This window comes from Pongo abelii, chromosome 10 (assembly GCF_028885655.2).
Source record: "Pongo abelii isolate AG06213 chromosome 10, NHGRI_mPonAbe1-v2.0_pri, whole genome shotgun sequence".
NCBI lineage: Eukaryota > Metazoa > Chordata > Mammalia > Primates > Hominidae > Pongo > Pongo abelii.
Window position 1 is genome coordinate 74,194,716 of NC_071995.2, and position 72,089 is coordinate 74,266,804.

The 72,089-nt window shown below is 38.6% G+C and overlaps 1 protein-coding gene and 1 pseudogene across 9 annotated transcripts; one reads left to right on the forward strand and one right to left on the reverse strand.

Annotated features, from left to right (window-relative positions):
* Window positions 1-9,272: 9,272 nt before the first annotated feature.
* On the reverse strand, window positions 9,273-46,625 carry NAP1L1 (nucleosome assembly protein 1 like 1). 9 transcript variants are annotated; one of them, XM_024256283.3, is made up of 16 exons: window positions 46,451-46,625; window positions 36,120-36,156; window positions 30,817-30,902; window positions 29,259-29,361; window positions 22,033-22,174; window positions 21,688-21,768; window positions 17,939-18,067; window positions 16,921-16,992; window positions 15,659-15,798; window positions 15,094-15,239; window positions 14,980-14,999; window positions 12,392-12,514; window positions 11,615-11,644; window positions 11,059-11,109; window positions 10,279-10,322; window positions 9,273-9,581 (listed from the first exon to the last, which is right to left on the reverse strand). In XM_024256283.3, exons 2-15 carry the CDS (start codon window positions 36,134-36,136, stop codon window positions 10,287-10,289), a joined length of 1,176 nt encoding a protein of 391 aa, XP_024112051.1. In that variant the 5' UTR covers window positions 36,137-36,156; window positions 46,451-46,625; the 3' UTR covers window positions 9,273-9,581; window positions 10,279-10,286.
* On the forward strand, window positions 19,412-20,060 carry LOC100935742 (density-regulated protein-like; annotated as a pseudogene).
* Window positions 46,626-72,089: the final 25,464 nt, after the last annotated feature.

Here is a 72,089-nt window from a genome sequence, read left to right on the forward strand (position 1 = left end):
GTTGTCACAAAACTGCAATCACTCAAAAGTGTTGATATTCTGGCTCTGGGTCTTTGGGGTGACAAGATACCCCAGTAACAGTGGAAGCAATCCTCTGTCTCCGCTTAAGAGCCCAAGAACACCTACCACCTTTCCTAAGTATGCTTCTACTCTGAAACCCGGTAAATGCAACCTGTTGTTTGCAACTCAGATATCTAACTGACAGTCACTTGGGCAAATACTTCCATTTAAGAAACTAAATTCCAAGGATATTTCCCTCTTTTGCTGTCATTTTTCCATTGCCACAAAACACACAGCCTGAGGACATAGGCTGTTCAATTTGATCACTATTGATCTCTGTAAGAAAAAAAAAATCCAGTAATGGGCAAATACCTTTCTTAGGTGATAGAGGACATATAGCAGTGAGCATAGACAATTCCTCCCAAAAACATAAAGTGGTAGTGGTGTTACTTTGGAAGAGGAACTCAGGCTTCAGAGAGGCTAAGTTTCATTACAGGCAAGGTAATCTAAGAGTAAAAGGGATAAAAGAATTCTGTGGGGTAGCCAGACTCAGAAAGGTGGAATAACACTTTTACAAAAAGATAAAACCCAGGAAATGTTTATGGCAAGCTTGTATGTTGCCACTAAACCTACCAGAAAAAGCAAATCCCATTAGACCCGCCCCCATCACAATACCTACCTAAGTAAATCACTGTTGAGTAACAATGAGCACCCCTTAAACAGGTCAGAAACCAGAAAGTTTTTGTTTCTAATGAGATTTCATTTACACTTTTAAGTCATTGTCTCAACCTCATTTGTGCATGCATGGTTCTGAGAAAGGTTATCATGCAAAATGAAATAAAAAGCCTTGGGCAAAGCAGGACTCCAATCATAATTAATCCTTTTGGGCCGTATTTAAAGAAAATTACTTCCTTAGCCCTGTTATTTCTGAAATGCAGTTATTTCCTTTATGTTCCAGGATATCCTTGATCAAATAATCCTTTCCTAAATCAACTTATTTCGACATATGTGGCCAATGTGGCTGTCATCCTAACCTCCCTTGGCATTCACACCCAGCTCTACTTTATTTACTACCCTACTTTTAGCACTGTGAGCATAAACCATAGGTTCTTCTTTTTACAGGAGAGGTTGGATGCCAGTAGCCTTTAGCCTCCTTCAGCCCATCCTGTACCTTGAACTTGGACATGATGTATAAAGCCCCAGCAGCCACTTGATAATAAACCAACCTGCCAAAGACAAAAAGTAGAATGAAAGTCTGCCTGAGAACCATGAAGCTCCCGTTATCAGTCCCAGAGTCTATGTCTAAGCCTAAGAGAAAAACCTATATAAGCCACATTGTATTGGGGCTGTGTTATACAACATTATAATAAATACAAACTCTTCAGGGCAGGGGAGAGAAAAAGGAAAGATTATCTGAATATTGTTTAAAATGAAATCTAGATTAACTCTGGTCTCTAAAATATTTCATCTCTGAAAGCTCTAGCCTAAAAAACATGCTTATTTAACCACTAGTTGTGTGACAGAAATATCTATAAGGCAGTGCAAAGTGTAGGGCCATCCAAATGCTGGCTCCAACACAAATCAACTGTGTCATTGTTAAAGTTACTTAACTTCTATCCTTACACATAAAAAGGGAATATTCTCAATCAAGTATGATTAAGGCATTATTTTTATTATCTTAATGTCAAACGAACACTTAGTTCTCCCCAAATTGCTGATTAATACTGTAAACTGAAATCCCACTAGTTTAAAACTATACATGGAATAGCAATGAAGTTTTTCTCGAAACCTCTGTCTAGTTACATTATACCCAACTTTTGAAAACACGTGTACTTAATGGTCACCTTATACATACCACTTGAGGTTCCTTTACCAATCAAGCTTGACATTTTTGTCTGAGGGAGTTCACTACGTATTTATCTGGAAATCAATTGTCCAGCTATAATTCAAGTAAAAGATTCCAAAATGATGGGGAAAAGCATACGTTTTTCTCCCTTAACAGGCATACAATATGTAATTTAAGCTTTGATGTCTTTGGTCATTTTGGAAAATGACTACAACAAACTAAGCCCAGTCAGAAAAATTTTGCTTGTTTTAAGCCATTAAGTTTTGGAGGTTGTTTTGTTATGCAGTACTAGGTAACTGCAACTATTGATATGCCTTCCCTTGACTTTAAAAAACAACTAAGTTGACTCTTGAATATCAAATTTGAACTAAGAGGGTCCACTTACAGGTTTACTTCTGTCTCTACCACCCCTGCGACAGCAAGACCCCCCTCCTCCTCAGCTACTCATGAAGGCAATGAGGATTGAGACTGTTAGAATCCAGTTCCACCTGAGAGTAAATACACAAACACACACACACACACACGACAGTTTCATTCTGTTGCCCAGGTTGGAGTGCAGTGGCACTATCTTGGCTCACTGCAACCTCCATCTCCCGAGTTCAGTCAATTCTTGTGGGCTCACTGCAACCTCCACCTCCAGAGTTCAATCAATTCTTGTGCCTCAGCCTCCCCAGTAGCTCGGACTACAGGCACACACCACCACCACGTACAGCTCAGTTTTGTATTTTTAGTAGAGGCAGGGTTTCACCATATTAGCCAGGCTGGTCTCGAACTCCTAACCTCAAGTCACTGGCCCACCTCAGCCTCTCAAAGTGTTGGGATTACAGGCATGAGCCACCACACCTGGCCATAATATATTTCCGATTCCTTAACATTTTCTCTAGCTTACTTTTTACAGTATATAATACACATAACATACAAAGTGTGTGTTAAATGACTTATTGGTAAAGTTTCCACAGTAGGCTATCTGTCAAGTTTTGGGGGAATCAGCTTATACATAGATTTGACTGAAGGAAGCTGGGGCCCCTAGCCCCTGTATTATTAAAGGGCTAACTGTATACACAATCCAGCTGTTTCATTGGTTTTCTCAATCTACAGGAATATGACAACTACAAAAGACCTTAGAGACTGAACTACTGAGAATCAATCATTCGACTTGCTACACAGTCCCACACAGGATTATGGTTAGTACACTGAATGGGTCTAGATAAATCCTAACTGACCTATACATCCAAAACTTTACTGTACACTTACCAAGTTCCAAGCCCAGTGCTGGAAATTAGGAAACTCATTAATGAGCAAGTGTTTCTAGAGTATTTTGAACTGGTTCAAAACCAGTTCAGATTTATAGAACCAAAGAGTAGGTACTGATGAAAAGGAGATCCTATGTTGAACTAGTAAAACACATGCACAAAAGCCCAATGGCAGAAGTAAAAGAAAAGGCAGCCAAGCAGAGCTGAAATAGTGCAAATGCAGGTTAAATACATTGGGCTGTTCATCTCCAAGTTGCTGTGAAGTGGCTAAGTCCACTCACCAAGCCAAATGAATAGCAAAGACAACAGGTCCAGCCTCTAGTTTTGAAATCCGTAGTTAAGTGCGGCAGCTCCCACTTGTAATCACAGCACCTCAGGAAGTTGAGGTGAGACAACCACTTGAGCCCAGGAGTTAGACACTAGTCCGGGCAACATAGTGAGAATCATCTCAAAAATAATAAAAATAAAACTTTGTTGACTGGCCTAATCCAAGTCTAAAATCACATCTGATCTCAAGACAGACACCCATGTCACATCCACACCAGTGTCCAGGGCTCCAGGTAAATGTTGGAGATACAAGGGATAGCCTGAATGACGACAATTTGGGTATTCTGAAGCATGAGAAATCCAAATATATAGCGATACTTCATTTCATTTTACCCTAGATCATTTCTGGGTTCTGCCAAAGGCCAAATAAAGTAAATCAGCATATGAAAACACACGTATTAAAACAAAACAAGAAAGGAATGAGATGAGATTTTCAAACCTAGCTGACTTTAGGTTAAGGTCAATTTTTTTTTGTTTTTTACATGTAAAATTTTCAAAACGAGGCATGTGTTTAATTTTATTATCCAGTCTTAGTCTCGGTGTTCTTATGTACACTGAGTAATGCATCCCTTACCTAGGAGGACTTTTGCCTTTGAACCAAGAAAACCCCAACTAGTTCAGAAATAAAGTTCTAAAACCAATTTAAAAAGTAATCCCAATCACAAATTTTAGGTTTTCTTATGTTTAGGAAGTGCTCATAGGCTCTAAGTACTTTTGTTTCCTTATTAATGTTCACCACGATCTTTTGCAATACAGATGAAAACACTGGTGCTGAACCAACAGGTGGTAGACAGACTCTAAAGCCTGTGTTTAGACATTACTACCCAAAGACACTACTTGTATTCTCACACATATCCATTAAAATTTGATAGCAGAGACATTTGTTTAGGGGCTGAAAGGTTTTAGTCTAAAATTAGATCTCCATTTTTATTCATGGATTCTTATTCCTATAGAGCAACCTCATCTATTTTCCTAGTTGGATCAACTGATTCCACTTATTTGAAGATAATTACAAATATGGACGGTAGTAGCAGTAGGAAAAATAACATTCTTTGATTCAACTTCAAAGTATCCACTGTGGGTTCAGTTTTTATGATACATGTACAAGTACAAGTTTTCTTTCACCTGAAAGGCCCTAGAAATACCCTGTAAAGAGCATATCCAGCAACTGGACTTAAGTTTCTAAGTAATACTCCCTATTCTAAGCAGCCAGCAATCCTTGGAGAAATGGCCCATTCCAGGGCTGAAATAGAAAACGCCTATAAGACTAGAAAACTTTTTGAGCCAAAAAGTATGTTGATCAGAGTAAATAATATACTGGAATTCTTTCGACTATTTTCAGAGTTGAAGGAAAGCTGTAATATTGATAAGTTACCCCAAAACACCAATCTGGAGTTTGACTAAGGGGATTCACTGCAGATAAAACTTTATTCAGCAACTTTTTAAAATAAAGCTTTTGTTCTTGGCTAAGTATATTATCTTAACAGCTCTCTAACAGCACCTTGTTCACCGCGGCTGCCACGTCATTTAACCTACTTTTTCAGTTGCATATATATGACCCTGAGGCCTTTACTGGCCCCTGGGGCCCACCTACCTCAAATGTTCTGACCTTCAAATGGCTGACTTGGTCTATCAATCATGTCTTCCTTTAAAAATTATCTTTCAGTCAGGTGCAGTGGCTAACGTCTGTAATCACAGCACTTTGGGAGACCAAGATGGGTGGATCACCTGAGTCCAGGAGTTCGAGACCAGCCTGGCCAACATGGTGAAACACCTCTCCTCAACAAAGGTAAAAATTAGCTGGGCGTGGTGGCACATGCCTGTGATCCCAGCTACTCGAGAGGCTGATTGCAGCAGTGCACTCCAACCTGGGCAAATGGAGTAAGACCCTGTCAAAAAAAAAAAAAAAAATTCTACCATGGAATGGTCATCCTCATCCTCACTTGAAATACTCTTGTAACAGGTGGTTCCAGTGTTTTAAACCCATTAAAAGGACTTCCACAGCTAAACTTTCTATGGACTGGCCACTTGTATTTCTACCTGTATTTCCAGTTATTTCAATTCCTTGAATGTAGCCTGAATTGTTCTGTTCTGGGACCTTCGCCTGTATTTTCCTTCTGTTCCTCCACCTGAACTGCTCACCGCTCAGAGGCTCTTCCTCTCACTTCACAAATTCCTACACATTCTCGAAATCTCAGCTAAAAGCTCTCATACAAATTTTGAGCCTTCTGGTAGAAATTATTTTACAATCTCATGAAATTTACCAGAGCCGCAATTGCCTAATACATTATGAATGATAAAATTATGAATAAGTCCTTCAACTCTGGATATGAGATCTGTCGACTTCTGGCACTCACATGTTTAATCACACATTCCTAGTTCCTTCTTTTTGGCTTTAAGTTTAAAACATGTAAGAAACTGGCTGGGTGTGGTGGCTCATGCTTTTAATCCCAGCACTTTTGAGAGGCCAGCACTCTTGAGAGGCCGAGGTGGGAGGATCACTGGAGGTCAGGAGGTCGAGACCAGCCTGGCCAACATGGTGAAAACCCATCTCTACTAAAAGTACAAAAATCAGCCAGGCTCAGTGGCACACACCTGTAATCCCGACTACTTGGAATGCTGAGGCACGAGAATCGCTTGAACCTGGGAGGTGGCAGCTGCAGTGAGCCGAGATCATGCCGCTGCACTCCAGCCTGCGCAACAGAGGAAGACTCTATCTCAAAAATAAAAATAAATGAATAAAACATGTAAGAAACTAAAAAGCAATGCTTTTATTTTATGTAATATTTTATCCTGGGTTTCAAAATAATAAAACTCAATTTGTTCTAGGATCCACAAAACTTAAAATGCCCAATTTCCCATAGGAAAATTAAACAACCAGACTGACTTATTTCCCGCCAGTAATCTATTATTTCTAAATACCCCATTTCTTCTTTTATTCAGACTCTTGGCTTGAGGATGACATGGTTGGGCCTCAATAAGCCCACTGTAAGTCAAAAATATCATAAGTAGAAGATGTGTTTAATACCCCAATAAACTCATAAAGTTGAAGTCTTAAGTCAAACCATTATAAGTCAGGGACTGTCTGTACTAAGATTTTAGTGAATAACTTAATTTTTGTAAACTGGAAACCCTGACAATATGATGTCAAAAGGAAGAAACGCAAGATACAAAGCATACTGTATTTTTGAAAATATAATACATCAATCAAAATTTCTTATGAATACTTATCCTTGAGTAAAATAATTTCATATACCAACAAGGATGTTTCCATTTCTGTAAAGTCATGTAAGTGATCCTCAATCAGTCCAAGAACTTGGCTTTTTATCCAGGTTATATTTTAATATCTGGAGTTTTAATCCAGCATACAAAAATCACCAGTATACATCTATTAAGTTAACTGCAGTATTATTTCACCATCACCATTTACATGTACTTTTCAGGTATCAGAGACTTAGTGCTTTAAAAGTAGCAAATTACCTAAATTATGAACACATATTTCCAAAAACAAAATCAAGCTCATAATTACCAAGTACATATGTACAGTGCAGATTTAAAAAAACTGAATTAGCATATATTTCTCTTTTCTAAAGCTCCTATGAAGAACTTACGCTTTTCTGCACTATCTATTCTGTACATTTAAAATAACATTTGTTTTGATTTAAAGTCAAAAATATAAAGGCTTATATTTTTGTAAGACTAACCCATAAAAATGGACTCCAATTTTAAACCAATCCCTGAAACCAAAGCATTCAAATATTTGAATATTAGTTCAATATTTCTACATAGCACGATAAGATTTTCAGTTACTCCAAGTTTTGTCTTTATTTTTAATAATGGGAATGGCCTACAATTACAATAAACAATTAATTCAGTTATCTTAGGGGCCTTACCATATCATTAACCTATTCATACAACAAAAATATTTTTATGAAAGTTAATATATCCTTTCCTGTTTAAGTGTGCTAAAACAGAAAGAGGTAGAATCCCATTTTTCTTAAGTACCACTCTATAAGCCAGTTCCACACAATTAAGGTATTTTTGCAATTTAAAATAGTGATGCTAATACTGCTTCAGTAAGCTAGATTTACTAAGTTAAGAATCCTAAGAAATTATATATGTGGCTTTCAGACATCCATGTTAAACTATCAACTAATCAATTTGTGGAATTTGTGGAACACTTACCATACTTGAGTGACCATAAAGCAAACAACACTAAAATTTTTTCTCATCAGTTTTCTTTATAAGTGATTATATGATATTTTGCCATTTCTAACAGGAAAAAATGAGACTTACTTGGCAGTCTGCATGGGCTGCTGGAAATAAAGACAAATCTTAAAGTGTCTCAAAAATGTTTGTAGATAACTCAGAATAATAACTCAGAATATAATCTATAGGGAACTATGGAATTCCATTTTAGTCTTCAAATAATAAACTCCACTTAGCAGGGATTGTGAGGTTGCTCTTAAAATTATATATTTACAGAACATAGTGGCCTCAGCACAAAATAGCTCACTGTAGACATCACTACTCTCCACTCTTCAAAAAAAAGAGTATATACATTCATTAAAAAAAAAAAAACACCCAAAATATCACCAGTACATTTTATAAAATTAAATCCAAATTTTATTAAGGATTTCAGGTTACATACTTCAAATTTCTAGAATGGAATGGAATCATTTTGGAACTGGAAAAATGGCATAAACACTGACATCCCTTAAAACTTCAATTTTATAAAGAAAATTCTTCTGCAAACCACATCCCCTTTATGTAACAAGACTAGGTATCATCTACACCTTCACTTTGGCAATAGCTATCTCCTAAAGAATGAAAAAGATGATTTTGCTACTTCAGTTCATTAAAAATGGGATTCTATCTTTAAAGTTCAGAAAAAGCTGCATTTCGATGAACTATGGTTAAAAAAAAAGCACATAGTGTCTAATCAAAGCAAAGAAAATCATTTTGAAAATAAAGAGAAAAAAGCTATTATAGTTGGTTAAGGATTTCCAGTAGTAAGTTAAAATCTCAGGAGAGGAATGGATAGCACTACAAACAATGTGTTCACATTCCAAGACCTTAACACTAACTTCTCAAAAAGGAAGTTTTCATTACCTCTAAAAATCAATTCAATGTAATTTTATTAAGAGCAGGAAATCTAGACCTTCCTCTAATGACAATCCAATAATCCACCCTCACTGTCGTCAAAAAAAAAAGTTCAACCCCAAAATTAACAGTAATTAGCCTGAGGTATTGTAAATGTGGCTCTACAGTCTGAAATTTAATGGCATCTTTTGTCAAAAATAGTCTTATTTCCACTTTAAGTCTCATGACTACAATACTATAGTGCTATCCCTGTAGTATTTACAATACAGTCATCAAAAATATCTGAAAACAAATCTTGGACCTTGTGAAATAGTGCATCCATCCACTTCTATAAAAATAGGAGCCACACAAAGATCTAAAAAGAGTGCTGACTGCCCAGATCCAGAACAGAGGTACTTAACACCTTTGTTTTCCAGTTTAGTTATCAAAGCGTGGTGTGAACAAAATGCTGAGTGTCACACTGGCATTACAAATAGGCCCAAAATTTTGAGCTTTTAACAAGATTGAGAAACATTATATGAGATTTAACTCAATATGCCTTAACACATCCATGAGGTAGTTAGGTAAACAGTACTACCCATTTTAATACACAGTAAACAGAAGCACGGGTAAGTGACATACTCATACTTTAAGGAATAAGAATTAGAAGAAACCATAGAAGCTTGGGGCCTTCTCTCTAGCTCTAACCCAAAGAAAATGAACTTTAATTTTTTTTTTTTTTAAAAGAAAACAGCATCAATCACTTAAGATTTTCTTCCTCTTTTTTTTTTTTTTTTTACACTTGCTTATTAGTATAGCATCTTGTTCCAAAGCTGGTACCCTTTTCTTCAACAATGTGGTAAAAACTGAGTATAACCCTTAAAAGGTAGGCCTCTGCTTCTACCTGAATTGGTACAAAATTAAGACATTATCTTGTAAGAACTAAAATTGTATTTGAAATTTTTATTTTAGGCTGCAAAAACAAAAAACAAGCAAACAAACAACAAATAACTTGAAAATAGGCTTGTCAAATGATGTAAATTCATCCTTTCCAGGGAAGCAGAAGGTAGACCCTACCACAAAGAAAAGATGCTCAGTTAATGGAGGTTAAATTTAAAAGTACAGTTAAATTCAGGCTAACTTCTGAAAATCCCGTTTTATTCACCTCACTGTGGTACCAGTAACTATACTGAGTCAGGTTACTTTACAGTTAACTATGTCACCTAAAACACAATAATCCATTAACACTCTAATACAGTTATTGGGTGTGGTCATACTGGAAATTCTTAACCATATAGTTGTCTTGCCAATTTTTTTTTTAAACAATAAATTGTCTTAGTATAAGTCACTGCATTTCTGTAACAAAGTAATGAAAGGCACAGCTAATCCAAGCGGACTTAACCCTATTCAACAACCAGCTGAAAAAATACTTTGGTTCTTCAAGGAAAAAATTACGAAAAAAAAGGTATTTCCTTTAACAGTTGTTAATTTTCATAGCTGTACTCCAAGAGCTACATAAAAATATTCCAGAAGAACCAAATTATGTAGCAATGAATGAACATGCGTGACAGAATTTGTGCATTCAACATATCTGGCAGAAAATCTAGTTAAAATGCTAGGTAGAACAAATTGGTCTTTAAAATATCAGTTTCCTGTCCTTTAAAAAAAAAATTACCTAGTCTACCAAGAAAATACAAAAACATAAGGCTATAAGTAAATAAGAGTTGTGTTTAGGCTATTACAGTGCAGGTTATCCTCAAGGCCACATACATCCTGCTTCACTGCTGCTTGCACTCTGCTGGGTTTTGATCCTTCTGTTAAAGGAAAACAACAAGTCAATCTATCTTCTTCTACCTGCTTCAGTGAATTTCTCAATAGTAATTACTGTCTTAATTATAACAGTAGCTCACTGTTGTCAAAAGAAATGGTATAGGACAATGGTGGTAAATTATTTATTTTATTAGCAAGTCATTGAAATGCTAAAATCAAGCTCAAACTTTACACTGTAGAATTAACTCCATAAAATGTGACACACGCTAAACCATAATCTTAAAAAAATAAAGTTACCAAGCAATTTATGTTAGTTATATTACCAATCAGCTTTGTTTTTGCTAATCCTAATATAACAAATTCTCAGGAATAATAGACTAGGGCTCTCAGAGACTAAGTAAGAGTAGTTGAAAGGATCTAACAAACTGCACTGCTTCCCAGTTCCTGAACACTCCTACAACCAGATCTTTTAAAAACCTTTATTTTCTAATGCTTAAAAACTGTTACAATTCGTCCCATTAAAATAGAATCCTAGGGTTCACTGTACCTGAAACTATAAAAAGCACAAAATCCAAACAAAAAACAATGTTTTTTTAGAAAAAGGTCCACTGAAATTATGTGTACTGTTCAAAATGCCAGTGGGACTGAAAAAAGAAAGTTATCCAGTCAATAGGCTTTATTTATTAAAGACTCTAACGGAGAGAAACTTGATATTCAGAAACACCAACTCTTACTTTAGCTATCTTAAATTTAATAGAAAGCAGCACTAATTTTGCTCACCTTTGGGTCATAGTCTGGATCATTTTCCTCATCTCCTTCTTCTTCCCCTTCCTATATTAAAGTTCAAAATGCATCCATGAAGTATGTACATAGTAGGTAAATTGGCTCATAATGTAGGGAAAATTTAATACAAGTTACTCTACGGATCAACATATTTTCATGATTACAGAGTTTGATGATAATACAATTTAATTTGAAAGCTTCTAATATGAAAAATTTCCCAACACAACTTGAGACATCCAGACAGCTTTTATTGAAAATAGTTACTGCAGCCAACGTTGGAAAAGTTTACTGCAGCTTTTGACTTCTTCAAAGAGCTGATAACCCTGCAGCAGAACAAAATTATTTGAAATAAAAAAATGTTGCTGAGTTTTGCAATTTATTTATTGAAACCTTATACATACATTGTTTGGCTGTAGAATTCTAAAATCATGTTTTCCAAAATGTTTTTATCCCAAATCACAGAATGATTATAGCAAAGGAATACATAAGTCATTCAATTTGCTTCTCAATGTGTTAACCACAGAGAATTATTTGCTCATTTGGTAAACATTACCTCATCCGCTTCTTCACCTTCTTCATCATACTGTGAAAAGGAAAAACAGCGTTAAGTATTGAGTGAATGTAACACACATTTCAGAGTGGCATCAGTAACATTTATCACTGTATAAAGTAGTGTCTAAAAAGAGAAAACCTACTTTCCTATCAAGGGGCTGATTATAAATTAAAACACATAGTAGCTGCAAGAATCACTCTGCTCACTGCCGATTTATAAAATTAAATAACAGAGTACAATCATGTGGATAAAGTGGATGATTAGACAAGTATTACTGTAAATATTACTCACCTACACTTAAGTGTGGAATGCACTGTACGAAAAGCACCTAAAGCCTACTCTAACAATTGCTGTTGAGCAATAAACATATTCAAAACATCTATATGCAACCTAATCTTAACCTAACCATCATTCAATACCACCTTGAATAGAAATTCTATGCCTCCCAGTAAATGTTTTCTTGTGCACTAAAAAAAGTCCTAGTTCTGTGAAGTCAAGGCAAGGGTATAATAGATCTATAGCACTAACCAAACATAAAAAAGTTTCATAAACTCAGAACAATCTTATTAGCAGAAAATTAAAAGCTAAGATAAATGAATCCAAAAATCCTAAGGAGACATACTTAAAACCCAGAAAAGCTATATACAGAACATCAGTAATCAGCCTAATATTGAATTATATTATGTCCTGCTTCTTAAAAACTAAACTAATCTATTACCAATTCTGACCACTATACCCTCAACCAATTATTTCTTTGCAGGATTCAAATTCACTTACATCATCATCATCATCTTCAATAGCTTCTCCAGTAAAATATAACACTGATCTTGGGATTATACGCTCACGTAAAAAGTGACCAATTTCGAAGTCTGCAGCAAGGATAGCTTCAGCATCATCATCCTATTTTTAAAGGAAAACAAATGCAGAAAATTTAGGAATAACTGTGTTACTTAATTTGGCACATGTAAGACTCTTACAGGCTGAGTGTGATGGCTCACACCTGTAGTCCCAACACTTCAGGAGGCCAAAGTAGGAGGATCACTTGAGCCCAGAAGTTCAAGAGCAACCTAAGCAACATAGTGAGACCCCTCACGTTTGTACAAAAAATAAACAATTAGCTGGGCAGGGTGGCACACGCCTGTAATCTCAGCTACTTGAGAGGCTGAGGTGGGAGGATTGCTGGAGCCCAGCAGCTTGAGGCTGAAATGAGCTGTGATCACACCAGTGTACTCTAGCCTGGGCAACCGAAAAAAAAAAAAAAAAAAGACTCTTCAGTTTAAATTATATGATGAAGGGAAGAAATGCTCAACTTTACTTTTTACTTTCCATGATTTTTCTCACACCATGTTAACAAATGATTTGTCATTTTTAAATTTCCTTAATAACTTCTCCAAGTTTTTAACAAAAAGAAAATAAGCTAGCAGGCCAGTATGCATACTAAGATAAATTGTGAAGAATAAAAACTAGAACTGTTTAGTTTTTGCTGGTTTAAACATAAATACATAAAAGCAACTGTCACATGTCCGCAATTTTCCTTTTAAAATATTACTGAAAACACCAAATAGAACAATAAAAAAAAACCCTTGTGTTATTGTTAATATATAGTTAGTTAATATTGTAAAGTATATAGCAAATAGAAGGACATAATAAACAACCACAGAGGATCACTTTATAGTTCCTAAAAGACAGTACCCAAACGGCTGTACAGTTTTAAGTCTACCAATCCCAAATAAGACAGTCCTAGTTCAGAAAGATAATATACTAACTAAATCAGGTGCCCCTAGCACTTTTCTTTTTTAGAGACAGGGTCTCGCTATGTTGCCCAGGCTGGCCTCAAGTGATCCTTCCACCTCCGCCACCAGAGCAGCTGGGACTACAGGTGCCTGAAGCTGTACCTGGCTTAGGATTTCTATTTAATAGAAAAGCACAGCGCAAAAGTGGGTCTGACATTATTCGCAATTAAAATAATCCCACTTTGGCCTGGCACGGTGGCTCACGCCTGTAATCCCAGCACTTTGGGAGGCCAATGCAGGCAGATTACCTGAGGTCAGGAGTTCAAGACCAGCCTGGCCAACATGGTGAAACCCCATCTCTACTAAAAATACAAAAATTAGCGAGTTCAGTGGCGCGTGCCTGTAATCTCAGCTACTCGGGAGGCTGAGGCAGGAGAATTGCTTGAACCCGGGAAGAAGAGGTTGTGGTGAGCAGAGATCGCGCCACTGCACTCCAGCCTGGACAACAGAGCAATCTCAAATTCTTTAACTTTTAAAGAATTTAACAACAGAGCATCTCAAAAGAATTTAACAACAGAGCATCTCAAAAAAAAATAATAATAATAAAATAAAATAATCCCACTTTAAGTTCTACAATACTAAACAATAAGCACACCCGTGAATTCCATCAATGTTTGAGTCAACAACATAATCTAATAAATAAAACAGTCCAAAAGGGGGGTGGGGAGGAATTCAAACCACAGGTGGAGGTTTTCTATCCTTAACTAGACTGTTTTGTCATCATCAATATTTAATAACGAAAAAAAAAAACAAAAAACCAGAACTTGAACACAAACTCCAACCCATCCACTGATATGAAAATAGTGTGATGCTCTATCTTAATACTTAAAGTAGTTTTTCTCACCTGAAATTCACACTGCTTTATGTTCTCTTTTTTTGTCCTATAAGCCAAGCCAGAAATACTTACTTTGGCCTTTCACAGATTTGTTCTAAGTCTTAGCCAAGACTATTCCAATTCAAAAGTATTCAGTTTAGGTTAATTTCTAATTCCATATATGTACAAACTATTTAAACTATCTCAGTTAATTTAAATTCAAAAACATGCCCAAAAGAAAACCAAATTCAAAACATACCTGCCCTACCTTGCGTGTATAGACTTTAAGGTTGTTCCTCAGTTCAGTCTATATGGCAAGAACATTTTATGTTCTTTGCCATATGCCATACATATATGTGAACATACTTAGTCACAACATGAAACCATATTTACATTGGAGTAACAAATTCAGGAATGAATTAGAACCATAATGTAGTTAGGAATGTAACAGTATAAATGACTTCATATATTCTGGTTTTACTAAGGAAGACAATAGTTTTGAAAAGTTAAATCCCTCACAGCAATATGTGTAAGTTTCAAAAGAAAAGAAAACCTTAAGCTTTTTATCTCAGTGTTTCTCAGTAGAGGCACTGATATCATTTTGAATGGAATTATTTTTCATATCCAAAAAGTCTGCCCCATGCATTGTAGGCCTCAGAACTCAATGTAACAACCATCCCACTCTCCACTTTTGAAATTCAGTGCTTTAATTTCAAATATACTTAACAATTCAATAAATATATAACAATTCAACTTACCAGATCTCCACTCTCAGGAACTGCAAAATTGAGAAAAGAAATTATAATGAATAAGAAGCTAAGCAATGCTTTTTATAAAACAACCATTAATACTCAAGCTAAAACATTATTTACCTTCAGGAGGGGCAAAAAAGTTAAAGAAAGAGTCATTGGAAACTGTTTTAGTCACAGTACGAACTGTCCCACGTCCCTTGTGTTTCTGCTTCTTCTTAATAGTTTTCAAAGTGACATTCTTTCCTTTTTTCCAATCTATCTGGCACCTTGCAAAACAAAGAAGAAAAATCTATTACAATTGACAATCTTTCAACTGCTAAACTTTTAGAAGTAAATGTTCTATTTAGATGTCAAATTTTAGAACGGTGAATTGCTTCAAATGTTTTCTATAGCAGTATAAAGAGAAAAATTTTATTTCTAAGCGAATATTTAAAATAAACATATTTACAATTAGCACAAACACATAGTATAATTTAAAGAAGCATTCCTTTGCAAAAATATATGTGAGACAGTCATGGGTCCAAGCAGAATTACAGGAAACTTGATAAGCACTTTTCAGAAAACATATTACCAAAATGTTCAGAGACAGACTATGTACATATGTAACTGAAAATAACCGAGTATACAAATCAAGTATAACAAAAACAGAAAAAAAATTTTGTTAAGGTAGTAACATTAAACTCACCCTGTACAACCCATAATTTCTGGTCCATCAAAAGAAAAGGGATCAGAATCATCTGGTTCTGACCTCATCCTGTATGTCTTTGTCAGCACTTCATTTGTAAAATATTCATTGGGTTCAAAGTGAAATTCTAAGACAAAACTCTGGGGAGAGGAAGCATAAAAATCAGTTAAATACCTACCTCATACATTTCAATACTTTAGTAAATACAGCTTCATCTGTGTTTTTAATAAACATATATAGTATTCTACATGATAATTTTTTTTCTATTCTGAAATACAATCTTCTTCTTTTTGAGACTGAGTCTTGCATTGTTGCCCAGGCCGGAGTGCAGGGGCACAATTTCAGCTCACTGCAACCTTTGCCTCCCAGATTCAAGTGATTCTGGTGCCCCAGCCTGCCAATTATCTGGCATTATAGGTGTGTGCCACCACACCCAGTCAATTTTTGTATTTTTAGTACAGACAGCGTTTCACCATGTTGGACAGGCTGGTATTGAACTCCAGACCTCAAGTGATCCACCCACCTCGGCCTCCCAAAGTGCTGGGATTACAGGTGTGAGCCACCGCACCCAGCCATGAAATATTTAAGAATGCAACAGACTGTCAGATGAGCCCCAAATTATGTTAAAATCAAAAAATTACGTTAAAATCATAATGAGGTACAAATTGAACTGAATAAAACTTAGTTTCAATTTACAACTATTAAATAATTAACATGTTTACACAACAGGCTAGGCATACCTGAATAAAGTGACCATGTTGTCTCCCTTACTCCCCAATTACCAGAGGAATCGGGCTTTTAAATAGTAGACTAAACGTGAACTTGACACAGAAAAAGCCCAACTTTAAGCATCTACAGCCTATATTCTTAGTAGTTTTGCCCTTAGTTGACATTAATTCTGGTGGTTTGGTGGACAGCTTGTTGGCTGATCTTTCCTTATTAGGGAGTGGGCGTCCTCTAACATCAGTTTTGTGTAATTCCCAAGCTCATGCCTTTTAATGCAGAAAAAGTACTTATTCATGTTCCCTTGGCATTATTTTTATCCACTTATCCAGGAACAAGGATTGTCTGTGTTTCAAACACAGTTTATGTTCAGAAGGAGGAAAAGGAATAAATACTGCCTCACAATTAGCAGCATCCAAATATTTATTCACTGTAACAAAGAGCACCAACCTTACCCTTGAATGTTATCTTTTTAAAAGCTTTTATTTATCTACCTGTAAGCATGTTACAAAATTATAAATATTTCAAAGTTCTTTTACCATAGGCTGGCCAGCATCTGAGAACTTCACTTTAATATCTTTCAAGTGCTTCAGAATAGGTTCATCGTGTTCCTTCAAATTAAAAAAATAATAAAAATGAATAACATGGCATTCGAGGACTGTGTTCTGTTACTACACAAACACCAGCTGACTGAGACATAATATATTTTAAAGTAGTTTTGTATAGCAATTATGAACCTTAAGACTTAAACTCTCCAGGTTATGGCTCATACTAAAGCTAATTTATACTGTAGTTCTACTGCCACTGGTAGAGAAAAAGTGTCCAAATAGACAACTAAATCATTATATAGGATGAAAAATTCAAAATCAAGTCTAAATAAGGCATATCTACTTTAAAAATGTTTCCTGATTGTAATTGCTGCCTTTTCCAGCTGCTTGTCCCCTTCCTCCTGGTCGTTCCTGTTCTACTTTGCTAAAGTAGAATTGTAATAAGCGGTAATTGTGTGAAGATCATTTCTTTTTCTCCATGTAACTTCCAACAATGACAAGACAGGGCAACATGTACTACCACAATGTAGACGGTAGGGGCTCACTCAAGAAATGCTTGAGGCAGTTTCCCAAAGGTGACAAGAGTTATGGTTTGCCAGAAAATGTAACCATTGTGAACGAGTTTAACATCTTTATGGTATTCTTTTAAAATGCAAATTTCTCCTGGAAGAGTTAAGGGAATTGCATAATTGCAGCTATAAGATTAACTTTCCCATCATACTTCCATACTAAGTATGTAAAGACAAAAGGCACAGGGTTATGAGAAAACACCAGTTGATAATGAGCAATTATCAATGGGACCATTTCATTATCTCGTTTTTTAAAATAAACTGTAATTTATTTGATTACATTAATCAAAGCTGTAATTTCCCTTCTACAGATATTAGCTATTTCAAAAGTAAGCAATCATTCTAGAAAGATCAACACTGAAGAGAACAGTGATCACAGCCATTTAAACTTCAAAGGTTTACCCTTCGAAGTAAACTGGTACGTTTATGAATAAAATTACCTGAACCATATCACTGAGCAAGTCAACATTCTTAAAAACAGTTAACCAAAATTCAGGAATTCCTTTGGGGTCTTCTTTTTCTTCATCCTTTTTCTCATCTTCAATCTTCGCCTTTTCTTTCAATTCCTCCTTGATTAAGTGACAGCAAACATTATTTAATACATAGATTAGACCTCATGATAAAGTAGCAAAGGTATAAAAACCAAAAAGCAGTCACCAGATATTACCTTCAAAGTTCTAGTCTATCTGTGTAAACACCGCCGTTACCCATAACAAACCTTAATCCCATCAAAATTACTGCTACCACACCCCTCCAAAGAGAACCACTAAGGTGACCAAGATGTGTAGGAAAAACCATTTTAGTAAAAAAAAAAAAAAAAAAAAAAAAATTTAAAAACTAATTAAAAATGAAGACTTAAGCATAATAAACAAGAAAAGCAACAGAAATACTAACTTGGTCCAATGCCTCACCCCATGGTGTTCTTAATCAAAACATTATATTCTCTTTACCAAACAACATAAAATAGCAATGCTAAAGAGGCAGATCACTTAACACAGCACTGAATGTGTGTCACAGCTCTGCCATTATTCATTGTGGGCAAGTCACTTAGAAGCCTCCATGTCTTCACTTGAAAATGGCAACAATCCTCAGCCTATCATGAAGTTCAAAAAAAAAAAAGTATATGATGAATCTACAAACTAAAAACTGTAAGCCAGGCGCAGTGGCTCACGCTTGTAATCCCAGCGCTTTGGGAAGTGAGGTGGGCGGATCACTTAAGGTCAGGAGTTGGAGACCAGCCTGGCCAACATGGCGAAACCCCATCTCTACTAAAAGCACAAAAAATTACTCAGGCATGGTGGCGCGTGCCTGTTATCCAGTTACTGGGAGGAGGAGGCAGAAGAATTGCTTGAACCCAGGAGGTGGAGGTTGCAATGAGCCGAGACTGTACTCCAGCCTGGGCAACAGAGACTCAAAAAAACTATAAAAATAGGCTGGGCACAGTGGCTCAATGGTTCAAGCCCATAAACCCAACAGTTTGGGAGGCTGAGGTGCAAAGACCGCTTGAAGCCAGGAGTCCAAGACCAGCCTAAGCAAGAAGACTCTGCCTCTACAAAAAAATGTAGATTAAGCTGGGCATGGTAGCTTCAGATAGTCCTAGCAACTTGGGAGGCTGAGGTGGGAGAATAGCTTGGGCCCAGGAATGAGCTGCAGTGAGCCAAGATCATGCCAGTGCACTCCAGCCTGGGCAACACAGCAAGTCCCTATCTCTTAAACAAAAAAACTATAAAATGTAAGGAAATAATGACTTTTTGAGTACAGATGGTGGTGCCAGGTTGAATAACAGCTCATCTGCATTATCATTCTTACAAAAAGGAAAAATATTCCCTAGGTATAAAAATACAACTGATGCTCTAGGGAGGCCCTGGCCGGGGAAACGAGTTGCATTTGTCGGTTCAGCTGTCAATAGTGGAGGGAGCGGAGCTGGCGGGGCCTATGCAACTGCCTGGGTTTGTGAAATGGCTGCTGACATTTCTGATTCCAGCGGGGCTGACTGCAAAGGAGACCCAAGGAACAGAGCCAAGTTAGATGCTGATTACCCACTTTGAGTCCTTTATTGTGGAGTCTGTTCATTACCAATAGAGTACTGTGAATATACGCCTGACGTTGCTAAATGTAGACAATGATTAGAGAAGAATTTTCCAAATGAATTTGCAAAACTTACTGTGGAAAATTCACCCAAACAAGAAGCTGGAATTTGTCAGGGTCAAGGAACAGCAGGGGAAGAAGAGGAGAAGAAAAAACAGAAGAGAGGTGGAAGGGGTCAAATAAAACAAAAAACAAAGACGGTACCACAAAAGGTTACTATAGCCAAAATTCCCAGAGCAAAGAAGAAATATGTGACAAGAGTTGTGGCCTTGTAACTTTTGAAATTGATCTTAAATCACACAAAGATTTTTTGCTCAAAAATTCTCCTGTGGTGCCTCAGTAACAGAGGAGGATGAGATTATCATTCAAGGAGACTTTACAGATGACATAATTAAGGTCACTCAGGAAAAATAGCCAGAAGTAGATGACAGCATCGAAGATCTTGGAGAAGTGAATTTGAAAATCTGTCCGTAGTTAATGGCCTGAACTGACAGTTGATATGGCCAAAGGGAGAGAGGCCTTCATATATATATATTCTACAGTAAAACTGTAGACTGCCCTCGTTCTTGGTATTTTCCCTGTTCTGTACAAGGGTGCTTATTTTTTTTATTGCCAAAGTCAAATAAACAGGAGAGACTGTCACGCTCATACATGAATAGAATTTAGTTAAATAAAAAATTTTGGTTATTTGGTACTTTTTTTTTTGAGACGGAGTCTCACACTGTCACCTGGGCTGGAATGCAGTGGCGTGATCTCGGCTCACTGCAACCTCAGCTTCCCGAGTTCAAGAGATTCTCCTGCCTCAGCCTCCCGAGTAGGTGGGATTAGAGGCGCCCGCCTCCACGCTCAGCTAATATTTTCTATTTTTAGTAGAGACGGGTTTTCACCATGTTGGCCAAGCTGGTCTCAAACTCCTGACCTAGTGATTGGCCCACCTCGGCCTCCCAAAGTGCTGGGATTACAGGCATGAGCCACTGCGCCTGGCCTTTCTCTTTCTCTGTTTTTATTTTTTGAAAAACCCGGTAGACTTTGTGGTGAGCATTTTTGTTGATTATTTTACTGATCTAAAGCTGAATGATTTTTTAAAAGAATTTGAATTTGGCTTCCTCACCAATAATATGTCTCCTTGCTTCTTTGATGTGATAGTTTTGAGATGGGTGAGAATCTAACAGATTTGTGGTTGAATTTGCTTTGTTGTTATGAAGTCCACCCTATGGACACAATAACATACTGTTGGTAGGAGCTGTTCAAGCTATTCTGGAGATTATTTGGTAAAGTATACTAAAAGCCTTAAAACCATGTATGTGCACTGTTTGAACCAGTAAGCCACTTCTTTGAAATTAGAAGACATTAGAAGAAACAATAAGCCTTGCAATAAAACTTATGGATGAAAGTATTCATCACAATATGATTTATAATAAAAAATAGCAAATGTTATAAATGAACTATTGGAAAATGGTTAAGGAAGTGATGGTGTACTGTGTGGTATGTTTATGTTTAAAGATGTGGTATGCATATGTTTAAAGAACCATATTTTCTAAGATTATTTGGAAACATGTTTGGTAATGTCAAGTGGGGGCACCCCAGATACATTTTAGACATTTATCATCATCGTTCTGAGTGGAAGGCCATTCAGAGATGCTAGAGGTTCTTATTCTGGATACAAATTACATGAGTAAAATTCTGCTAACCAATTAAAAATAATGTACACCCATGTTCAATATATAGTCCTGGAAATAGCAATTGAAATGTTTTTTCACAAGAGAAAATGACAGTTTTAATGATGCATCAGATGAATTTAAACTTTAAGTCAGGTGCTGCAAATTGGAAATAAGACTTGTGGTGTTTTAAACTGCTGTGGACACTTAAGAAACTTAGAACCCATGAAACCACTGCTTATTGCCATGCAAATTACAATCTTGAATGACTGTTTTTTAAAAATAAATTATTAGAAAAATGTGTAATAAAGATGTAAAATGAAAAAGTGAAAAAAATACAACTGGTTATATAATATTGTACTCCATCATTAAATGCTAACATTTCTGACAAGTCCTAAGATTTTATCATCTAAAAAACATACTAAAATAAAGTTGGTACTAACCGAAATCTCATCTTCTTCATCTGGTTTCCATTCACATTCTTCTTCCGTAGGTTCATAAATTGCATTAATAATTTCAAATCGCTAAAATGATTAAAAAAAAAAAAGGCTGTATAAAAACACTGGCATCCAAGCTAAAACCAGTGGTTTCTCACTAAGAAGTCTTATAAATTTAACAAATGCATACCACAACTTTAACTGCTATTATTGATAGTTCCTCCAAGTGCTGCCTCTAATAACAATTTCAATGAGAGTTCTAAAGACTAACCTCTTCCAAGTCTGCTTATATTTCCAGAATTCGTCTTCTAGAATGTTAGATAAATTAAACAAAGTAGGAGAAAGCATTACCTTATCAAATAGAGGCTGATAGAGAACAGCATACTTCCTTTCAAGATCGTGAACTTCCTCATAGAATTTGGCTTCTATCTGTGCACATTTAACTTGCAGGTTTTTGAGAGCATTCACTCGTCTTTTAACTACCCTAGGCAGGCTGAAAGGTTAGAAATCAGTTATATAGCATCATAGTAAAATGGAAGTCACACTTCTTTCGTCATACTGAAACTGAAGCATTGGAGTTAATGACAGGTTTTTCATCTGAAGCAGAAGGTAGATTCAAAGTAAATAAAAATCAAATAGATACAAATATATTGACCCACTGGCTATATTTCAAAAGTAGAAATGTAACTAGGTAAATTGATAAACAAAATGTAAATCATATTGTCAACCCTAAATATTTACCCAAGTTAAGTGTTGGACTTGTCATTGCTGAAGTCATGGACAGACCATCTTAATTCTGAGAACAATGATTATTTGGATTTTTCTTTTACATATATCTCACCCATACAAGTTATTAGGAAAAAGGAAGGGAGAATAGGCATATCAGGAAAAAGGACAAGATTCCACACACCATTATTTTATTTTAGTCTCCATATTTAATTAGGAATTAGTAATTACATTATTAAATACAAGTGTAACATACTATAAAGAGGAGACATGTATTTTTAAAATAACAGCTTTAGGCCAGGTGCTATGGCTCACAACTGTAGTCCCAGCACCTTGGGAAGCTGAGGCAGGTGGATTCCTTTAGCCCAAAAGCTCAAGACCAGCCTGGGCAACATGGCAAAACTCTGTCCTTACAAAAAATACAAAAATTAGCTGGGTGTGGTGGTGCATGCCTGTGGTCCCAGCCACTTGGAAGGCTAAGATGAGAGCATCACCTGAGCCTGGGATGTCGAGGCTGAATTGAGCAAGATTGCACCACCACTGTACTCCAGCCTGGCTGACAGAATGAGACCCTGTCTCAAAAATAAATAACAGCTTTGATGAGATAAAATTCATACACCATACAATGAACTGTGAAGCACTATTTTGTTAAAATTTTATTTTAGGTTTAGGGGTATATGTGAAGGTTTGCTATACAGATTATTTTATCACCCAAGTATTAAGCCCAGTACCCAATACTTAATTTTCTGCTCCTCTCCCTCCTCCCACACTCCACCCTCAAGTAACCCCAGTGTCTGTTGTTTCCTTGTGTTCATGAGTTCTCATCGTTTAGCTCCTACTGGTAAGTAAGAACGTGCGATATTTGGTTCTCTGTTCATGTGTTAGTTTGTTAAGGATAATAGCCTCTAGCCCCATCCACGTTCCCACAAAAGCCATGATCTCGTTCTTTGTATAGCTGCATAGTATTACGTGGTGTATACATTTTCTGTATCAGATCTGTCATTGATGGGCATTTAGGTTGATTCCATGTCTGCTAATGTGAACAGGGGGCACTCACTGATTTTTAAAAGGTTATACACACTAGGTTATAAGTCTCCTAAAGAATGATTTAAAAACCTCTCTAACAATAAATGTTCACACTTAAAATTTAAATAACTTCAGAGAATCTGTGCAACAGATACAAAATCCAGGTTAAACTTTCCTGCCACAAACTTCTGTAAATCAAATAATTCACTTACTTAGCCACCAGTTTACTTAAGATTATTAGAAATAAAAAACAAACACTTGAAGATATCAACTTTTTATTTCTGTTAATTTTAAGTAAAAAGCACTATTCTGCCAAGGTGGTGAACTAGCATGGGCTTCTGGCTTTTCTTGCTCCCCCAAAAAGCTAATCCCAGAAACTTCAGAACAAGAATGAAGCAACTACTGAGGCACACACACACCATAAGCAATTTCAGGTAAGACTGGAGGTTGTGTTTAACTGTACAGGGTAACCAACAACTTAGGGAGGGAATAGCCACAGTAGGTAGCAGTGCGGACAGGCTGGAAGATAGCAGTTCCGCAAGAAAGCTTTTTAAGTTCTGCTCCTGCCTTGCAACAATCATTGTCTGTCATCTTCACCCTTCACAAGAGCCCAATGCCAGGGTTGATGAAAGCTGCACTGGTTCAAAGCCTTCAAACATGTATTTGATCCAATCTAGGAATGATGAATTGACAACCAAAGGAGACTAGTCCCCCACCCTACAAACCACACCATAAAAATTGCCTGGACTGGCAGCAAACTTTCAGTCTAAGGCAAATAGTGCTCTACTACTTAGGCTTACCCTGCGCCCTTCTCCTTGTCACAGACCTTCATTTCTCCCCAAATATTCATTATTAGGGTAACTGGTATTTGCCTAATGTGCTGGAGCTCAAAGAATAACTAGATACTTCAAGGGTACAATTTCTATGAAAGAGTGAAATGATTATCATCTGAAGCAGCATAATTAGAGAATTTAAACAAGAATGTAAATATACTTAGAGATGAGAAAGATTAACAACATGCAACAAGACCAAGAAATCTACAACAGAGTGGGAATGTTAAGTATGAAAAATACAATAACTAAAATAGGCAACAAACAAGAGAAACAGGATAGATTCAACTGAAGATAAAGTCCATGATGTTGAAAAGTTCTACCAGAAGGCAGCATGAAAGACAGATGGAAAATAGAAAAGCTCTGAGATACGGATGACAAAAGTAGCAACAGCTGACAGAGAAGGGGGTACTATCTCTTCACATATGAGAATGATACATTTCTCAGCATTAAAGCAATATAAAAATCCTTACTCTGCTTCCTAGAAATGTTAATGAGATTTATGAATATCACAGACAAAAGAAAATTCTAAAGGTGTCCAGTGAGAAAGATAACCTACAAAGAAAAAGGAATCAGACTAACAACAGGCATTAAAAGAAACACTGAAATAAAGAAAAAAATAAATTGTAGTTTTTAAGAACTCTGAATTTACTATTTCATAGCCAAACTATTATTCAGACATAAAAGCAGGACAAAAATTATATCAGGTATACCAGGCTTCAGGTTTGCCACAGATATTCACTATATATTACTAAAAGCAACTTTTGAGGAAATTTTTAAAAAAATCCAGCAGATTCTATTTAAGGTATGGGTGTGGTCAAATATCTTGGTAAATTTCTTGCCTTGAAGGGAAAAATAGAGGGCCAGAGAAAGCACATTTATAAACAATATAAATATTGGTAAATTTAAGAAATCAACAGGGGTAAATAAACTTAGATATTAGGTTATAAGCCACTACCATAGTAACAAAAATCAATGCCATTAACTTTGGAACCAGAAAGCGACTTTATCTATCCAATGGGAAGCAGAAAAGAAGACCCAAAGTAAAATAAATTAAAAAATAGAGAAAGATGGCAGCAATAAATCCAAAAACAATACAACTTCTAAGAAATGCAAAGTTAGACTTACTAATAATAAAGAAGCACACATTGAGGCCGAGTGTGGTGGCTCATGCCTGTAATCCCAGCACTCTGGGAAGCCGAGGCAGGTGAATTGCTTTAACTCGGGAGTTCAAGACCAGCCCAGGCAACATGGCAAAACCCCATCTCTACAAAAATACAAAAATTAGCCAGGCATGGTTGTGCATGCCTATAGTCCCAGCTACTTGGGAGGCTGAGGCAGGAGAATCGCTTGAGCCGAAGGATGAGGCTGCAGTGAGCCGTCATTGTGCCATGGCACTCCAGCCTGGATGACAAAGCGAGACACTGTATCCAAAAAATAAAAGCAGCAAACACTGATACTAGAGGAAGACACGAAGATGAAAAGATGGAAAAAAAAGACATACTAGGTTAAAAGTTTAAAAAAAAAAAAGAGGCTGGGGGTGATGGCTTATGCCTGTATTCCCAGCACTTTGGAAGACCAAGGTGGGCCCAAGAGTTCGAGACCAGTCTGGGCAACATAGGGAGACCCCCATCTCTACAAAAATAACAGCCAGGCATGATGATATGTACCTGTGGGTCCCAGCTACTTGGGAGGCTGAGGTGGGAGGATCACAGTGAGCCATGAGTGTGCCACTATACTCCAGAGTGGATCACAGAGTGAGGCCTTGTCATAAAAGCTGGGGGTCATTATTGTAATATCAGACAAATAAAAATTATGACCCCCCAAAACATTATAAAACACAAAGGAAGACACATATCAGTAAAATGAAACAAGAGAACAAGAAATGTTCATCACAAATATCATACACCTAATATGGCTTCAAAATATTTCAGTCTACAAATGACAGAAAAAACTGTCAGGTCAAACAGACAACCAATAAGCAGAAATAAAGAGAAGCTGAACAATACAATAAGCTTGAGCTATTAATTTCAGCATACAGATCTTCACACTCAACGTTTACAAAAGTAAGAGTATTAAGGCCATAAAAAACACAAATTAAAAAATAAAAATCAAATGAATTAAGCATTCCATTTAAAAAACTGGAAAGAGTAACATAGAGCAAACCTGAAAAAGAGATAACATTAATGCCAGAAATCAGACAGCAACAATAACAAAAGACAGTATGGAAAAGGAAAACCAAAAGCAAAATTAATATTCTAAAAACTTAATAAGATCAAGACAACCAGCAGAATTAAGACGCAAAATACAGAATATGAAAACCAGATTTTTAAAACTATTGTAAACCATGTACTAATCAATTTTAAACCTAAATGTGTACATGTTTAAAATATGAAACTCCAAAACTGATGAGAGAACTTGAATAAATTAGTATGTTTCAAAAAAAAAAAAAAAAAAAAAAAAATCCTCCAAAACTCCCCTGGACCTCTACTTCCCCAACTCCAAAGGCCCAAAGTAAATTTTTAGAAGAGTTCTACCCTAAGAACAGCTAATTCCTATCTTATACAAGTTGTTTCAGGAAACAGGAAAAATTAAAAAAGCAGCTCCATTCCTTAGGCAATTGAAATCTTGACTCCAAAAACCAGTTAAATATCACCACTTCCTGAAACTTTCTTTATGCACATACATACATGCATGCACACAACACAAGCTCATTTCACTAACAAGTAAGAAATGTAAAATTCAATTACTCAACAATGTAACAATAACACATCATGATTCAATTTACTACAGGAATGCAAGGCTAGTTTGATATCCAAAATAAGTATTTCCAAAACATGTATTTACTATTTACTTAATATATTGAAGGGAAAAGTTCAATAGAGCATCTTAATTGATACAGTTAAAAAAAACAAAGGTCAGATTAAAAAACAGTAAATAGGCACTGAATTTAATGGAGATTTTATATTCATTCCCAGTATGAATAGAAATAAGACAAAGAATACTAATGTTTAACACAGTAGTGAAAGTCCTGGTAATGTTGTAAAGAAAAGTATGTGGTATAATGTAATGTGGAAGAACAGAGCTAAAACTGCCATTATTTGCAGATAAAATCATGTGACTAGGGCAGCAAAACAGAACACATTACTACAATAAATTTAGCAAAGTTACTGGATACAAGAGCAACTTAAAAAAAAAAAATAGCAATCCTCTGTAAATCAAGAACAGCCAAACAGAAAATACAAAAAAGATGCTATTCACAACAGCCACACAAAATATACAGAAATTAACTTAACCAACAGACTCTATGAGGATTGCTTTGAAACTAAAGACACAGAATGTGACCTGAATAGTTAGAAGTATGTGGATGAGACAATATTAAAAGATATAATTCTGTAAATCTACAAATGCAATATAATTCCTATCAACGTTTTAAGGTTTTTTTGCTTGTTGACAACCCTGGTAAACTTAACTGTCAAAAATGTGGATGACTGTGTTTGGGGGAGAAGTATGAAAGGATGCAACCTGCCCTGACAAATATTAAGACAACTACAAAGTCATAGTAATTAAGTGTGACAATGACAAGAGACAAAGACCAATAAAACAGAAGAGTGCTGCTCAAAGACAAACACAGGTGTTTACCACTTGATATACAATGAAGGTAGGTGGTACACCTAAATGGGGGAAGAATGGATTGATTAGTGAATAGTGTTAAAAAAAAAAAAAAAACTAGCTCATGTCACTGGAGGAGGACCCAAAATAAATAAATAAATAAATAAACCTAGCTCATTAAAAAATGAGGCAGAAAAAAAAGGAATTGGAAGCCTACGTACAACAAATACAAAGGTAGACTCTAAAGGGATTTAAGACCTAAATGTAAAAGGTAAAACTATTCAATACAAAATGTAGCAGAAACCAGGAGGGACTTCTTAAAGTTTCAAAAGCACAAGCCCTAAGGCAAAATATTTTACTAAAATAAAACTTAACTGTTTACCAGAGGACTCCACGGATAAATTAGTAGAAATGACACATTATTTAGAATGTCTAAAAACTGACAAGGGAATAACATTTGGAATACAAAGACTTTTGCAAAGCATTAAAAAAACCCTGCAATCCCAACAAGAAAATGGAAAAAGGGTACCAATGGGCAACGAAAAAGGTTCAAGCATTATGAAGAAAAGCTAAAAACTCATTAGAAATCATAAAATACAAATAAGACAAAATGAGTCCATACCTCTTAGACTGATTTAAAAATAAAAACAAAAACACTATGAAGCTGGATGGTGCCAATTGTTGGCAGACATGAAGATGAATCCATCTTCTTGCATTGAGTACAGTATTTCTGGAAATCATGCTAGAAGTTTAATACTTAAAGGCTTGCATACTCTACGTAAGTGGCAATCCCACTGCTGAGCACACATCTCAAAGAAATTCTCACACAGTTCCTTTACAGGACATGTACAAAGATGTCTATAACAATAGAATTTGTGTTGATAAAGGAGTCCATCATAGGAAAAGCAGATAATAAAACACAGCAAACACATACCACAGAGAACTAGGCAACATTTAGAAGCTACTAACTATAATTAACATATAGACAGTAACTGAATGGATCTTAAAATCACGAAAAAGTTTTTTAAATGTGTAAGCTGAGTAAGATATTCATGCTATTAATAATGATTTATGTCATCAGTGAAGTAAGAAATCTGTATTTCTTCTAATTCTGTGCATTTCTAACATACCTCTAAACAAATCTCTGAAATGCTTAAGATCAGTATACTTCCTATAAACTTGAACCAAAATAAATAAACTTTAAAAGACCAATGTAAACAGGTGGTACTAAGCACAATTTTAAACTTCCAATAATCCTATACTGGATACTAACAGACAATAGGTTTCCACTACTGCATATCTAAATCCTAGATGGTCTTAAAAATAGATACACCTGCAACGTTGATTATAGAAAGATAAATAAGGACTATGGAAAAGTTGTACCTTTCAATGTATCCTGTTGGTGTTTCTACCAGACCATCAAGTCTTTCTTGAAGGGCTGCAAGAATCTGAGGATTTTGCATCATCTGAACAGTTAGCTGACGTGCTTTAAAAAAAAAAAAAAGGGCATCGAAAAAAGGATTTTATGAAAATGTATTATGCTTTTTTAATAGGACAATCCAATCTCATGAAGTTTTCCTAACTGGCCCATAAACTGCTGGTATATCTAATGAGTAGAGACGGGCAGGGCAAGCTAAAGAGAATACACTCTAGGAAAACCCAATGTTCAGGAATAATTCAGATTCCTAATCTATCTCTACTCAAGACAGCTCTCAAGGCCATTGCCACAACTACATGAACAATATCCTTTCTCTTCCTGGTATCTTGTGTTTCACCCACCTTGCATTTTAGGAAGCTCAAAGCTTCATTCAGATGCCTACCTATGACTCTTGACAGTCCTCTGAATGCAGACAACACATATCAGAAAACTGCAAATACACTGACAGTTTTAGGCCCAGGAGAAAGGTGAAGTGAGTGATCTGAATGTTTATGTTTGATGCTTGTGTAATGTATTTCTAGGTGTATGAATAAAGTTAATAGTTGGGACAGTCAAAGGTTGTAACTGAAGCCAAACAAAATGTGGTTATCAATGGCTTTTTAAAAACATACTCAATCCAAATATGCACTAGACTTATACAAAACAAATTACGTTACTAATCTTCTCTTCATCATCAATACAGTTATTACACAAAGTGCCATAAACTTAATTTTCCCAATTACTTTTTTTGAGGTCAATTTACTTCTGATAATAATTCAATTATTGGATGATGTACACACAGCCAGGATAACCAATACAGATTTTTAAATATCAATATTGGTCACTGAGGATACAGTTCTGTATCTGTTAAGAAAATGTTACAAAACAAAAGCTGAAGCTATTAATACAAGTTCTGAAGTCTTTTCACAATTAACTTCCATCTGGCTTAAACATGAAAAGCTGAGTCATCTGGTACCTTAATATTCTTGGCCCAGATCTACAAGACATACCCTAAGCAGTACAATCCCCCCACCACCACTCCTTTTAAAAAGTATCTGCTAAAATAAATTGTGAATATTACCTACATTTAATAAATGGCTCTTCTGCTTGAAGGAGTGGATTTTTAAAAAGACACACACTACATGTTCTCCATATATTAAACACTAAACATACTGTTATAAGCACCACATCACAACCTGTAACATTTCTAAATTCAGACAGAACTCATGGGCAGCTGTTTGACACAAGTACACCAAGTCACTCCAACAGTGCAGGATGCAAACAATGACTTCTAATTGAGTTGCTGTATCTATACCTACCCCCCCCTTCTCTCCCTCCCTCTCTCTCTCTCTCACACACACACACACACACACACACACACACACACACAGTTACTAGAGGTATGGACCAGTAGATAAATGGGACAATGAGCAAGGGTCCAAAAAAATAGACTGGTACTTATAACTACCCTCTAGTAGACATGTGCCAGCAATCACTGGCTCCTGAAGTAATTTAAAGTAATACCTTTGATTTTTGTTTCTTCACCAGTTTCCTCTTCTTCTACTTCTTCAACATCATCCAAATCTTGATCAAGTTCAGACTGTTCTTTGCTATAATATCATAGTATCACACCAAGGTTCAAATGTACCAATTACCAAAAAAAATTACAGAAAAACTTAAAATTCATTTTCAAAATTATTATCTCTTTCAAAGACATGAAATAGGAAATTCAAAAGGTAATTCCGTTTTCTAACTTCATATGTAAACAAGTACACACTGTAAGTGCTTAAACTTTCATTAAAAGCATCTGGTCAAATGTAAAGTTTATACTTTTGAAGATTTATAAAATTGGTTTTGCAGGTTTTTGGGGAATGTGATGTCAATAAGTATGTGCATTCAACCGAGTATCTACCGATTTTACTTTTCCTTCTTAGTAACAACATTCTCATTTTATATGAGATGGCAACACACCAAGCTAAAAGTCTACATTTCCTAGCCTACCTTTAGCTAGACTATTTTGACAGCAAGATAAAAAAGCAGAAGTGCTGTATTTCTTTGAGGAAGTATCCTTAACAGGATGGTAGATAGCTGGGAAGCCTTTATCTTAATCCCTCTCCCCCTCCCACTTAGAATATGAATGTGATGGCTCAAGCTCCAGCAGCCACACTGGACTAGGAGGCATCCTAGAGAATGAAAGCCACCAGCTAAAGAAAAAGGATTTAGGAAAACAGAAGAGTCCTGGATCACTTATGGCTGTGGAGCAACAATGCTAGCCTATACTATCTTTGGAGTTTCCTTTTCTTTACTTCATAGTGGAGGTGAGAAAGAATAAAGTGAAGACTTCTGAGTCTAGCTCTTGTTTAGAACAAAGCCAAGATGATAGCACCATTCAAAGAGAAGGTTAAAAAGTAATAAGATAGCATCCTTCCCATTTCATCTTAAAAAAAAAATCACCGAAAATCTAATTTTTGAACATGAGATTACATCTAGCATTAGTAAGGAAAATAAGGATTCCTAAGTCAATATAAAACGTCATTGTACAATTCCTGTGTAAATTTTTTATTTTAACATTTGAATTAGAAATGTAGTTGCTTTTGTGTCTAAACAGCATTTGAAAAATTAATTTTCCATAGGGACGAATAATGACTTAATTTTCATACAAGTACAGAAAAAAATCAACTGTACTCTGCCAGCATAATTCAGTCTTCAGAAATGATACATATAATTTCTGAAAGCTTTTTTTTTTTTTTTTTTGGAGACAGAGTCTTGCTCTGTCACCCAGGCTGTCTGGAGTGCAATGGCACAATCTCGGCTCACTGCAACCTCTGCCCCCTCAAGCTCAAGCAATTCTCGTGCCTCAGCCTCCTGAATAGCTGGGACTATAGGAGTGCACCACTGCACCCGGCTAATTTTTGTATTTTTAGTAGAGACAGGCTGGGCTGGTCTCAAACTCCTGGCCTCAGGTGATCCTCCCACGTCCGCCTTCCAAAATCCTGGGATTACAGGCATAAGCCACTATGCCCAGCCTATTTCTGGAAGAACTTTGATTTAGTATAAACTTTAAGTGTTTGATAAGTGTACACACTTAAGGGTCACTGGTTACAGATAACTGGAGCAACTCCTCCTCTAGTGTCTTTAATCATTTATTGAACATCTATATCCAAAGGCTTTAAAACAGCTGTCCACAAACTATGCCCATGTGGCCAAATCCAGCCCACCCTATTATTGTAAATAAAATTTTATTGGAACGCAGATGCACTACATTTATGTATTGTCTGCTTTCACACTACATCAGCAGAGTTGAGTACAGTCATCCCTCAGAGTCTATGGCGGACTGGTTCCAGGAAACCTCCCTACCAAAATCCTGGGATGTTCAAGTCCCTTATATAAAATGGCATAGTAATTGCAACTAACCTATGCACATCCTCCTGCATACTTTAAATCACCTCTAGATTACTTATAATAATACTATATACCATGTAAACGTTATGTAAATAGTTGTATTATGATGGGCCAGACAAAGTGGCTCTTGCCTACAATCCCAACATTCTGGGAGCCAAGGCAAGAGGATCACTGGAGGCCAGGAGTTCAAGACCAGCCTGAGCAACACAGTAAGAATTCTCTACTAAAAACAAAACAAACAAACAATAGTTGTTATGTTCTATTGCTTATTTGTATTTATTATTGTGCTGTTATATTTTATTGTTTTTTACCCTAATATTTTCCATCTGCAGTTGGTTGAATTCATAGATGCAAACTCATGGATGCTGAACCCACAGACACAGAGGACCAACTGCAGTTAGAGAATCGTATGTGGCCCAAAATGCTGAAAATGTTTACCACCAAGCCTTTTACAGAGAAAGGTTTACCGACTCTGGTTTTCAAACACAAGAATCCCCTCTGACTTCCACCCTCCCAGGGCTAACAGGCATCCAAAATTAAATAATAAGGAAGGGGGAAATCAAGCTGTCATAACCAATTTACTCTTTTTAAAGTTTAAAATGAGAGTTCCAAAGTTAAGATGGCAGATGCCACAAACTCATCTGATCTTAATCCTTCTAAAATCTCCACTAAAATTATGATAAAGGGTTTTTTTGTTTTGTCTTGTTAGCAGGCTAACACTGAAATCAAAGAAAACAAGGGCAGCAACATTTTGGAAGCTGGAAACCAGACAAGTGATAATTTCATTGAGAACTGAAATCTAAGATTAGCAGTGGGGAAAGCTGAGAAGCAGCCCAATCACTCCTCAAAAGGATAAGAACTGGTGGTACCAGGCACATTTCTAGAACTAGGGCAAGGGGTGGGACAGGAGAGAAGGTCGCTAAAACAAGAAAGTAAAACCTGATAAGCAGTTAAATCATTAGATTTCTCTACACTAGCAGAAATATTCAGTTTCCTCTCAGGAAAGGGTAAAATTCAGAACTTGGACTGGAAGACAACAGACACAGTCAACAGTATCAAAGATATAGGACTATGTACACATTAGAATGCTAAATGTAGAGCCTCCTCTACATTTAGAGGAACACCAGAAGCCAGATCTTTACCCAGACACTGTTCAACGATGAATCTGACTAGCCCAGAAAAAAAAAATGACCATTCTAACACTGGGGTTTCTAACAAATGCCCACTCTGGTGACCCTACACTGAAATCTCAAATTAACAGGCCTCCCCACTCCAACGCTCAAATTTTCCCATCAATTTTCTTTTTTAAACATGTCTGAATTGTCCCTATACCCCACCCAACCCAATCTTAATGAGCAGCCAACCAAGTATTGATTTATATTTGAGGAAAGCATCTTAGATTGAGACCAAAACAAATGAGGGAAAGAAAATGTAAGAGCAAATGGACTATAAAGATGGAAGAAACATCCAGAGAAAAGACATTATCATCAATGAAACAAGAACAGGATGCTATTTAAAAAAAAAAAAAAAAAAAAAAAAAAACCAGGAAGAACAAAGCAGGTTTTGGAAACCAAAACAACAGCAATTTTAAAACTCAACACAAGCTGAAAGTCTTCAATTCTGTCCAGAAAGAAGAGCAAAGAGACAAAGATGGAAAATAGGACAAAAGATCATGAGAGCAATCCAACACACAACATCTAACAGTAGCTCCAGAAAGAGAAAACAAATGAGGCAATCAAAAAGTTCAATCAAGAATATCCCTGAACTAAGAGCCACTGAATTGCTGCACTGAAAGGGTCCACCACTGAATATGTAACATTAAGAGAAAAAAAAATAATGTGAAAATTTCAGAACTCTGAAGCCAGAGTAGCTTCCAGAAATGTATATGTAGTGTAAATGTACATATTTCTTAATTATCACACACAAATGGCTAATTACAGTGACTCTGAACTTCACAGCAACAGTGGAAGCAAGGTGACAATGGAGCAATGCCTTCAAAATTCTGAAGAAAAATGATTCCCATCTTACTATCCTACACCCAAACTATCCAGCATAAAGGTAGAATAGTCGTTTTCAGTCATGACATGTCTTAAAATAATTTAGCTCCCTTGTACTCTTCCAAGAAGGTACTAACAAACCGAGAAAGCAATGTGAGATATGGCAAACAACAAACGCAAGAGGAGAAACAAGGTGAAACCTCAGGAAGATAGTAAAAGAGATCCAATGACAGCCATGTTACCAAGGTTAAGCAATCCAAATTAGAGGTGTGACACAGGAGACAGTCACTTTGGGAACCATTATTATTAAAAATGTCGTTTCCACTATTCTGGTTATTTTTAATGCTGAAGACAGAATGCATAAGTCACTCATCTGTTTTTGTTTTTGTTTTTTAATGCTGAAGACATGCGTTAAGAGTGGCCCAAATTCTTATTTGTACTTCTATGTGTTGATCTTGTACTGAAGTTTCCAGCCCTCCCACTATCATTCGCTGATGCCTACAACAGCTATGGAAAATAATTTAGCATCCCCTCACTCCCAAGTGCTCTATTTTAACATGGGCTACTGTAAAATTACACGCAACAAACACTGTGTACCTCATCCCATTCTTCCTGACCCTGTTTCTATAAAACATCCATCCACATTAGAATCCTGCCACATGCCAACTGGATTAAACCTATACTTCCCAGGACACATGACCTTGCCCAATACTTCTCCACAATAAGTCTTTATAAAGCCTCAGGAAACCTGAGGCCAGACTATGACCCAGATAGTCTTTCTTCCTTGTTATCCTATCTTATAGCCTTCAATTAACAGTGGCAAAGTGGCAATGTTGCTTTACATAGCTAACTTTGTGATCACTATTCAGATTTTGAAAATTAAACACTGATTATTTATAGGTGGTAAAGCTCTAAAGGAAAGCAAAGAAAGGAATTAGCAAAAGCCAAGATAGCACTTATATGTCTGCAAGGGGAAGGTGCAATTGAGAAGGGGCACACAAGGCTTCTGATAGTAATGTTCTATTTTTAACTTGTCTGAATATTCCTTAAGCTCTATATATAAATACATTTTATACACATTTTGGGTGTTTGGTACATTACAATGCAAGCAGTAAATCTTTGGGAAATATATACAATAAAAATGAATTCTGCAAGTATTTATAATCCATTATCATGCTCAGCACTTTCTTAAAAATAGTGACAGATGGTTGAGTATACATGATGGTTTCGAATATATGATCATAAATATACTAATGATCATATATTCTATATTTTACCTTGAATACACTGCACTAGACTTTTGCAAAAGTAGGTACTAAGCATTAGTAACTACATTTTCATAATATATAATTCATACTACTTGCTGTTGAGAACAGAGTACAAAGTGATGCCAAATCTCTGAAAAAGAACCAACTCTCTGCCACTTACTTGTCAATGTCTGCCATGTTGTAAGAACTCCAAATATCTATGGAGAGAAACATCAATGTTAAAAAAAGTATATGATTAAAAAAATATATGAAACCAAAACCCTTTAAATCAATACCATGCTGAAAACTATCCCAAGAAATGTCTATTTCCTTTAAAATACTATCAGTGTTAAGAAGAAAAACTCATGGAACATGCAAATTCTTCCTTACTAGTACCAAAAATAATTTTTCAGAGGATATTACTTAAAACAAAAAAGTTACCACTAAGCTTTTAGAATCTGTTGTATAAAGACTATGATAATAGCACCATTGGTTAAAAACAAAACTAACATTTGCTAGAATCATAGGAAAGGAACAGTACAAAAGGATCTTCATTCAAATTCTTGCAACAATCAAGAAAGGTCAATTTCTGCTTAAATTTTTAGACTACTTAGCATCTTAAATCCATTTCGTATTAGCAATATTCATTTTTATGTAATTCATGTTTCAGAAAACCAAAATCTAATGCCTACTGTACTCACTATGCCCTCTGGATATCTTTTTAGAAGACTTAATCCCTGGATCAAATAGCCATTTAGACTATTTCAAAAGCTCTAGGTCCCAATCTTAATGTCAGGTAAGCCTTTCCTATCTCTCCAAATGTACACGTACCTCATGTTAGATAACTGACAACCACCAACCTCCAGCTTCCCCTAGATATGCTGGGGACATTGTCAAGACTTGTGGTTACCAGACCTGAGTAAGTTTACTGTTAAGACTGACCAGAGGATATCCTAAGTTCCTTCTCACTAAAATTAGTATGAACCTGGAGAATACTGCTTTTAGAAAAATAAATCTTAAAGTAGATGCGTTATATTCAGGCAGAAAAAAATGGTAGAATGCCACAGGTAATCTACAGATTACCAAAAAAAACTAAACCAAGTTTAGATAGAATCCATGTTAAAATCAAGTTTATCTTAGCCTGACACAGTGGCACGAGGCTGTAGTCCCAGTTGCCCAAGAGACAGGAAGATCTTTTGAGCACAGGCATTCAAGGCCTGCCTGGGAAATACAGCAAGACTCTATCTCTAAAAAAATAATAAATAGAATCAAGTTATCTGGTAAAAATTAAAATCTTAATACATATTTAATCCACAAAATCCTGCATGTGTTTACTTTCATAGCAATGTATTATGCCTATGAACAAAGAGTTAAAAACGGAAAAGATCCTGATTTTAGCAGTTAAGTGCTAATATTTGGGGGAAACATTATTACTGACCTAGTATCTATCCTTTAGAGTAATTATAAAGAAAATTATTCTTCCTAATGTATCTAACTCTGTAAATATTTTGTATTTGTTATAAATAATTCCTAATAGTACTGATGAATTTTTCTAGTGATGCTGGGTAATGAGTCAGCATTTACAAAGTGTTTAGCAATTATGAATATTAATCAAAAATAAGAAAAATACTGAACTCTAACATCAAAGAAATCCAAGTAGGATTCCAGTTTGTCTATCACATCATCAATAACTTCCTTTTAATACAGGGAAACCTGTGGTGCACATGCATCCTTATTTCTGGCGAGCAACCTGACAACAGGAATATCAAAAGCCTTAAACATGTCCATCTCAGCCAGGCACCATGGCTCACACCTGCAATCGCAGCACTTTGGGAGGCCGAAGCAGAAGGACCGCTCGAGGCCAGGAGTTCAAGACAAGCCTTGGCAACACAATGAGACGCTGTCTCTTAAAAACATTAAAAAAAAAAAAAATGTCCATCTCCAGATTTATTCACTTATGAGCTCTACCATGAAAAAATTATAAAGAATCTAATGCCTTTGGCTTTCCATGTTCACCTAGAAGGTTCTTCCACAGCTCTGAACAAGTCCTGCACATCCTTTGGCTCTCAGTTCAAAGTTTCACTCCCCAGAGATGCTTTCTCCAACCCGCACATTCTGGTTAAATAAGATTTCTTGGTTGTACACACACTCCTATAAAGCTTTCTTTCTTTCTACCATAAGATGTCTCAGTCTGTAATTATAAATTAGTGTGACCTATGGTCTGTCTCTCCCAACTGACAAGATTCATGATTACAAGAATTAAATCTGATCTTGCCAATCATAGTGTTGTCTTCTTTGGGGTAGCACACAAAGCTTATTATAAACTTAGTACTATAATGGAATATGCAAAAATGGAATGCTTTGCAGTCACAAATGAAACAGATCTGAGTTGATATAAAGGAACACCAAAGCAAGGTATAGGATGTATGCCAAAATCCCCTTTGGATATGGGGAAAAAAAAAAAAAATATATATATATATATCTCCACTCATATACGCACATACTTTAATACAAATAAACCCTTTCTGAAAACATACACCAAAAACCTAACCGGAGTAACCTAATGAGAAAGAAGGGACTGGGGGTAATGAGAACTAATTTCCCATTCACCATTACAGTCATGTGTGGATTATATGTTCTGAGAAATGTGTCTCTGGGTGATTTTATTGTTGTTCAAACATCAGAGTATATTTACACAAACCTAGATGGTACAGCCTACAACGCACCTAGGCTATGATATAGACTATTGCTCCCAGGCTACACACCTATACAGCATGTGACTGTACTAAATACCATAGGCAACTTTAATATAATGGCTAAGTATTTACGTGGTACATGACTGCATTTGGTTTTCCAACACACAGATTTATATAAATAATTTCCAATACACAAATTTATTCTGAAATTTGCTAGGTTTAATATACAGTGTCTACTAAACCCAGCAATTGTCAAAAACAGAAACAAAACCCAAAATTTCCAAATTTAAATTTTTATAACATTTTAATGTGTTCACAGAATGGCTACACTGCTAACCTCAATGTCCATTTGTAGCATTATATTTCCAGTTTAAATTCTTAAAATGAAACTTTAGTAAAGAGGATCCAAGACAGAACATTTACAGAACATTAACAGGAGGCATTTACTCCTCCAGAGAAGGCTGCTTTAACCTGCCCATTCTGGCTACACTGTATTTCTTGGTTGTAAGATAGACCTAATTTTCTAGTCAGTTGTAGTCAGATCATTTGGGCTGACATCAACTTTGTAGCAATCTACAAACTAAGGCAAAACAACTTCTGGCTCTATTTCATCATCTATATAAAGCAGAAAAACATCTGACGAAGTGAGACCCAAAAATCTGCATTCTAAACAAGAAACTCAGCTTCTGAGAGGTGGTTCTCAGGTAGACCACATTGAGAAACACAAGTTTAGGTTAATACCTGTATTAATTTTTTACTGCAGTTGAAATTAAATAAAATCAGCGAGAATCTTATTTGTTACACATTAAATTGCATTCCAAGATCTCTGTGAAAAACTTTCATTCCTGAAAGCGACAAACTAGATTATGCAGATCAATTCTACCAATGAAAAATATGGCCAGACGCAGTGGCTCACGCCTGTAATCCTAGCACTTTGAAAGGCCGAGGCAAGCGAATTGCCTGAGCTTAGGAGTTCAAGACCAGCCTGGGCAACATGGTGAAACCCAGTCTCTACTAAAATACAAAAAATTAGCCAGGCGTGGTTGCACACATCTGTAGTCCCAGCTACTCAGGAGGCTGAGGCAGAAGAGTTGCTTGAACCCAGAGGAGGAGGCTGCAGTGAGCCGAGATCACACTGCTGCACTTCAGCTTGGGTGAGAGCGAGACCCTGTCTCAAAAAAAAAAAAAAAAAAAAAAAAGAAAAAGAAAAAGAAAAAGAATTAAAAGTACAGACGTTTTTTAACAAAAACATTTTGTTAAAACTCTTAAAAGCACTGAAATGCTAACAAGATAGGAATTACCAGCCCAAAACTGAGGGCAAAACAGGAAGCAGAAGGAAGGCACTTTTGCACTGAGGTCAACTGCCAATTATTAGCAATGTGAACTTTGGTTTTAACCAAAGTTGAAATTCTGGGCCTGTCCACAGCGGCTATCTTTATGGCAACCCTCCCAAATTAAGCAGGAACCCCAAAATGCTATATCCTCAAGAATAAATTCATTCTCCTGGACAAACAGCCCAAATTCACCTCATCTGTATTGCCCTCCAAACCCCAAGCTATGTACTTAAAATGATCTGTCCCTGGTATACTCAGACACCTGCATATCCAAATATAAATGAAAGCTTCCTTCTAGACCTTAAAAAATTCATACAAGTAATTTTCACAGCCAACAGGACAAACAGAAAATATAACAGAAATCAATCCTAGACAAAGACTTAAAAATTGTCAGACTATAAACAAATACATACCTACAGACAATAGTAAGCCTGGTTGTCTTTGATCTAAGTTTGAAAATATACTGTCTGCAAGGAAGTCATCTATTAAAGGTGATATAACAAAATTTGGAAAACTAGAACTTCTAGAAATAAAAATAAAGAATCAAACTAAATGGGCTTACTTAAGAGTAAGATACAAAGCTGAAGAGAGAATTAAGTGAGCTGAAATGAAGCCTAGAAGAAAACTTTCAAAATATGACAGAGCCACAGAATCTAAAGGACTGAAAATACTGAAATGAAAAGACAATGTTAGGATCCAATAAAGCCTAATAAAGACTTCATACATGTTCTAGGAGCAGGAGGACGGAATATTTGAAGAAGTTAATACGCAATAATTTTCCATTTCCTTAAGTGATGAAAGACACCAATCCACAGATTCAAGTAGCCCTACAAATCAAAACCATAAAATAAAGAATCCATATTTTATATATATATATGGTTTATTTATCCAGCTCGGGATACATCAGTAAAAAGGCAAGATAGCAAAAACAAATTCATCTCAAAAGCACACACAGAAAAGGTAGATTAACTTCAAAGGCACAAGAAGACTGACAGCTGTCTTCTCTTCAATAAAAGACAACAGAATCCTCAATATGTTGAAAGTAACTAAGGCTCTTAAAATACTATCCCCAACCAAAACATCTTTTAAGAATGAAGGTGAGGCCATGTGCGGTTGCTCACATCTATAGTCTCAGCACTTTGGAAGGCTGGGGCAGGAGGATCGCTTGAGGCCAGGAGTTCAAGGCCAGCCTGGGCAACACAGATCATCTCTACAAAAAATTAACATGCCTGCTGTAGTCCTAGATATTCGGGAGACTGAGGCAGGAAGATCACTTGAACCCAGGAGTTTGAGGTTACAGTGAGCTATGATTGTGCCACTGCACTTCAACATATCTTCTTCACAAAAAAAAAAAAAAAAAAAAAAAAAATCTGTAATGTAAAAGACAGTTTCAGAATAAAACACTAACCAGAGTTGGTATCACGTATTAATGTCAGGAAAAAACAGACTTCAAGGAAAAACATTAAGATAAAAAGGTCACTTTATAATAAAAGGTTCATACATATATGGTGTGTATAAGATCTCAAAAGACATAACTGACCGTAAAAACATGCTTGAAGGCATTTTTTTTTTTTTTTTGAAGACAGGGCTTTGCTGTATTGCCCAGGCTATAGTGCAGCGGCGTGATCACAGCTCAGTGCAGCCTTGACCTCACAGGCTCAAGTGATCCCCTCACCTCAGCCTCCTGAGTAGCTGGGACTACAGGTATGCATTCTCCACCACACTCAGCTAATTGTTTTAATTTTTTTTGTAAAGACAGGGTGTCTCACTATGTTGCCTATACTGGTCTGGAAATCCTGGGCTCCCGCCTTGGCCTCCCAAAGTGCTGTGATTGATTACAGGTGTGAGCCACCACACCTGGCCTCCTGAAAGCAAATCTTCCTTCCTAAACTGAACTAAAAACAAAATCTTCCACTGAAGAGGGAAGGCAACTGACTGAACTAATTGGACACATAGAGCTGACATAAGGCTAAGAAACCATTACCCAACTGCAGTCACATAACATTTCAGTCAACACAGGACTGCATATACAACGGTGATCCCACAAGATTATAATGGAGCTGAAACATTCCTATTGCCTAGTAATGTCACAGCTCAATTCATTATTCATGTTTGTGGTGATGCTGGTATAAATAAACCTACTGCAGAGTCATATAAAAGTATGGCACTTACAATTATGTACAGTACATAATACTTGATAAGGACAATAAATGATTTATTGGTTTATGTATTTACTATACTATGCTTTTTGTGGTTAGAGTACACTCCAACTTATTTTAAAAAGAGGTAAAACTGCCTACAATAATTCAACATAGCAACATGCTATACAGGTTTGTAGCCTAGGAACAACAAACAAGCTATACCATATAACCTAGGTATGTACTAGGCCGTACCATCTAGGTTTGTGTAAATACATTCTATGACATTGACAAAAGGATGAAATGGCCTAATGATGCATTTCTCCAGAACATATCCCCATCATTAACCATGCATGACTGTGTATGTAAACAAATTCTATGTTGGAAGAAGATTTCATGACTATAACTGCTATACAGCTTTTCCCTAGAGCACAGTAGGATACAAGGTGGAGTGCTTTTGAATTTCACGCTGCTATGGTTTGAGTATTCTTCCCCTCTAAAACTCATGTTAAAATTTAATCTCCCATGTGGCAGCACTGAGAGGTCGGAGTCTTTAAGAAGCGATTGGATCATGAGGGCTCCACCCTCACAAACGAATTAATCCATTCATGGATTAATGTATTTCTTTATAAATTACCCAGTTTCCCACCAGGGGAAATGGAGATCCAAGCTACCCAGTTAGCACACTCAGCCCCCTCCCCATGTGATACCCTGCACTGCCCTGGGAACCTTCAGAGTCTCCACAAGTAAGGTTCTCACCACAGGGGGCCCCTCGATCTTGGATTTCTCAGCCTCTATAACTGCAAGAAATAATTTTTTTTTTAAATAAATTACTCAGTTTCAGGTATTCTAAGCAACAGAAAATGAACTAATATTCATGCTGATTTATAGCAGAACAGTGTAAGTCAACATTCTTTCAAAACCAGGATAAAAATTGTCTCATCGTAAGTTATTACTGCTCACATACGTAACCATGGACGGGTTATCTAACCACTCCATACCTATGTTTTTCCTTGTTTAACTGTTGATGCTACCTATCTCTAAGTAAATTAAATGAGCTAATAATACACACAGAATTTAAAACAATGCCTGAATCATCAATCAGTGTTGCCTATTACATTATTTATCCCTGTTATGCTCTTCTGTATCCTCTTTAGAAAATAATTCCAAGACCAAAATTATAACTCTAGACAGGTGTGGTGGCTCACACCCATAAACTCAGCACTTTGGGAGGCCAAGGCAAGATCACTTGAGGTGAGGCATTTAAAACCAGCCAGGGCAACACAGCAAGAGCCTGTCTCCACAAGGAAAAAATATATATAACCGTGTTTCCCACTAAAAATCAAAATGTACAAAACTTCTGAATAAGTAAAAATATATACAAATATGCAGGAAGTAAAAGGCAGAGTTGGTCACCAAAGGTATAGAAGCCAATTTCTATGGCAAGCCCAGTAATGTACTCTAATGTTCTGCAATCATTCAGCTAAACGACTTACATATGGATAGGTGTAAAGTAACAACTCTCTCCTTCTAACCCCTATTCTGCCCAAAAACTTATTTAGATGAGACTAGTTCGAAATGGAACTTAAAATCATCAATTATAACAGGTTCTTTTGTGTAAACGTTGTATTACTCTATGTCCCCTTTACCCTTTCCTTCCTTTATAGCTCTCATCACAATTTAACATTCTACATCTAAGCAACCAATTTGCCTCTTTTGCTCATGACATAAGATACATGTCCATACAGGTGCTAGATAGTTACCCAAAGAATAAACTGAGAACACAAGTAATTACAGGTTTGATTAAACTTGAAGATCTGAATACACTGATCATTAATATTTTCATATTGATAAGGAGTCATTCTCTCTAATCCTTTGTTTCAAATTTACAACCAAGAAGTGAACAAAATATTGTATTTTGACATCTTCAGACCTTTGAAGTCCAACAGATACTGCTTCTTTAGCCCATTCTACAAAAAGACCCTTAGTTTTGAACATATTTTGAGAATTTAGAATCAACTCAGTTTTACCAGGAGCCAACAGAAGCAAGCTGAATAAAATGAGATGGCATTTTGGATTACATTAGTTATGGTACAGGTATTCGTTTCAAAAATCTCATTAAAGGCCAAGTGCAGTAATTTACCATATTCAGTATTAGCTTTATAATTCTGCAAATCAATGGGCCTAATATAAAAACAGGCACTTTGTAGCAGATAAAATTTAGAAAGATATTCAAATTGGTATAGTGAAAACTTTTAAATTTCTATTTACTAACATAATGTTGACTTGGAGGGAGAATCTATGAAAGTCAGGTTTTATGACAGAAGATGTCCAAGTCCACCTACCAGGGTTTAGTTCGATATATTCTCCAAAGGACAGTATTCTTGGAACTATAATAAACTATAGATTTAGGCCATTTATTTAAACTTGGGCAACTTCAAACAAGCTTGAAACACAAGAGTGCCTTGAAAATAACTGTAAAAGTCATTTATTTCCCTTCGATTTTTAAATGTGCCCTATACATAAAAGGTTTTTCCCTTATTCAATCAAAGATAATGTGTATTACTTCCAAAATAAGTATAGGAGTATTAATTTAAGCTGACCAAAAAAAGAGGACCCAGATACTCGTTTCCAAAGATGTTTTGAATCCACCTATTTTCAAAAGGCCAAATTTCATTCTACAGCTCTTGTGAAACCAGCCAAGCAGTGTAAATTTTAAAATGCAGCAGTGGGATATCTTCAAATGTAGCAGTGAGATTTTTAAAATGTAGTTGTTTCAGAACTGATCAGTGACCGTCTAAAATACGGGCTCCTTGAGGACATCCTGTGCCTGGTTCATCCTTTTTGTACTCTCAAAGTCTAGCCTTCCCAGATAGGACCTCAGTCCCAGCCTCCCTACACTGCCATCTCCCAGATCTTTAGGGCAGTGGGGTTCATTGACAAGGTTGCAGGCTACAAACTTGGCTAAGTTTATACTAACACCTCATTCCATCCCACCTCTCATCTTAAAAAGGAAACCGTTAAGTATCTTATTCTAGTGACTTCAATAAACGAACTAATTTATAAGACAGCCAAGAACAATTAAAGTCATAAAGGGCCAAACATTTTATTTTCATCTAAGAACCGTTTGCAGGGGTGGTCCGATCTTTTGGCTTCCCTGGGCCACACTAGAACTGTCTTGGGCCACACGTAAAATACATTAACTAACTGATGAGCTTTTTTTTTTTTTTTTTCAAAAAAAAAAAAAAAAAAGCCCTCATGAATTTGTGTTGGGCCACATTTGAAGCCGTCCTGGGCCGCGGGTTGGACAAGCTTGGTTTAGGCGTTTAGATCGATTAGGATCAATACTCCCCAAATAAAAAACCCTGATCAAGACACCCATCTTAACTGTACCTGGGAAACACAATAGCAACCTTTTGCTAATAACAGTTAACATAAGCGCTATATACGCGTTAACTTTTTAAAATACTAGCAGTGGAGGTCCTTCCTTATCATCAGCTAACATCCACAATCTCCGGTACCTTTAATAAAAAGATTACGACCGAAGAGAAGCAGGGAAGAGTTTGAAACCCAGGGACAGGGCTTACTCGCTTACTCTTCCTTTTCACATTCCACCGTCTCTACAACTTTCAAAGTAAGGATAGCCCGAGGGCAAGGGTCTCCAACCAGGCCCAGCCAGTGGCCATGAAGCCCATTACCACGTGTTAAGCGAAGCCACCGGGGGTTTCCCCTCCCCGCGCGGCCGCCCCCCCCCCTCCCCGCCACAATGGGCGGAGAGCCCGGGAGCGTCGCAGCCTCCCCCGCCCCCTCCCCGCCTCTGGGCCTCGTCCCTCCACAGCCCCTCCCTCCCGTCGGAATTCGCAGCCTCCGCCGTTCTTTTCATCTCCCAGCGGCCTCCCTCCTGGTATTATTTTTGAGGGAAAAGTAGGGGGGTGCAGAAGAGGCGGCCGGCTCTGCACTCGGCCCGGCCCGTACGCCGGGGGCCTCCCGGTCCTCGCGGCACAGCCGAGTCTCAGGGCACCCGGGCGTCACCACGGCCTCGCTCCGGTCCACGCGGAGAAGACGGTGGAGCTCAGAGAACCTTAGGCCGCCAGGCCGCGCCAACCCCTACGTCGCCTCAGCCGTCACCGATAAAAGCGCTGGTCGCCCCCGGGGCCCCTCTCAGGCTCCGGGGTCCGGACTCCGCGGTCCTGTCCGACCTCACAGGACGACCCCGGAGGCCACGGGCAGCCAGCGGCCCCGACTCCCGGCTCCCAGTCCCTCCATCCCTCCGGCCCTCCCATCTGCGCAGGCCGCCCAGCCAACACCACGTTCCCCCTTCCCTTCCAGGCCCCCATCCGTTACCGGCGGCTAGTATGGGGAGCCAGGCGGCCGGAGCTGCGCAGGCAGTGACTCAGGGCGGCAGCGGCAGCGGGTGGAGCAGGAGGCGGCGCCGCGAGCAGATGGCGCTAAAAAAGACCCAAGAGCCCGCCGCTCGCGCTCATATACAATTAGCGTCAGCACGTAGGGCCCTTTCGCCGCCCTCCCCCCGGCCTTGTAGTCTCCCAGCAACGCAAGCGAGAGGCGGGTCCAGGCCGGGTTGCCTAGCAACTGAACCGTCCTTCTTCCCCGGCGACCTCCATACCCCCACCGAGGACTCCTGCAGCCCTGAGACCCAGGCGCCGCGTTTGGGCTCCTCTGGTTCCCGCTGGTGTCTAACCTCCTCTGTTAAGCACCCCACCATCTCTTTTCTCCCTGCTGAGCCGGAAAGGAAATTTCAACCCCATCAGATGTGGGGAAGGCTTGGCCCGCGTGCCCGGCGCCCGGCCCGCCCCGCCCCCTTCGGCGTTGTGCTGGGAACGCTGAGGGCGGGCGCCAGTCGCCTGGTCCCTCGCTCGCCGCAGCCTAGACGGCGGGCGCTCCCTGTCAAGGCCTAATTCCTGCAACTCGCCGGCCCCCGGTAACCATTTTCCCTCCCCGCCTAAGAAAAACAGTTTTTTCCTCTAGACCACTTCGGCGGCCTCTTCTGCCAGTTTTGCTTCTCCTATGCCAGCGGGTCTCCGCGCCTTTAGGGGATGCTCGTCATCCTTTGCCCCCCACCCCCCCGCCACATCCTTGTAACTGATGTACAGTCCATCAGTTCGGCTTCACTTCTTTTGACGGATGAAAATGGCATATTTGTGCATTCTCTGGATGCGTTATAATGAGGACACTCAGTACGTCCGTTGTTTCATCTTTCTGAAAAAGTAAATCCCATTAAATCCTCAGGCTTGTAAAACCTCATGGCTAATTTTCAAGTGATGATGAATTAACTAATACTAACTCAAAAAGTTGTTCTCAGAGTATGGTCTGAGGGTCCCCAGACCCTTTCATGGGGAAGGTCAAAATTATTTCCATATTAATGTCAAGACTGCCTTTTGCATTCTCATTCTCTCACAACTGTACAGTGGGGTTTTCCGGAGGCTACATGACATGTGATAAGGAAACAGACTGAACATAGAAGCAGATAGGAGAATCCAGTCATCTGCGGTTAAACCAGACGTTAAAGAGATTTGCAAAAACTCGATATGGGGGCAAGGGGGAGTAGTTATTTTTCATATAAAAAATTATTTTTTGTTAATATTTGATTGCTTTATTGTTTTTAAATGAAATACTCTTAAAATTTCTCACTTTTAATTTCTGATATAAATATCAGTATCAGTAATGCACATAAAAGTTCTTTGGGGTCCTCAACTTTTAAAGGAGTGTAAAGGAATCCTAAGACCACAAAGTTTGAGAACCTCCTCTCTAAATCTTGCATTTATTGAAACTTCAGACTGCCTAGAATCCCCTATTGTAATCCACACATTTAGCAACTATATCTTCCATTTTAGGGGATATAGTGTTTTCCTTGGCCCTCCAGAACCTCATTGAAATTATTTGCCTTTCCCACTCTATACTGCAGATGCCTCTGTTTATTCATTCATTTTAGTTTTTCATATACAACTCCTTTGTTGTTCTCAGCCTATTCCTATACACCCTTCTCAACACTGATGTAATGCTAACAAGGAGCGTAATAGCATCAATAATGGATCTTCAGGAAGAACCCGCTATACATAAACAAGGTAGACCAGTGCTCAGTTTGAACATAAATTTGACACATTAATTTCAATAAGAACTTCAGGAATGTTGCATTTTAATCAAAGCTGTGCACGATGCAAGGTAATTAGCATATTAAAATGAACTAAATAACTTTCACTTTCTTTCCATAAATCTTTGTGGTAGCAGAATTTCTGAGACAAAATTGAGAAGTTAGCTTTTGTGATGGTTTTTATCCTACACCAGAGAGCCTCATCAATTTTCGGCACTTCACGCACAAAGGCTCTGGATTTTTTAGGTTTCACCACCCCCCCCCATACCAACCCCTGTAACTTAGGTGTTATCATTACTAGTACATATGCTCTTTCCCCCTTTTCTCCAGCTTCCTCTTCTTTTTTCAGTGTATCCTAGCCAATCTAAGAAACTAAACAATAAAATATTTCTACTAATGCATGCCTTTGTAATATAGTCTTTTGAACCAGTTTGTAAATCTAAGTCTTTGCCATTAAAGTTCAGGGAAGGGCAGACATTTATGCATTCATTCAACAAATATTTATGTCAGGCACAACTTCATGCTCTGGAAATACAGCATTTAGTAAGAAAGACAAGGTTCTTGATTTTATTGAAGTTATGGTCTAGTGAGGTAAGGCAAATGATTAGCAATAAAATAATTTTACTAATAAAATATTAGTAATAAAACAATTTCACTTATCAATAATAAATAATTGATAAGTGAAAGCTACAAAGAAAATAAAATGAGAAAAGGGGTAGAAGGTGACTGACCTGAGGATACCTTTGAGCTTTTTTTTTTTTCCAACGGAGTCTCACTCTGTTGCCCAGGCTGGAGTGCAGTGGTGCGATCTCGGCTCACTGAAACTTCTGCCTCTCGGTTTCAAGCAATTGTCCTTCCTCAGCCTCCCGATTAGCTGTGACTACAGGCACGCGCAACCACCCCCAGCTAGTTTTTTTGTATTTTTAGTAGAGATGGGGTTTCACCATGTTGGTTAGGCTGGTCTTGAACTCCTGACCTCAAATGTTCTGCCTGCCTCAGCCTCCCAAAGTGCTGGGATTACAGGTGTGAGCCTCTGCACCTGGCCACCTTTGAGCTTTTTACATTGGCCCCTCTTATACCCCCAAATCACACAATGTAGTTAACTCATCTAATTTAATTGCAATAAATGGTGACCCTGGTCACTGATCTTGGGCCATGCCAAATTTTCTGTTGCAGTTCCTTTTCTCATGCTCTCTTTGGAAGCATATATACTAAAATTAAAGGTCCTTTTTTCTCTATCTCCCATGATTTTCATTTGGTAGATTTTTATAGCATTGTAGCCTGGAGGCTTAGAGGGGTGGCTTTGGAGTCAAACAGCCTATTTCGTCCCCATTTTTCTACCACTTAATAGCTGTGTAACTTTGGATAAGTCAGTTAGTCATCCCAGGTTTCATTTTCCACATCTGTAAAATGGGGAAAATAAGCATGCATTTCTCATAGGGCTGTTGTGAAACTTAAAAAAAATTTTTTTCTTTTTAATCAAGAGGGATCTTGGTGTATTACCCAGGCTGGTCTTGAACTCCTGGACTCAAGAGATCCTCCCACTTCAGCCTCCCAAAGTGTTGGGATTACAGGCATGAGCCACCTTGCCCAGCTGTGAAACTTCTGGAGACAGAATCTCACTCTGTCACCCAGGCTGAGGTGCAGTGGCGCAATCTGGGCTTACTGCAACCTCTGCCTCCCATGTGCAAGCAATTCTTGTGCCTCAGCCTCCCAAGTAGCTGAGACTGCAGGTGCGCGCCACCACATCCCACTAATTTTTTGTATTTTAGTAGAGTTGGGGTTTCACAATGCCCAGGCTGGTCTCAAACTCCTGAGCTCAGACAATCCACCCGCCTCGGCCTCCCAAAGTGCTAGGATTACAGGTGTGAGCCACTGTGCCTGGCTCAGCTGTGAAACTTTAAATAACACATTTAAGTTGCTTAACATAATGCCTGACATATATAGTGAACGCTCAATAAAAGGTAACCATTTTTAACCTCTTACAGAAGTTTTGTTTTTATTTTTGTTTTATTTAAAGGTTTAAGGAACTACCCCGAAGTCTTCTGATAGTGTCTGACACTTTTTGTGACTTATTTTATTAAAAGCTATCTAGTCACAACTTTTAAAAGACATTTTCCTGAGCTGAAATAATCCACACCAATTACCACAAAAATATTATAGTCAACATTTCTCAATATTGGATAAGAACTATGGAGATCAACAAGAAAGTTGATGACAAAGATGGTATTTTACCTGTGCTTGTGTCTGTGTTTCAGCCCCTACGTAGTAGAAAAAAAGCATAGGCTTTAACATCAGACAGGTATAGGCTCCTTCAACACTGTGACCTTGCGAAAGTACTTATCCACTCTGATCTTCAAGCTTCCCTATCTGAAAAATGCATTAATAATTATAATAAAACCTGTGTCTTTATTAGCATGAAATAGAGAAATGTATGTAAGTTCCCAGAGCAATGACTTGCCCTTTAAGTACTCAGTATTTATTTTCTTCCCTCTGAATTAATCTGTAGGTAAAACATCCAAGGGAACTAATAACAATTATCATCTAAAAACTGCACAAGACACATTTAAATAACAGTTACCTTAGTTTCAGATCTGGATTTTTTTTTCTACTTTTCCCCAAATTAATTTATAGCTGCAATGTAATCAAATTCCAAGTGGAAAATTATGGACAAGATGCCTTAAATTTTTCTCTCTACATTCAAAAAAAAAGGATTAATAGTTTTTTTGTTTAAAAAAAAAATCTTTTTTTTTTTTTTGAGACGTAGTTTTGCTCTTGCTGACCAGGCTGGAGTGCAATGGTGCGATCTCGGCTCACTGCAACCTCTACCTCCCGGGTTCAAGCGATTCTCCTGCCTCAGCCTCCGAAGTAGTAGCTGGGATTACAGGTATGCACCACCACGCCTGGCTAATTTTGTATTTTTAGTAGAGATGGGGTTTCTCCACGTTGGTCAGGCTAGTCTTAAACTCTCGACCTCAGGTGATCCACCCTCCTTGGCCTCCCAAAGTGCTGGGATTACAGGAGTGAGCCATTGTGCCTGGCTTTTTTTTTTTTTTTTTTTTTTTTGAGACAAGGTCTCACTCTGTCACCCAGGCTGGAGTGCAGTGGTACAACTACAGCTTGACCTCCCTGGCTCAAGTAATCTTCCCACTTCAGCCTCCCACGTAGCTGGGACTACAGATGTACACCACCGTGCCTGGCTAATTTTTTTATTTTGGGGATCTCACTATGTTGCCCAGGCTGGTCTCCAACTCCTGTGCTCAAGCAGTCCTCCCACCTCAGCCTCCCATAATGCTGGGATTACAGGCATGAGCCACTATGCTTGCCTTGTTTAAGAATATTTTTATTTTCCTGTCATTACTTAACTGAATTTTTTATTGAAATGATTATAGATTCACATGAAGTTTTGAGAAATAACACAGAGAGATCCATGAAAACTTTCCCCAGTTTACCATAATGGTAACAATCCATGATCTTATTCAGATTTTCCCAGTCTCACTTGGATCCATTTGTGTGTTTATGGATTTAGTTCCATACAATATTACCATTTGTGGGTTTGTGTATCTGTCACCAAGAAGATACAGATCAGCTATATCGCCCAAGGATCCCTTATGTTGCCCTTTTATTCATTCATTTATTTATAAATTTTAATTCTTTTTTTTTCCTGGACAGGATTATTGCAGTGTACGTTGACCTTTTATTATGGTCAGTGTTTTTTGTTCTTTTTGTTTTTTTATATGCCAAATAATGCCAAATAATGTTCTACATTCCTAGATTTTATTTTATTTTGTTTCTCACACATAGACCACTTAGGTAGAAAATATGCCATTGTTAGGCTGGGCGCTGTGGCTCACGCCTGTAATCCCAGCACTTTGGGAGGCCGAGGCACATGGATCACCTGTGGTTGGGAATTCAAGACCAGCCTGACCAACATGGAGAAACCCTGTCTCTACTAAAAATACAAAATTAGCCGGGCATGGTGGTACATGCCTGTAATCCCAGCTACTCGGGAAGCTGAGGCAGGAGAATTGCTTGAACCTGGGAGGCAGAGGTTGCGGTGAGCCAAGATCGTGCCATTGCACTCCAGCCTGGGCAACAACAGCGAAACTCCATCTCAAAAAAAAAGAAAGTATGCCATTATTTTGTGCGAGCCTTCAATATTTCTTACCTAAACCATTTGCAATAGCCTCACAGTTGTTCTCCCTAATACCAATCTCTTATTCCACTTCAATCTACCAAAGTTATTGCTCTAAAATATAAGTCTAATTAAGTCAGAGAAAGTTCTCTGACTCATCAAGACAAAGCTGGCTGCAAACCCTTCTCTGTTTGTGGACAACACTTGTATGTGGGTATTTATGTAGATATGTATTCATTCATTCATTCATTCATTCATGAGCCCATGTTTCCTTCTCCCACAACACACACCACACTAGACTGTTAACTGCTGCAGGGCAGTGTTATTGTTTTTTACATACCCTTGGTTTAAACAGTGACTGGCCATGAATGGCTTTCAGTAAATATTTATTTGCTTGAAAGAATGAAATGAAAGGAAGGATGCAAGGAAGAAAGGAAGGAAAGGATGGAGAAAGGAATTAAAGAGGTTATTGAAAACAAACAGGAAGTCACAATACTTCATGTAAATAATCCTTTTTTGAAGTCTATTACATCAATTCTACATTTATCATAGAGTCTATATTGGACAAATTTGACAATCTAATCTGCACAAGAAGATTTTGAATATGGTTTGGACATTGTTTGGGTTTTTGTTTGAATATTATTTGGGTATTTGTTTGGATATTGTTTTCCCTCATCCATGAAACAACTTGCTGGTAAAAAGAAAGTAAAGAAATGTTGATATATTTTAGATCATAATCAATAAAGAAAACAAATTACACAGTATAATTTGGAGACGATCAGAGTGCCCATTACTGGGACAATTGAGAGTGAAATGTCATATATGCACAACATGGAGTATTATGTAGCAGAACATTGAATGTAATATGGCAGTATTTAATCTTTAAAATGTAGTGGTTGCAAAATAAAGCCACAATGAGGTACCCTTACACACTTATTAGAATTGCTCAAATTTTAAAAAATACATTAGTACAAAATGCTGACAAAGACATAAAACAATAGGAACTCTTAACTCTGCTGGTGGGAATGCAAAATGTTCCAATCACTTCAGAAGACTGGCAGTTTCTTCAGTGGCTCACGCCTGTAATCCTAGCACTGTGGGAGGCTGAGGTGGGAGTTTTGGTTGAGCTCAGAAGTTTCAGACCAGCCTGGGCAACACAGCAACATCTTGTCTCTACAAAAAATTTAAAAATTAGCCAGGCATGGTGGTGCATGCCTGTAGTCCCAGCTAGTCAGGAGACTGAGGTGGGATGTTCACTTGAGCTGGGGGGAGTGGAGGGGTGTATGTAGGGGGGTTGAGGCTGCAGTGAGCAGTCGTGTCGCTGTTCTACAGCCTGGGTGACAGAGCGTGACCCTGTTTCAAAAAAATTTAAAAATAGGCCGGCAGGCACAGTGGCTCACGCCTGTAATCCCAGCACTTTGGGAGGCTGAGGCAGGTGGATCACCTGAGGTCAGGAGTTCCAGACCAGCTTGGCCAACATGGCAAAACCCCATCTCTACTAAAAAGAGAAAATTAGCCTGGCGTGGTGACCGGCACCTGTAATCCCAGCTACTCAGGAGGCTGAGAGGCAAGAGAGCCACTTGAACCTGAGAGGTGGAAGTTGCACTGAGCTGAGATCATGCCATTGCACTCCAGCCTGGGTGACAGAGTGAGACTCCATCTCAAAAAAGAAAAACAACAACAAAAAATGAACAACAAAAAAATTTTAATAATAAATGAAAGTTTAATATACATTTACTATATGACACAGTAATCCTTCTACTGAGTAGTTACCCAAGTGAATTGAAAACTTATGTACACACACAAACACACACACGTATACAACTTTATTTCTAATTGGCAAAACCAGGAAGCAGCCAAGATCTCTCTCTGCAGGTGAGTGGATAAACAAACAGTGGCACATTTATACGATGGAAATAAAAAGAAAGGAGCTACTGATTCTGAGGTAGGAGGCAGGACTTGGCTCCAGAAGCGGGGTTTGGACATCAGGATCAAATTCAGGACTAGCTAAAACAGGTCTAGGGTGGAAGCGCCTCTCCATAAGACACACCCACCACTGTGCTTGTCAGTTTACCATTGCCATGGCAACACCTGAAAGTTACCACGCCTTTCCATGGCAGTGACCTGGAAGTTACTACCCTCATTCTAGAAACTTCTGCATAACTACCTCTTAATTTACATATAATTAAAAGTGAGTATAAATAGGACTGCAGAAGTGCCTCTGAGCTGCTACTCTGGGCACACTGCCTATAGGGTAACTCTGCTCTGGCAGGAGGAGTACCTTTGCTGCTGCTGTACCCTGCCACTTCAATAAAAGTTGCTATTTTAACACTGCCGCTCACCCTTGAATTCTTTCGTGGGCAAAACCAAGAACGCTCCAGGACTAAGCCTCAATTCTGGGGCTCACCTGTCCTGCATCAATTCACTCAACAACATGGATGAAACTCAAATGCATTTTTGCTAAGTGAAAGAAGTCAGATTCAAAACTCTATATATTACAATTCCATTTCTACAGCATATGTAAAAGGCAAAACTATGAAAATAGAAAACATCAGTGATTGCCAGGGGTTGGGGGAGAGGTGCAGAGTTGACTCCAAAGGGGTTGTAGAGGGGATTTTTTAAAGATAATGGAATTGTTCTATATTCTATAGGTAGTGGATATATGACTATATACATTGAGCAAAATCCATTTGCTATATTCAATTTTTCAGAAAATCAACCAGATGTTGGGGGATCCTAGGATGAAATGCAGACTGTGACGAATTAATCTAACTGAATTATAAACATATAATCTCACTGAGGGGGTGAGTAAAAAAGGAGTTGACTTTCGAAAACAGTATTTTGACTGGACACTATAAGGCTAAAGGCAAAAAGAGCTACACATAAACATTGCACTATAGTTGATAAATTTATTTATCAAAGAGATAATAAGCATTAGCAATTTGGAAACTAATTTCCCTGTATACAAGGAAATCTGTATTCGTTTGCTAGGGCTACCATAACAAACTGGGTGGCTTAAGCAATACAATGTATTTTCTCATAGTCCTCGAGGATGGAAATCCCAAATCAAGTTGTTAGCAGAGTTGGTCCCTTCTGAGGGCTGTGGGGGAAGGATCTGTTCCAGATCTCTCTCACTGGCTTGTAAATAGCTGTCCTCTCCCTGTGCCTCCCTCTATGTGTGTGTCTGTTTGAATTTCCCTTTTGTATAAGGACATCAGTCAGATTAGAACCCACCCTAATGACCTCATTTTAACTTGATTATCTCTGTAAAGATGCTATCTCCAAGTAGGGTCACATTATGGGGTACTAGGGTTTAGGACTTCAACATATGAATTTTAGGATAACACAGTTCAACTCCTAACACTAGGGTTTGGCAAATAACTAAATAATTGTAGATAATGGGAGCCAGGTCTCTTGCTACCAGGAAAAAGTCACAAATAAGCAAGGAGAGAGGGCTAGAATGAACCATGGGGTGCTGGATTAGGGTCAGAGATAGAAGTATGAATGAACTCATGTTTATAAATAGATGATAGATGGATGATAAATAGATGGACAATAAAGATATACATATACATAGGCTAATATATTTCCTAGCTTTGCCCACTGAGGAAGCCTAGAAGCAATGTGATATAGTTTGGATATTTGTCCCTGCTCAAATCTCATGTTGAAATATAATTCCCAATGTTGGAGGCAGGGCCTGGTGGGAGATGTTTGGGTCATGGGACAGAATCCTTCGTGGCTTGAGGCTGTCCTCACCATAGTGAGTGAGGAATGAGTTGTCATGAGATCTGGTTGTTGTAAAGTGTGGTACCTCCCCCACTCCACTCTGCCAACGTTATGCTTCCTGTACAGGCTGCAGAACCATGTGGCAATTAAATCTCTTTTCTTTATAAATTACCCAGCCCCAAGTGTTTCTTTTTCTTTCTTTTTTTTTTTTTTGAGATGGAGTCTTGCTCTGTCACCAGGCTGTAGTGCAGTGGCACGATCTCAGCTCACTGCAACCTCCGCCTCCGGGATTCAAGCAATTCTCCTGCCTCAGCCTCCCGAGTAGCTAGGACTACAGGCGCGCACCACCATGCCTGGCTAATTTTTGTATTTTTGTATTTTTAGTAGAGACAGGGTTTCACCATGTTGGCCAGGATGATCTTGATCTCTTGACCTCATGATCCACCTGCCTCAGCCTCCCAAAGTGCTGGGATTACAGGCATGAGCCACGGCACCTGGCCAGGTGTTTCTTTATAGCAATACAAGAGCAGCCTAACACATAGTGACACCACAGTAACAACAAGCATGACCAGTTCACAAATCTTGGTTTCTAAATACCATTTCCAATTAAAGGAGGGAAAATGCAAGATGAGTCTGGAACATCTTATAGTGCTAAAAAAAAAAAAAGAAGAAAATTATAAAAGTAGGAGAGAGATCAAAAGGACACCAGAGGCAATTTGAAAGAGCTCCCTGATGGCCAAAGCTGGAACAATTTCAGCAAAAAAACCAAAACAAAACAAAAAACAAAACAGTGATAGTATTGGATTATAATTCAGAAAGTAAAATAAATATCCATGAGTCCATAATGATATAAGTATTATTGAATAAATACTTAAGTGATAAAGGGAGAAATTTATCTTATAGAAGACTTCTAGGCTTGGCATAGTGGTTCACGCCTGTAATCCCAGCAACCTGGGATGCCAAGGCAGGCGGATCACCTGAGGTCAGGAGTTCGAAACCCGCCTGGCCAACATGATGAAACCCTGTCTCTACTAAAAATACAAGAATTAGCTGGGCACTGTGGCAGGCACCTGTAATCCTAGCTGCTCAGGAGGCTGAGGCATGGAGAATCACTTGAACCCGGGAGGTGGAGGTTGCAGTGAGCCGAGATCGCGCCATTGCACTCCAGCCTGGGTGACAGAGCAAGATTCCATCTCAAAAAAAAAAAAAAAATTCTAAAGAATATATGTAGACACTCCTGTCTAGGGGATGGAGATTAATCCTGTCCTCTTGGTTGTGGTATGGAATTACAATGACTCACTTTCAAAGAAAATAGTATGGAAATGGAAAAATATTAACTTTATAGTGAAGAAACCTGGCAAACACCTACCTTAACTAAATGATCAAGGTTAACATTATGAGTTATAAGCCATGTTGGCATCAAGTACATCATGATATAATAGGGTGAGATGAACATCTTTACTAATTAAATACAAACACATATTATACACATTATAATTGGAATAGAAGATAATAGGAGTGAAGTACAGAAATAAAAGGGAATCAATTTATTGATCAAGGGGGGACTTATCGGAATGGGAAGAATTATAGAATAAGTTAAGAAAAAGTGGAAGGTAGCTATGCACCTTTCACCAATAACAGAAGTTCAATACTTCATTTCTCAAAATTCCATCTCTGCAGGATCAAATTGTGATTCTCTTATATTTCAAAAGATTAGTTCTTAAAGCTAGAAGAAGCAAAAAGCAGTAAAATTAGATTTGTCATTGATCATAATGCTAAGTAAATTTGAGCAATTAGAGGAAACTAGAAATAAAATCTGGAAATAAAGAAAAATCAAGTCAATGGCAACGGTAATAACCACTGACACCACTTCTCTGTGCCAGACACTATTCTAAAGAGTTTTGCAAATACTAACTCCTAGAATCCTCACAACAACCCTATGATATACTATTATTATCTTTGTATCATAGATGAGGTAGTTGAGACTTGAAGAGATCCAGCACCTGTCTCCACACCATATTAGCCACTAGTGGCAGAGTTAGGATCAGAATTACAGGCAGCTTAGCATCAAATCAGATCCTGAGCCTATGACTCCATCCTCTCCAGTTAAAGGCATAAGAGGGAGTCCCAGAATTCAAGGAAATCACTGCAATATAAACAGACAAGTAAACAAACTGTTACCACTCAACGTAAGTGTAACAATAGAGGAGAGGACAGCAGAGCCAACTTCACAGAAGTGACAGTGAAAACAAATCTTGACAGGGAAGTAAGAACTTGCTTTGTGACAGGATAGGATTTCTGGCAAGAGAATAGCTGTATGAAAGAAGTTTTGGACTGATTGTTCAAGGCTGTGTGGAAAATACATTGCAGAATACAACACTACTCAAATGATGACTTCCACCTTTGGCTAGGCATGTATTTCACATACAGAAAAACTCTACCAAAGCCATCATTAAATGTATTGGTATCAAATGTTTGTCAGTTTCATTTCGGCCTATTCATTCTCACTACCTTCAGGAGTTAAAACTGAACCTGTATTAGAAATATCACTTCTAGGCCACACGGGGTGGCTCACGCCTGTAATCCCAGCAGTTTGGGAGGCTGAGGCAGGTGGATCACCTGAGGTCAGGAGTTTGAGACCAGCCTGGCCAACATGGTGAAACCCTACCTCTACCAAAAACACAAAAATTAGCCGGGTGTGGTGGTGCACATCTGTGATCCCAGCTACTCGGGAGGCTGAGGCAGCAGAATCACTTGAACCCGGGAGGCAGAGGTTGCAGTCAGTGGAGATCGCGCCGCTACACTCCAGCCTGGGAGACAGAGCAAGACTCCGTCTTAAAAAAAAAACAAAAAACAAACAAACAAAAAACACACATACACAAAAAGGAAAAAAAAAAAAAAAAGAAATGCCACTTTTTAGTAATGAAAAAAATACAATACATAGTTTCCCACAATCAGGGTGGTATTATGTATACAGGTCATGAGCCAGATTAAACCTATTCTAAAATCATATGAAAAAATTTTTTAGGGCTGGGAGCAGTGGTTCATGCCTGTAATCCCAGCACTTTGGGAGACTGAGGTGGGCAGATCGCTTGAGCCTAGGAGTTCAAGACCTGCCTGGGCAATATTGTGAAACCTCATCTGTACTAAAAATACAAAAACTAGTTGGGCATGGTGATGCATGCCTGTGGTCCTAGCTACTCGGGAGGCTGAGGTGGGAGGATCACCTGAGCCTAGGAGGTCGAGGCTGTAGTGAGCTGTGAGTGAGCCATTGCACTCCAGCCTGGGCAACAGAGTGAGACCCTGTCAAAAAAAATAAATAAATAAAATAAAATAAATAAATAAAAAATATTTTAGAAACATTTTTGAAAAATATGTTACAAAAATCCAGGAGAGAGTAACTGAAACAGTAGGAGTTGAGGCAGCAAATGCTACCATTAACTATATGTTGAGCATTGTTCTAAATTGCCTGTATGCTTTATCTAATTTAACTCTCATAACAACCCTGTGAAGTAACTACTACAGTAGTCCCCCCTTGTCTGTGGAGGAAATCTTCCAAGACCTTCAGTGAATGCCTAAAACCAATGAATAGTATGGAACCCTATATATACTATGTTTTTTCCTATGTGTACATACCTGTGATAAAGTTTAATTTATACATTAGAGTAAGGGATTAACAATGATAACTAACGGCCAGGTGCGGTGGCTCACACCTGTAATCCCAGCACTTTGGGAGACCAAGGCGGGTGGATCACAAGGTCAGGAGTTCAAGATGAGCCTGACCAACATGATGAAACCCTGTCTCGACTAAAAATACTAAAATTAGCCAGGCATGGTGGTGCACGCCTATAATCCCAGCTACTCAGGAGTCTGAGGCAGGAGAATTGCTTGAACCCAGGAGGTGGAGGTTGTAGTAAGCCGAGATAGAGCCACTGCACTCCAGCCTGGGTGACAGAGCAAGACTGTCTTAAAAAAAAACAAAAACAAAAAAACACTATGTATTACTTACAGTAAGTGGCTAAATGTCACTTGTTTCAGGAGATCCCATGCTGAAGTCCCTATACAGCCTCAAAGCTTTCTGGCACAGCGTTTTCTGTCCATGTCTTCAACCCCTACATTTAATGCCTTCTCCATCTTAACTAAGCAGTTATGCACTGTAATAAACTTTTGTAGTTTGAGGTGTGACAGCAAAACAAACACAAATTCTTTTTTCCTTCTTTGGAATTTCACGTTTAGATTCATTCTTACCATAACAAACATTTTTTTAACCTACGATTCTTTTACTCATTAATTTGAAAACTTTTACCTTTTCATTTTACAACTTCCCTTTGGCATATCTGAATTGCATCATTATTCTTGCACTTTGGGGCCATATTTAAGTCAAATAGGGATACTAGAAAAAAAGCACTGCAATACCACAACAATCTACTACAATTAAGCTACAGCCTTGTGGGGAGAGCAGACTCCACAGTGTGGATATGCTGGACAAAGGGATGATTTACATCTTGGGTGGGACAGGGTGGGGAAGCATGAGATTTCATCATTCTATTCAGAATGATGCACAATTTAAAATTTATGATTTGTTTCTTTCTGGAATTTTCTTTTCTTTTTTTTTCTTTTTTTTGAGACTGAGTCTCGCCCTGTTGCCCAGGTGCAATCTTGGCTCACTGCAACCTCAGCCTCCCGGGTTCAAGCAGTTCTCCTGCCTCAGCCTCCTGAGTAGCTGGGATTACAGGCACGCGCCAACTACGCCCGGCTAATTTTGTATTTTTAGTAGAGACAGGGTTTCACCACATTGGTCAGGCTGGTCTCAAGCTCCTGACCTCGTGATCTGCCCGCCTCAGCCTCCCAAAGTGCTGGGATTACAGGCATGAGCCACCGCACCCGGCCAGGAATTTTCTATTTAATATTTTCAGACTGCGGTTGACCACAAGAACTGAAATCACAGATAAAGGGAGACTACTGTATTGTTCTCACTGTTTTATAGATGAGGCAACTGAGGTACAGAGAGGTTGAGTAATTTACACAAAGTTGCAATCAGTTTAGTAACTGTCAGATCCAGAGTTCAATGACATCAGGTAATTCCAGGTTTCCTCTTTGTTGTCTTTGATACAGAGTCTCACTCTGTCACCCAGGGTGGAGTGCAGTGGCGCCATCTCAGCTCATTGCAACCTCTGCCTCCTGAGTTCAAGCGATTCTCCTGCCTCAGCCTCCCCAGCAGCTGGAAAACAGGCACCCACCACCATGCCTAGGTAATTTTGTATTTTTAGTAGAGATGGGGTTTCACCATATTGGCCAGGCTGGTCCTCGAACTCCTGACCTCAGGTGATCTGCCCACCTTGGCCTCCCAAATTGTTGGGATTACAGGCATGAGCCACAGCGCCTGGCCAAATTCCAGATTTCACAGAAAAGAGTGATGCTATTTGTACTTCAATTAATTTATTAATTCAACAGATGGTCTAGTATGGCCTAGATTGGTGATTACAGATGCATATACCTATAGGGGCCATTCCAGAAACATATCGTGTGAAGTCAGCCAAGCGTAAGACAGTGGGGAGCAATAAGAATTATGAATAACAGGAGACCATAAGCTTTGTTTAAAGGGGGAAGCTGGGCAGGGCACAGTGCTGGACACCTATAATCCCAGCTATGATCTCACCACTGTACTCTAGCCTGAGAGAGCAAGACCCTGGCTCTAAAAAATAATAAATAAATAAATAAATAAAGTAGAGGCAGCTACCAACCTCAGTTGTTGTTACATGGGGACAGTATTCTCACATTTTCCAATTTTTCAAGAGATACTGGAAAAACACATTTTTATATGAATATATAATCTTCCATATGAATATATATGAATACATAAAATCTTCCAATTTGGGAGAAACAGTGTATAAAATGAGTTCTGTTCTGGACATGCCACATTTTCACTAGCTGTAGATTGTCCAGCAGTTAGAAATTTGACTGTACGGTTCAGGAAAATTACTTGTGGGGCAAGCACAGATTCAGAAATATTTAGTGTGCATGCAGAAAGGAGAGCTATTCATGGAAAAGGTGTAAATTAAGAAGAAAATAAGAGGGTCGGGTGCGGTAGCTCATGCCTGTAATCCCAGCATTTTGGGAGGCCGAGACAGACGGATCACCTGAGGTTGGGAGCTCAAGACCAGCCTGGCCAACATGGTGAAACCCCGTCTCTACTAAAAACACAAAAAATTAGCCAGGTGTGGTGGTGGGCCCCCGTAATCCCAGCTACTCGGGAGGCTGAGGCAGGAGAATCACTTGTGGAGGTTGCAGTGAGCTGAGATCGCACCACTGCACTCCAGCCTAGGCTACAGAGCAAGACTTTGTTTCGAAAAGAAACAAACAAAAGGAAGTGTTATAATTCCATTTTTTCAACTTCAGTGGTATTTTATTATCATTAAAATTATTATTTTATCTCTTCAGGTGTTCTTTTTTGGTATTGTTTGCTCTTAGGACATTTTGAAACTTCTGAGATAGTTAACAAATTTCCTCAGAATCACCAATAACAAAAACTATAATTTTTGTGGGAAAGCAATACCCATTTAGGTTTATAATTATATACAAAGCAGAATTCTTCACATCTACAAGTTAAAACTTGGTTCACATATCAAAAATTATTTAGGTGGCATGTACCTATAGTCCCAGCTTCTCAGGAGGCTGAGGCATGAGGATCCCTTAAGCCCAAGAGTTAAAAGAGCAGCCACGGCAACATAGTCAGACCCCATTTCAAATAATAATAATAATTTATAGCTTAGCTCAGACACAATTTGTTTTTCTTTTTTCTTTTTTTTTTTTTTTTTGATACCCAGCCTCACTGTCACCCAGGCTGCAGTGCAGTGGCACAATCTCGGCTCACTGCAACCTCCGCCTCCTGGGTTCAAATATTTCTCCTGCCTCAGCCTCTCGAGTAGCTGGGATTACAGGCACCTGCCACCATGCCCAGCTAATTTTTGTATTTTTAGTAGAGATGGGGTTTCACCATGTTGGCCAGGCTGGTCTTGGACCTCAGGTGATCCACCCACCTCGGCCTCCCAAAGTGCTGGGATGACAGGTGTGAGCCACTGCACCCAGCCTTGTTTTTCTTTCTTTGAGCAGAGTTTCACTCTGTCACCTAGGCTTCAGTGCAATGGCATGATCAGGGCTCACTGCATCCTGGACCCCTAGGATCAAGCGACCCTTCCACCTCAGCCTCCCAAGTAGCTGGGACTACAGGCTTGAGCCACCAAGCCTGGCTAATATTTTAAATTTTTTGTAGAGATAGATTTTGCCATGTTGCCCAGGCTAGTCTCAAACTCCCAGCTTCAAGCGACCCTCACATGTCGGCTTCTCAAAATGCTGGGATTGTTGGCATGAGCCACCTCACGTGGTTCAGACACAATTTTACAATGAGTATAGGATACTTTCATGAGCAAGGAAGATAAAGGATCCTATCTACTTGTTGGGTTCCAGGGAACTGGTAAGTAAAACCTATTTTTCCTGCCTGAGTTTGAAACCAGCTGGAGAAGAGATTCAGGGGACAGACATATGGAAATCAAAATATCACCTTTCTTACAGATAAGAAAGGTTGGAGAACTTGGCTTTGTATCTGCAGTGGACTTCACCTCTGACTAACAAAAGCCCTCCTGGGCAGGCACATGCCTCCCCCTCCCCTACAGCAAAGCAGAATGCAGACCTGGACAGGCAAGTTTGAAGAAAAGGGAATCCAAGAAGGGACTGGGCTTTCTTGCCCATTTTTCCCCCCAAACTCCCCAGGCAGATACATCATTCCTTCTGCCCTAGGGATAAAGCCCAATCAGTCCAGGAAGAATACCCCTTGGCAGAGACTATTATTTACCCACCAGAATTCATTCTCTTCTCCTTCCTGGGCACATGGCTGCCTTCCTGCAATACAGTCCCCAGTCTTCTGAACATTGAGCTGTGGCTGTATTACTAAGCTCTTGCCATCAGAGCATGAGTAGAAATGATGTGTATGCTCCTCAGCTTGGGTTTTAACACAGTTGATAATGCCTTCTCCATGTCCTTGCTGCTTTTCCCACTGTATAGCCTGGCTTTGTGGCTAACAGTCTTCAAAAGTGCCGATGAGGACATGCCCCAGGGAGTGATGTAATCCCAGCACTTTGGGAGGTCGAGGCGGGAGGATTGCCTGAGCTCAGGAGTCCAAGACCAGCCTGGGCAACATGATGAGACCCCGTGTATTTTTAAAAACAAGAAAAAGAAAAAGAATGTTTAAAAAAGAAAAAAATAAGTAAAAATAAATTCAATGAGGTTGTGTAATAATAAATGGTTCCTTTACTATTCGTTGATGTTTTTGATCCTGTCTTCCTGTCCTCCTGCCTGTGATGTCTGGATCTGCAGAAGGAATGGAATAAAGAGAACTAGCCCTCCATGAAAATGAAATGTTACTTTAGATTTGCCAAAAGATTCCAACTTTCTGAAATTCTCCCCTCCACTAATGGTCTGATGTGATAGGCTATTCCTTTTCTGATGGGTCTGAGACCTGCCTGTCATCCCACCCCCATTCGAATTATTCTGAGAGGCTAGGCACGGTGGCTCATGCCTGTAATCCCAGCACTTTGGGAGGCCGAGAAGGGAGGATCATTTGAGGTCCAGAGTTTGAGACCAGCCTGGCCAACATGGTGAAACCCCATCTCCACTAAAAATACAAAAATTAGCCAGGCATGGTGGCAGGCACCTGTAATCCCACCTACTCAGGGGGCTGAGGCAGAAGAATCGCTTGAACCCAGGAGGCAGAGGTTGCAGTGAGCCAAGATCATGCCACTGCCCTCCAGACTGGGCGATACAGCAAGACTCAGTCTCAAAAAAAAAAAAAAAAGAATTATTCTGAGAGTGGGACAATACAATTGACTCCAGAAGGTCTCTGCTACAATATATCTAAGGAGAAAGGACGAAGAAGGCCCGGATATTTATTCTGTTGGGTGTCTTTTGGGGTTTTTTGGTGGCTGTTTTCCTGCTATTGGAACTTGATATGCTTCCCATTTCTAGTTAAATGGCTAAGAGCTCTATTCCCTGAGGCTTGGGCTATTGCTATTGTCTGTGTATGTGGAGTATGTGTGTATGTGTGTATGTGTATGAGGTCATCATGGCTAGAATGGTGCACTAGCATAGTTTGCTTTAACATTTTTTTCTAGGGATAAAATGAAGGGTCCCAAGTGGTAAAGGTGTGCTCAGCTTTAATAATCTGTTTTCTGCCCCAGTTCATAAAAAATATCGCCCCAAAAACACAAGTTCCCAACATTTATAGATTGTCTGTGTCACAGGGGCCAGTGGGAAAGGATCTCTGAGCAACTGCTGAGAATCAGAATTGCAAAATTGGTGATCAATAAGTAAGGTATGCATTTGACAGCAGCCTTCACTTGGCTCCTTATCTGACAACATTCTCTCCATCCAAAGTGCCCAATCTTCTATCCTTCTTATGCATTGTCCAAAAAAAAAAAAAAAAAAAAAGATTCCATGAAGAAAGATGCCCTCTTCAACGTCTGATAAACCTCCTGAGCTCTGAGGATTTTCTATCATACTCAGACTTTACTGAGAAGTTTCCCCTTCTATGACACTTCAGTAGATTGGCTGATGCCAGTCTTGTCAACCTTTTGGGAATGGAGATGAGGGTAGGCCTGGTCAGCCACTATTGTTTCATATCTTTGAAAACAAATAGATACAATTTCAGAAGAATTTTCCAGACCAAGTTACAATTAGCAATTGAGACAACCAAAAGCTATTTTGTTAATCTATTTTTAAAACACTGAATTAGATCAAAATAGCAAACATTTATTGAGCTCTTACCATGTGCCAGGCACTGTTCCAAATGTTACATATATGCCTCACTTAAGTTTTACAACCCCTTGAGGTAGATGCTATTGTTATCATTCCCATTTTAGAGATGAGGAAGCTGAGGTTAAATTGTTTGCCCAAGGTTGCACAGCTACAAAGTACTAGGTCAAGATATCTAAAAGTGGCTCATATGTGGGAAGCACTATTATTATTATTTTCTCTAGTGGAAAGACTGTAGAGTATGGTGAACACTATGCAGGGCTTTGGAATTAGATTTAATAGGGTTTAAATACCTATTATCCCCAGACCAGCCAAATCGTTTGAAACAAGTTAATTCATCACTGTGAACTTTACTTTCCTCATCTGCATTTTGAAAATAATAATGACTCCCTCATGAAACTATTGTATAGATTTAATAAGACAATCTATAAAATACTTCATAGACAGTCTGGTAACATAGCACTATTGATTGATTGATTGATTGAAACAAGTTCCTGCTGTGTTGCCCCGGCTGGTCTTGAATTCCTGGGCTCAAGTAATGCTCCCACCTCAGGCTCCCAGAGCGTTGGTACTACAGGATTATAGGTGTAAGCCATCATGCCTGGCCTTTTTTTTTTTTTTTCTTTTGCAGTGATACTGTCACAGCTTACTGCAGCCCTTGACTTCCCAGGCTCAACTGACCCTCCTACCTCAGCCTCCCAAGTAGCTGGGACTACAGGCAAGCACCACCACATCTGGTAATTTTTTTTCTTTTAGTAGAGACGAGATTTCACTATGCTGCACAGGTTGGTCTCGAACTTCTGAGTTCAAATGATCCTCCCGCCTCCTCCCACAGTGCTAGGGTTATAGGTGTAAGCCACTGTCCAAGACTCTCTGGTTTCTTATAACAAAAGTTGTCCTAAGAAACAATCAGACCTATTGAGGAGTAGCTGACAAATGTCTTGCTGGTCATTACTCCCAAACTTGAAGAGTTGTACTCTGTAGGTAGTTTGCAACATTTTTTTTTTTTTTTCCTGAGACAGTTTCGCTCCTGTTGCCCAGGCTGGAGTACAGTGGCACGAACTCAGCTCACTGTAACCTCTGCCTCCCGGGTTCAGGTGATTCTTCTGCCTCAGCCTCTTGAGTAGCTGGGTCTACAGGTGCGCACCACCATGCCTGGCTAATTTTGTATTTTTAGTAGAGATGGGGTTTCACCATGTTGGCCAGGTTGGTCTGGAACTCCTGACCTCAGGTGATCTGCCCACCTCAGCCTCCCAAAGTGCTGGGATTATAGGCATGAGCTACCATGCACACCCGGCCTTTCTTTCTTTCTTTTTTTTTTTTGAGATGGAGTTTTGCTCTTGTTGCCCAGGCTGGAGTGCAATGGAGCAATCTCAGCTCACTGCAACCTCCACCTCCAGGGTTCAAGCGATTCTCCTGCCTCGGCCTCCCAAATAGCTGGGATTACAGGCACGCACCAACATGCCCAGCTAATTTTGTGTTTTTAGTAGAGACAGGGTTTCACCATGTTGGTCAGGCTGGTCTTGAACTCCTAACTTCAGGTGATTCACCCACCTCGGCCTCCCAAAGTGCTGGGATCACAGGCTTGAGCCACCGTGTCTAGCCAAGTTTGCAACGTTTTAACAGAGCCCTTAAGCAGATCTAAAAGGTATCTCAATTTATTCACCACCTTGGGAGGTGCATTTTCTTTACTTGACTCATCTGGCAGTCCATCAAGATGACATAGTTTTCTGCTGCTCTTTCTTGTTAGGTGGCACTTGGAACCTCAATCAAGTACTTATTTAAGCTTTTTTTTTTTTTTTTTTCTGAGATGGAGTCTTCTTTTTGTTATTATGATTTTTTTGAGATGGAGTCTTTCACTGTCACCAAGGCTGGAGTACAGTGGCCTGATCTCAGCTCACTGCAAGCTCCACCTCCTAGGTTCACGCCATTCTCCTTCCTCAGCCTCCTGAGTAGCTGGGACTACAGGCACCCGCCAACATGCCTGGCTAATTTTTTGTATTTTTAGTAGAGATGAGGTTTCACCATGTTAGCCAGAATGGTCTCGATCTCCTGACCTTGTGAACCGCCCGCCTTGGCCTCCCAAAGTGCTGGGATTACAAGCGTGAGCCACCGCACTCGGCCTGTTTAAGTTTTGATGAAAGAGTTTGACTATATCCCCAAGCACTCTTGCTGTCTGTACTTCTGATTAATTGAATGAAAATACTGTTTGGATAAAAAATCTGGATGTTTTTCTTTCCTAGTAGAACAAATTTGCTCCCTACTACCTGGTATCTAAAACATACTCTCCCCTTAGCTATCAACATAACATTTCTCCATTTCCCATACTGACCCGAAACATTTAGTTAAGAATTGACTGAGAGATGCCACTTGCATAATGCTTACTTAAGGTCTTGAGATTGGGAAAAAACTGATTTATCATTATGGTTATTATTGATTCTTTCAAATCCCTCTAGTTTTGCTTCAATATTGCTGGTGAATAATACTTGAGCATTTACTTATTGTTAGGAGGATAACACAAATTATCTCATTAATTCAAACATTTATGATTAGGGATTAGTGTCACAGTTGACAGACATGGAAACAGGCTCAGAGGGAGTGAGTAAATTGCCAAGATCACACAGCTTCTAAATGGTGCAGCCAGGATGCAAACCCAGATCTTTCTGACTCAAAGCTTAAGCAATTAAACACTAAATGGTCTTGGTTAACTGCTATCAATGCACCTGGGCCATATAATTTGTTATCTGCGACAACATTCTTACTAGTTAAATGTAATATAAACTTTAACAGAGGGTCTATAAAATAATTCATTTGAATAGCCATTTGGTTGTCCTGCGAAACCACAGATGTGGTCATTTCTGTTACTCAATGTCTTTGAGTTTAGTTCAAGAAAAACTGTCTCTACGTGCATGCTTTTTTAGTTAGAAGAAAAGTTACATAGACCAATATGGTTTTCCTTAATCCTTAACCGCCTAGAAGCCTTGCCAAATTCGTTGTTCAGCTATCGCAATGAACTTGTCTCAGGTGCTTAGCGATATCATTTGTTTACTCAACATATGATTATTATATTTATGAGGTCTATTTTATGCCAGGGGTATAAACACTCTGGGGATATAGAATATGGTGAACATAACAGAAATTTCCTCAGGTAGCCCACAGTCTAACAGGACAGAGAAAAAGTACATAAATAACAACAGAAATGATTGATCATAATGTGACAAGCAAATTGTAAATAAATGTTAGCATGATCTGTGTAGGCAATAGGCTTGGTTTAATGAACTGGTTAATAAAAAGAACCTCTGGAAGCAAACTTTGTGATTCACATGGCAATTCTATTATACACTTATATCTCATTGTATATAATTTCATAGTAAGTACATTAGAAAAAAACATTAAAATAAATAAGAGGCATAAATATCCCTTTTACTTGTAAGGGAGCACCTAATAAGTATTCTTGCACTCATTTTTTTCCTTCAGTATAACTATAATTTTAAAAATTCATCTCTTAAATATATAAAGCAGTTTTGCTATAATAAAAATGAAAATTGAGTTGAAAAGATGTCATTTCTTTTGGCATCTGCATTATTAATTTGGAAAAGATAAAGACTAATGGAGTCTTGACCTGTGTAGAAGTTAAGACTGACAAGCAAAGATTTGTGAAATAATTAATTCTTACATCAGAAAGTTATCCTCAAAAGATGATGAAGATAAACCAGCAGTTCCTGCCTTTGAAAGCTTTAGTCCATTGTCATCATTAAAAGCTGATATAAAAATATATCATCAGGGGCTAAGGATTTGTTGAAATTAATTTTAAGACTTTCTTTTCCAGCTGGGCATGGTGGCTTGTGCCTGTAATCCTAGCACTTTGGGAGGCTGAGGCCGGTGCATCACTTGAGGCCAGGAGTTTGAGACCAGCCTATCCAACATGGTGAAACCCCATATCTACTAAAAATCAAAAATTAGCTGGGCATGGTGGCACATGCCTATAGTCCCAGCTACTCAGGAGGTTGAGGCAGGAGAATCACTTGAACCCAGGAGGCAGAGGTTGCAGTGAGCCGACATCACACCATTGTACTCCAGCCTGGGTGATACAGTGAGACCCTGTCTCAAAAAAAAAAAAAAAAAAAAAGACTTTCTTTATGATAGGTCCCCCGAAGTTGGGTAAATATGAATTAATTTTCATATGGGTCAGTCAGTACTCAGCAGATACAGTTGTTAGCACATTAGCAACAAGAATAGGAAACTGGTCACAAAGACGACTCCATCTCCTTCACGACTATCTTCACTGCCCCTGCCTTGCTGTGTTCTACAGAATTTAAGAGAAACTGAGGGTGCTAATTTACCTTTGCTGGTACTTTCCCCCTGTGCTTCCTTTATGTTCAGAAGTGGAGAAGGGAAGAGGGTATAAAAATAGAAATGGCTCTGAGGTGCGGCCTCCAAGGACTGACTTTTTTTTTTACAGACAAGGTCTTGCTCTGTCACCCAGGCTGGAATGCAGTGGTGCAATCATAGCTCACTGCAGCCTGGACCTCCCAGGCTCAAGCGATCCTCCCGCCTCAGCCTCCTGAGTAGCTGGAATTACAGGTGCACGTCACCACACCTGGCCAGGACTGACTCTTAAGAAGGACCAACACTTCTACCCAGTAACCAGGACCCTCTTGGCAGCCCTTCACTGCCAGATCCATCTGCCTGAATGCCACCAGAAATGCATTTGATGTTGGGCATGGTGGCTCTTGCCTGTAATCCCAATACTGTGGGAGGCTGATGCGGGAGGATTGCTTGAGGTCAGGAGTTCAATATCAACTTGGGCAACATAGCGAGATCCTGTCTCTACAAAAAATTTTAAAAATAAAATTTAGCTGGACATGGTGGTACATGCTTGTAGCCCCAGCTACTTGGGAGGCTGAGGTGAGAGTATTGCTTGAGCTTAGGAGTTCAAGGCTATAGTGAGCTGTGATTGTGTCACTGCACTATGCAGAGTGAGACCCTGTCTCAAAAAAAAAAAAAGAAATGCATTTGATTTCTGAGGTATCCTCTTTAAAAATAAAATCATCTCGGCTGGGCACAGTGCCTCATACCTGTAATCCCAGCACTTTGGAAGGCCAAGGCAGATGGATCACCGGAGGTCAGGAGCTCAAGACCAGCCTGACCAACATGATGAAACCCCGTCTCTACCAAAAAAAATACAAAAAAATTAGCCAGGCATGGTGACGGGTGCCTGTAATCCCAGCTACTGTGGAGGCTGAGGCAAGAGAATCACTTGAACCCAGGAGGCGGAGGTTGCAGTGAGCTGAGGTTGCGCCACTGCACTCCAGCCTGGGCGACAGAGTGAGACTCCATCTCCAAATAAATAAATAAATAAATAAATAAATCTATCTCTGGAAAGTTTCTTCCTGGCACCTGAGATTAGCTACACTGAGAAAATGGGGATTTTGATGAGTAGAGGTTGGAGAATAGGACATTGAGAGCATGGAACACTTTGGTGGGTAGAATTGGCCAGGACAAGAGGCAGAGGGAGTGCCCAGGTCCACAGCTGTACCCTACACCTTAGAGAGAGGCTCTCAAAGAGCAGAGAAGGGGTACAGAAGGAAGATGAATGACAACACAAACCAAAACATATGCTTAATATGTTTAAACAGCTGCTTATGTAAAGCATTTAGAATAGCACCTAGACCCAAATAAGTATTTACTAATCATTGGTCCTAGGGCTAGTCAGTTGCCACAACAGGGAGAGAAAGTTCTATTCTTTCTCCTTCTTCTCCCTCCTTTCTTATCACATGGTCTGCTGTTTCCAAGACTCAAAGATATTACTTGCCACCGGGGGTGGGGGGCAGTGTTGTCATGGGGGTTGATGGTAGTGTGGTAGAAGCTCACACCTGTATTCCCAGCTACTCTGGAGGCTGAGGTAGGAGGACCACTTGAGCCCTGGAGGTTGATGCTGCAGTTAACTGTGATTAGCACCACTGCATTCCAGACTGGGTAATAGAGCGAGACCTTGCCTCGAAAAAAAAAAAAAGACTTGCGCAATTTGTGGTATAGTTTAATTCCACGTTAGGTAAAAAGCTTTACTGAGCTGGCCCTGGAACCCAAATAATACTCATTCTATTGTTTTCATGGAAAAAGTGACTAGCACACATTAGGCTCTCAATAAATCTTTGTTTAAACAAAAACATGTTTAGCATTCTAAACAACCAATGTATACTTGG

What these genes read in the sequence shown, in the direction of transcription:
- NAP1L1 (XM_024256283.3), bottom strand. An exon ending in ATGAAGAAGATGAGATTTCG is followed by an intron (nt 18,068 to 21,687) that starts GTTAGTACCAAC and finishes CACTTAATCAAG; the next exon opens with GAGGAATTGAAAGAAAAGGC. An exon ending in TGCTCAGTGATATGGTTCAG is followed by an intron (nt 16,993 to 17,938) that starts GTAATTTTATTC and finishes TTTAATTTGAAG; the next exon opens with GAACACGATGAACCTATTCT.